At 31.9% G+C, this 72,089-nt stretch overlaps 1 protein-coding gene and 2 long non-coding RNA genes across 4 annotated transcripts; 2 read left to right on the forward strand and 1 right to left on the reverse strand.

Moving 5' to 3' along the window:
* Nucleotides 1–1,472: 1,472 nt before the first annotated feature.
* Nucleotides 1,473–32,020, reverse strand: LOC127708394 (uncharacterized). Its single transcript, XR_007985264.1, has 5 exons — nucleotides 31,724–32,020; nucleotides 28,807–28,916; nucleotides 27,084–27,261; nucleotides 26,201–26,320; nucleotides 1,473–1,810 (listed from the first exon to the last, which is right to left on the reverse strand). It is a non-coding gene; the product is annotated as an uncharacterized LOC127708394 (long non-coding RNA).
* LOC127708392 (uncharacterized) lies at nucleotides 10,653–24,803 on the forward strand. Of its 2 annotated transcripts, XR_007985260.1 has the most exons (6): nucleotides 10,653–11,004; nucleotides 13,135–13,226; nucleotides 16,426–16,592; nucleotides 19,615–19,728; nucleotides 20,798–20,916; nucleotides 24,436–24,803. It is a non-coding gene; the product is annotated as an uncharacterized LOC127708392 (long non-coding RNA). The 2 variants fall into 2 exon arrangements; XR_007985259.1 differs by lacking the exon at nucleotides 10,653–11,004 and having other exon boundaries at nucleotides 12,901–13,226.
* A 34,201-nt stretch (nucleotides 32,021–66,221) lies between the features above and the next one.
* Nucleotides 66,222–67,133, forward strand: LOC127708379 (toll-like receptor 2). The gene is made up of 2 exons (XM_052213242.1): nucleotides 66,222–66,432; nucleotides 66,763–67,133. The coding sequence occupies exons 1-2, from the start codon at nucleotides 66,222–66,224 to the stop codon at nucleotides 67,131–67,133; spliced, it is 582 nt and encodes a 193-aa protein (XP_052069202.1).
* The last annotated feature ends 4,956 nt before the right edge of the window (nucleotides 67,134–72,089 follow it).

Here is a 72,089-nt window from a genome sequence, read left to right on the forward strand (position 1 = left end):
TAACATTCTCAGTTTAATACAAAAACGAAACCTCTAGACTTCACTTACAAATTATATAATCACTCACTCAAAAAACTTAATTCTTCAAAATATTCAGGCCTAACTCTTCAATCAAATTTGAAATAGAATAAACATATCGATAACATGACATCTAAAGCAAATCAGCAGAATTATTTGCAGAAACCATCAAATACCATCACACAAAGTTAAAGCTCATGCATTCAAAGCTTTTGTCCCACCAAAATTAGAGTACTGCTCAACTATTTAGGATCCACATCAAAAACAACAAATTTCACAAATTGAAAAAGTACAGGGAAGAGCAGCCCGCTTCACAAGCAACCGTTTCCACAACACCAGCTCAGTTAACGATATGATGACAGACCTAAATTGGTACCCACTTGAAATAAGGCGATTAAGATACAGACTTGTTTTCTTTTACAAAATTATACATGAAATTGTTGCAGTACCTACATTTGACCTTTTGATCCCACTAGACAATAGAACCAAACATAGCAACCCATACTCATTTAGGCAAATACAAACATCTAAAACAGTTATAAATATTCATTTTCATCCGCGTACAATTATAAATTGGAATCATTTGCATCAACAAATCGTTTCATGCAGTACAGTACAGGGTTTCAAGAGTATGATCCCAGCATTTACCCTTAACCGTTATGGTTATCAAATGTATATTGTTTACCTAAATGTTATTTTTCAAATGTACATATATTATTTAGATTTTTGATTTTGTTTCCTTTATTGGTTTACCTTGTAAATTACAAATCAAATTTTATTGTCAATGCCCGGCGAATAATCTTCAATCAATGAAGGATCGACAGAAACTTAAAGAAGAAGAAGAATTCTCTTGATGCAGTGATATTAAAAGACTCAGCTTTGCATCGCAACTAAATGCGGCCTTGTATGGTGAAAACCATGCTATTTGGCTAAATCTGATGCCTCGTGTAAGAAGAGTGCCACGATTTATGCACGTTAAAAACTCTTTGACCGTTCCGTGGGTGGCATGTTGGAAGGCAACCTTTCTGTCCCTATATATCCAACATACCTTCATTTCAAGCGTCGGTCGGAATTCCTGTCCTTTATACGGGTTAAGAACTTATCCATTTGATTTACTATCAAGTTATGCCAATCAGTCAAACAAAAAACGTCCTTCTTTATCTCTGTTTCATTTATATTACACAATTCTATTTTGAATCTAGATTTTTTTTAAAATTTGTATGTCATTTTACAAAATGCCTAGGTATTTTTTGTTATTTTATATAATGCCTTAAAATTTAGTCATTTTACAAAAGGCCTAAATTTAGAAAATGCCTGTAACATATACAAATGAAAAAGACACATATACCTGCATTTAGTTATACTGCAGAAAGAGGCGTTAAAGACAAACAACTCAGTTGATATATCGTATAACATCAACAAATCAAGTTAAAGTAAGACTACTTATTCTGATTAAAAAGGTTTATTATCTAATTAGTATTAATATGCTTAAATACTGATTTGCTTTGGATAACCTCTTGTCATTTTCTTTCAAAGTCATTGAACATACACATAAGCGATGGGTTTTTTGTGGTCCATTAAACGAACAACTAACATTTAAGGCAAAACTCATGAAACAAATAATATTAAAAAAAGCAGTCATATAGATGCGCGTGTATATACTTTCAAAAATACCACAAATTATTGCTCATAATTTGTGAGCAGTTGAACATTTTTGAATTACACTATTTTGCTTGTAATATAGTTTTCAGTCTGTCCACAGTTTCTGATACAATTTTTTCTCAACGAAAACCTAAAAAAAAAAACATGGTTAACTCTAATAAATTTGGATTATTTGATAACAATTAACCAAAGCAGTTATATTCAGGAAGCTGTTCCCATCCTTGATATGGACAGTGAAATATAAACAACTTCAATTGAACTCTGATGGATAGTTGTCTTATTGACAATCATACCACATCTGCTTAATTTTACATACAAATATGTCTCTGATCTGATTAATAATAGAAGTACGTTGTTCACCTGACTAGTGCTAACATTTTACTGTATAACTAACGTACTAACATTCCGGGAACACACTGAATATTTCTTCTGAATTATACTATATGTAAAAAAAAAGAAGATGTGGTAAGATTGCCAATGACACAGAAATTAACAACTATAAGTCACCGTACGGCCTTCAACAATGAGCAAAACCATACCGCATAGTCAGCTATAAAATGCCCCGTAATGACAAATGTAAAATAATTCATACGAGAAAACCAACGGCCTGATTTTTGTACAAAATAATAAACGAAAAACAAATATGATATACAGCAACAAACGACAACCACTGAATTACAGGTTCCAAGATCGGGTGATCCGTGGGATTTTTTTTCATATTTGACTTCCAGTTTATGTTGGATGATCGTATGATCATATCTGCATAGTTTTTAAACGGAAGCTTATTTCATAGTACAGTTTTTGTTTAAAAATGGTGCATTGCTATACGAAAGAAAAACACCCAACAAATCGGATATATTTTAAGCACCAGAACATTTAAATCTGAGAAAATTACATAGTCAATTAACATTTTGTTATCCCATTGGTCAATTATATAGAAATTAATGGCGAAAATATTCCATCTGCATAAATTCAATAAATAGAATCTTTTTTCAACACAGCATTGTATGGTAATACTATTTATATGGGAATTTCTCTCCAAATAATTTATTTTTGCTAAATAGACTCATTGATAAAGGTTGTGATTTGATTGTTGTTCAATTGTTTTTTTCTGGTGTATCTGTGACTTATATAAATCCGCCTATTTATAATTTGAAACACTTTTTTAATTTCTTGTTTCTCTTCTTTTTTCTTATCAAAAGGGAAGAACTGTGTTATTCCGTATCAGAATATTAAGTACTCTGATTTTCTTTTGGAAATTCTTTCCTATAAAGATTGATCAATGATTAAATGAACTGTACACTCTGAAAACTATGATAAATACAGGAATATAAAGACAGTGAAGTTTGTGTAAACTATCTACCGTCGGGATTGGAGTTTCTATTCAAAATAGACAAGTTTTCGGATAAATATCAACATAAGAAGATGTGGTATAATTGCCAATGAGACAACTCTCCACCAGAGACCAAATGACATAGAAGTTAACAATTATAGGTCACCGTACGGCCTTCAACAATGAGCAAAACCGATACCGCATAGTCAGCTATAAAAGGCCCCGAAATGACAAATGTAAAACAATTTCAAACGAGAAACTAACGGCTTAATTTATGTAAAAAAAAACAATCATGAACATAATACAAATATGATATTCAGCAACAAACAACAACCACTGAGTTACAGGCTCCTGACTTGGGACTAGCACATATAGAATGTAGCGGGGTTAAAGATGTTAGCGGGCGCTCAACACTCCTCCTAACCTGGGACAGTTGTGTAACAGCACAACATATGAACAAACTATAAAAATCAGTATAAAATGGTTTAACTCATCAGATCGATACAAAGCAGAAAAGCAAGTAACAAAAACGCAAACCGGACGTGGCAGGGTATTTATACATCCCAAAAAAAGAATCTAAGTACATATCTGAGAGTACTCGCAGTTACGTATATACATGTTATCAAGGATAAATTTAAGATCTTCAATCATCTCATCATACCTCCAGTAAGTATATATATATATCTAGTATGTTTACATTTCTCATTAGAGAAAAGGCTTTAAATGAGTTGCAGCAAATCCTGCAAATATATTTGAAATTAGATTTTTCAAACGACCATTCAATTAAATAGGAAAACTCTTGTTTGATAAGAATGTGTGGAAGTGAAGTGTAAAGAGTTGAAAAGCCAAAACTGTCAACAGAATCAAAAGGATCACCAAAAGCACGTAATTTATCTAAAACATCCAAATAACTTTTTACACTCCAAAAATAGTTAATTCATGTGTTTTATATGTTTTATTACAATAGTTAATGATAGGTTCTTTGATAGTAGTTAAGGAACTAATTAAAAGCACTGAAAGATTAGTTTTAGAACACTTACAAGAGGCCGAGATGAAACGATATTTTACGGATTTTTTGTGTAGTTTAGGTAATCAATGCATAGCAGGGACCTTCAAATGTTCAGAAGAGGCCTAAAGCTGTGATTTGATTTTGATATGACTGTTTACTATTTTACTATAGGCTTTGTCGGCCTGTACAAACAGAAACCGCTTTGTAAGTTCTTGAAATTTCTTTCTTATTCTAGAAATAGGCGTATCACGTACTCTTTTATTTATTTTTAAATAATTTTCAAAATGTGATATTCGAATATCGACAACATTTATTTAGATAAGAATCAAGAGATTTTTTATCAGATTTTCCCGTTTACAATAATAATACAATAAGATGAAAGAACATCTTTTATGACCTGACGACACTGTTTGCAATGTATTTTAGATTGAGGACGTTATTTTGGTTCTTTTCTTAAAAATATTTAACCTCTCGGTCTTGAACGATATTGAGGTCCCCCGTAATAACATGGCTATAGGGATCATCTTTAAAATTCGACGATTTACAGTCTTAAGTTAGGGGAGTATTATTTTTTACACTGACGTATAATTAAAGATTAAACTTCTGTGTTTTTTTTTCAGTTTTTTTTTGTATGTAGCAGTTATTCGATTTACTATTAATCATTTACTACATGTATATATAATATTAACTTATACATAAATAAGAAGATGTGGTATGAGTGCCAATGAGACAACTCTCCATCTAATTCACAATGTGTAAAAAGTAAATAATTATAGGTCAAAGTACGGCCTTCAACACGGAGCCTTGGCTCACACCGAGCAGCAAGCTATAAAGGGCCCCAAAATGACTAGTGTAAAACAATTCAAACAGGAAAACCAACGGTATACTCCTTATAAAAAAACGACAAACAAGAAACACTTAAGAACCACATCAACAAACGACAACCACTGAAACAGGTTCCTGACTTAGGACAGGTGCAAACAAATGCAGCGGGTTGAAACGTTTTAACAGGCGCTAACCTTCACCCAACCTGAAATAGTAGTGTAACATTACAAAATAGAAAGACACACTATAAAATATCAATTAAAATGGCTTAACTCAATCAAAAAGACATATTAACAAAAACAAGTAAACATACACTGAACGAATAAATTTGATCTATGATTCAATGTCAAAAAGACAACTATAACCTTGGACAAAATGGCGTTAAATAAAATAACGTATAAAGGTAATTTTAAATATAATAATTTTGTTGTTAGGAGTACGGAGATATTTTTTACAAAACAAATAAATTTGTTGTTCATAGTACGAGAACAGCAGTGCAAATTTATCGTCATAATAAATACTTATCACAGGTGGTACATATTAAAAATAGTGAGACGAGATATAACACAAAATAAGTAAACATTGAATAACAAAAATGCATTACAAATTGTGTAACAGGTCAAATTAACACGAAAGTACGATTTGAGAGTACTCGCAGCTACTGAAAGCTAGTTAAAAGCCAAAAACAATTAATAATAAAAAATCATTTATCAGAGACTAAAATCAACTAAAACACATTCCAGGGATTAAGTGTTTTAACGCCATGGACAGTCAAAGAAGACATGACTTGTGCAATGCCAAAATAAAAGTATCGACAGGCAGTAGGATAGTTTGGATTTAACCTTAGAATAAATATGTATAATGTTATATATAAATAAAGCAATCTCTATATAAAAAAAGAACGTGGATGTGTATTTATACATTCAAAAAACTATTCGAATTTAGTTATGTTTTAATTTGTTGATGACAACATTGATATTTGTGCCAATGTCAACAATATTCAAAGATCTTATTACAACATTAATAAGATAACCTTTACTAATAAGTTTGTTGAAAGGTTCGATGAGTTAACACGGATCACATAGTGATTTCCGCGCTTTTAGTACAATATTATCGTAAAATTTAGGATGTGAAATACCGTTTTTAATAAGATTTCTACAGGTACAACCAAATTTACTAATCAAATATTTGTATCTATGAAAGAATTTAGTAAAAGTTTTAAAAAAAATATTGTAACGAAATCCCTGTCTTAATAATTTACCAGTGATGCATTGATTACGTACGGTAAAGTATATGACATCACTACACACACGGTCATGACGAACGAGTTGGGATATATAAACACTGTATGATAGAGCCAAAGGAACATCGCCGTCTAAAAAAGAAAAATTAACAATAGGGAATGAAAAATCGTCTCTTTTGTCGTAAATTTTAGTACGGAGTTTCCCTTTAGAAATTGAAATGTCTAAATCTAGAAAAGGACAACTATACTGCTGTTTATGTTAGATTTATTTATAGTAAGTTCCTTTGGGTAAATTTCGGTAGTATATTTAGAGAACTCTGGATTATTTAACGAAAAAATATCATCAAGATAACGGAAGGTATTGTGAATGTGTCAACCAAATGTAACAATGACGTGTCTTTACTGAGTTTGGTCATAAACTGAGATTCATAGCAATACAGGAATAAATCTGCTATTAAAGGGGCGCAATTAGTGCCAATAGGAATACCTACTACCTGTCGATACACTTTATCGAAAACGTACATATATGTTGTCCATGAGAAAATTAATAGATTCAATCATATCTTCACATTTCCAGTAAGTGTATCTAGCATACTTTCTTTTTTCGTTACAGAAAAAGGCTTTAAACGAGTAACAGCAAACATTTTTGCAACAAGATTTTTTAAAAGACCATTTAATTAAATATGAAAACTTTGTCTTGATCAGATTGTGTAGAAGTGTATTATTACAAAAGTTAATAACAAGCTCTTTGATAGTAGTTAGGGAGGTAGTTAGAAGCACTGACAGATTAGTAGTAGAACACTACTAGATGCGAAGATGAAACGAAATTTAAATGGTTGTTTGTGTAATTTAGGTACATAGTCGGGACTTTCAGATGTTCGGAAGAGGCTTTAAGCTGGGTAGTGGCAGTGATATGCTTGTTTACAATTTGACTCTCTGTGAAGCGTACGGACCTGAATGTAGAAGAATTGATAATTTCGATTTGGAGAACTTCCGTGTAGTATATGCGTCACACCACCACTACATTATTGGCTGCTTTGTCTGCCGGTACGAACACAAACCACTTTGCGAGTACTAGGAGTTTATTTTTAATTCTAGAAATGGTATATCATGAACCCTATTATTAATTTCAGAATTGTTTTCAAAATGAGATATACGAATATCAACAGTATTCATAATTTTATTCAAATAACTGTCCAAAGATTTTTTATCAGATTTTTTACGTTTATGTCTTGATACAAATGTTTTAATTTAATTAACACAAGCGTCAGGTTTACGAGCGGAATGTGTACTAGGGCAAAAATGCCACACATGTGTCACGCATGTACCTAAAAACGCATGTGTCACAGGTGTGTCACATGCATAATACACATGTTTCTTGCCACGCACGTGAATCATGCGTGGTACACATGCGTTCACATGCGTAATACACGCATGTGAATCGCATGTGTCAGAAAAACACCTGTGTCACGCATGTGTTGGAAAACGCATGTGACACATGCGATATTTGCATGTGTAACACATGTATAGTCAAACGCATGTGTAACGCATGTGTTACACAGGAAAATTTTGTTGATGTGAATTTAAGTTAAATTTTTCACATGAATTTTACGTTAAATTTTACATGTGAAATTCACATGAAAAAAAAGTTAATTGTGTCCAAGTTGAAAAAAATTAACATCAAAATTAAAACTTGTTTATTAACATCTTATACCTTGTAAGACATATATTCCATTGAAAATCTTATTTTACTTTTAAAAAAATTATTTTCACATGAAACCCCCCTTTTTTTGAATGATCAATGCATTTAAATGGGGAAACATAATTGGAACCCCCCTTTTATCCTGTGTTGGGACCCTCCCCCTTTTAAAAATGGCTGGATCAGCCCCTGATTATCCTTAATTGTCACCATAATAAATGGTATTTTATCCAATCAGCTTAGGAAAATAATCGCAGTAAAAAAAGGCAAAGTAAATAAAATTGCAATAATTGTCAGATACGGGTCCAGGATCCTTAAAAAAAAGTGAGACTAGACTTGTAAAAAGTCTCTCTCTATATATAATTCCTAAAGGGAGTAGGCGAGGGGATTCTGTGAATCATCCCACTTCCCCCATAAAATGTTCTTCTTATTTGAACAATTAAAAGTTTAATCTTTAAACATTTATTTTAATTAAGATTTTCATTGGTATTTCTTTTAATACATATACACAGGTAAAAGAAGTATGCATTTATATTAGGAGAATTAGGTGTAAATTGCAGCCGGATCTTTTGATCTTCACCACTTTGAAAAAAAATGATTTAGAACTTGGAATATCTAGATGTGTTGTGTTGTGTTTTTGTTATTTTTGTTTGAATAACTTTCTCAAAGGTGTGTTACAATAACCTTACATCTCTTTTTATTCCTATATATCTGCCAACTATCTTGGACAAAAGACAGACAGATACACCCAGTAGATATATTTAAGTCTTAGGTGCTTCATACAGTTATGGAACTAAATTATAAATTTGCATATTTTATTTAGTATTTTCTTATTTGTAACCCTTGTGTTACAAAAATGACTGATTGTATGTAACATTGACATTGGGTTGTACAAGTGTAAATTTAAAAATTACCTGGTTTGGTAGTTCAAACAAACGTGACCAATTAACATTGTCAATACTTGATTGTTGACCATTCTGATTATCTGTCCAAGTACAAAACTATGCTAACAATATAATACACATGAGCATATAGAAAGTACTTGAAAAGTTTCAGAGTGTTTGGGGTAGTCTGTCCTGTTCAATACAGCTCATAAGATAAAGGGGAAAGCAACACTATTATCGTGTTTAAATCACGACAAACAATAGTCACTACATACTTTCGTCCCTTTAATTTTTAGGCTTATACAATGTACAGAATAATATACCATTATAACTTTATCATACATTTCTTCATCTTTGGTGTGGAATAAAAGCAAAGGATATAATTACCTGCTTATATTTTACTTGTGTTTCAAGCAAGCATTTGGTGGGTTGAGAGGGGTTTACTGTAACGACGGTTATAAACTTACATAGGCGGATCCAGGGTGGGGGGCCTGGGGGGGAAATTTGGTTGATTATATAGGGAATCACTGAAGCATGACTGGAGCGGCCCCCCTTAGGTCAGTCAGCGGGCCCCCCTTATGAAAAGTTCTGGATCCGCCACTGACTTACCACCACCCACGTGCCACCACATCAGTGTCCTGCAGGCACTTGCCCGCAGGTGGTGTCAAAAGTTACATGTGCTTGTGTTTTTTCAAAGTTCATAAAATGTGGAACAAATGTCCTCAATTTCTCTATTCTATTTATAAGGGGAACATAAATTTCAATGATCAGTGTTGGAGCTGGGACTATTGTATAATAGTCTCCATAATAGTCACAGGTTGGAGGCATTAATGTCATTAATACCATTGTGAGGGTACTACTGGAAAGAAGTTGTTTAAGAATAGATCAACCAAGGATTTGTTTATTGGATCAACGGTGATAACATTTTAAAACTGTGATACCCAAACAACCTTGGTTAATAATACTGTACAGAAATTCCCAGTAACCGTTGGGCTTAACATTACATAAAAACTAAAGATTGTGCCATTGACGGATCCAGAAATTTTCATAAGGGGGCCCACTGACTGCTAAAGAGGGGGCCTCCCTAGTCATGCATCAGTGATTCCCGATATAATAGATCAAATTTTTGCCACAAAAAGGGGAGGGGCAGGGTGCTCTAAATCCGCCTTTATGTGCAACACGAACCTCCAAAATACATGGGTGAACTCAAGTATTGTGAATGATAAAGTTAGGAACTTTCTGCTCAACATGTGGCAACCTAGGTTTGAGTATACATGTAATTGCCAACTTGAAATTAAGTAAGTAAAACTTTGATTTGATTCGCCATATTGGCAAACATGTGAAGATAAGATCTGGTGAGCTTTTCGTCGAATATCATGAGGAGATAGTGTTAAAAATATTTGCATAGTTCATGAGTTGAAAATTATAAAACAAAATATATTGTTTAACCTTGGACAAAAAGATCAAGTCCAAAACTGGCTGTTATTTGTGTAGGCTACCTTAATCTTGAAGAGTATGCAATTCTAAATCAAGGAGGCGGTAGGCAATTTCCTAATAATATTACAAAGGAACTTGTCACAGATTCTTAACTAAACGTCTATCAGATTAGTAAAATTTCTAATTCACTGACATCTGTTGGACATAGATACTCAAATTGCAGAATCTTATTAGTAATAAAAAAAAATCTGTGTTTTCTGTGACATCATTTTGAAAAATATATGTTTATATTTTATTTATTACACTCTAACTGTCTAACATTTAATTCTCCTCTGATTAGAATTTAGAGTAATTATCGTTTGTCAATTTTCCAAACTTCCCATGCCCCCCTCGGCAGAGTTATTTAATTCTGAATGGAACAAAATGTGAATGAGTTATAAATAATATATAAATGATTGAATATTCTTTATTTAGTTTTTCTTTATTCTCAATTCTTCCAGAGACATGTATATGCTCTGAGAATAATGTCTTTGCATGATTCATCATAATTAAGTATACTCAATTATTCTCTATGATCCTTCTTTCTATATTTTTGCTTTTCAACTATCTATATATTTTTTTTGTGTCCTTATTTAAATCCACATTCTTGATTCCAGACTAACTGTCATATATATACGTAAATGTACGAAAGCTTGGCACGTCGAATACGGAAACCCGGAAATCTTTTCACCGTTGTCGTTTTTATACTATGACGCAAAATCCATGGACGCTCGTCTGCTGCTGAATTCATGTTTTAAAAGAATGGACAAACGTAGTCAGATAGTTGATACAAAGACCTTTGATTTTTCAAACTGATGGATCAAAAAGTTATTATAAACAGATATATTGAAATGGGTTAGTAACTTACATTGTCGATTAACTGAATCCGGGACCGGGGAACGAAAGTCAACGCAACGAAAGTGTTTCGTTTTGATGGATTACGTACCAACTTATTGTACTTGGAAAGCGCAAATATAAATATAATCATGCGCATTTTTAGGAAGATGCTAGTGCTATACTTTTCAAAAACCATTTGACTTTATCCATGTCATGCATGTATAAACCCGAAAATCAGTCAAAGATTGGCAAAAACGGAAGCAAGTCAACTCGCCCCATTGCAATTGGCAAAACGCCCCATTATTTTAAAATCGCTCCACTCTTGTTTAGGGAGCTACCATTTGATTTTTATGGGAGAGGGGGCTTTGACGGAATTTGAAAAAATGCGGGACAGGAGTTTTGAGTAAAAAAATAAAAGCCAGGACCGAAAAGAATAAATAATAAACTGTCAGGACAGATATTACAACTAAAAACAATGCAGGATAACTGTTCATAACATTTTCATCCTAGCCCCCCCCCCCCCCCCCCCCCCACCAAATCAAGTGGTAGCTCCCTTCATACCAACTTGCTTGCCCCACATTAAAAAAAAATCGCCCCACTTGTGAAAAGGATTAAATCCTGTTAAATATACAATGTACTCCTGCCAACAGTGGCAACTTGCCTAACTTGGGTAAAATCCAAATGAATATAATCATGATAATATATAATAAATATATTATAAACAGATAAAGGTCTACCAACTCGCCCTAAATGTACTTTACAGTGGCGGATTTACCGGGGGGGCACAGGGGGCACGTGCCCCCCCAGTCGAGGTCACCAAAAAAGTTTTCTCACATAGTTTTATTGCTACTGTATCTGCTTATCTAGATATCTAGATAGAAAATCAAGACACAGCTTGATTTGACTTCCTAAACTGGTCATTAATTAACCCCAGCTTCAACATGCGTGATTTATGACAAGTTATCGATGGGTGTGTAAATATTGACACCTTTGTGTAATGTCTATACCCAAAAGCATTTATGTAAACTACATGTACATGTACATGCTGGTTGGAATTAATACGAATATATTAACAGGATCAATATCGATTAACAAGTGAAATCTTCTTATCAGGAAAGAAATTACCAACTAAAATCGGTCTTAAAAGAATATGTAAAAATAGATGTTTAGTGTCAAGAAGGTTAGTATCGATATGAGATATACGTCTTTATTACCAAACACTCACATTGTATACGGTTTCTGGGGAATGTGTCTTTCTCAGAACAGTCTTTTTCGAACTTTATTAAACAACAAACAATTTTTTCAATGCATACAGCATTTTTATTTAAACTCAAATGTCGTGTTTCTTTTCCTCATATTTTTTATGGAAACCATCGATTTGTCTTTAAAAAAAACATCCCCTTCCACAAAACATGAATGGTCTGTGCCTGATATATAATCATCAATAAAATGATATTGTATTTTTGAAAACCTACTTATAGTACAGTAATATTTGTATATTTTTTCTTGTTTCAATTACCGTGTATGAGGGTATGAATAGGTTACCGTGAATGAGGGTATGAATGGTTTACCGTGAATGAGGGTATGAATGGGGTTTACAGATTAGAGAATAATGGTCAAAAAGTAAAGACTAGAAAAGAAATGGGCCCAAAAAATATAGAAAAACAGATTAAGGGTGTTGAACTATAAAGAATAGAGGACATTATATATAAAAGAGTAGAAAGAAATGGACCCAAAATTAATTAAAAGATATAGAAATGAAGACCTAACCCCCCCTCCCCCCCCTACACGACCACCATCATCCCCAATACATGACACCACCACCATATATACATCTCTAAACAAATCTTTAAATTTGGTTTCATGGTGCCCCCCCAGACATCGAGGTTCTGGATCCGCCCCTGCTTTAAAAAAATGAAAACTTATCTACCCAGAATTAAAAAAAAAAATTGAAATTTAATATATGATATTTATTGAATTTAAATGATGTTTCACTTCTTAAAATATAATTGTAGATTCATTATTTACTATAATTTAATTTATGTATTTATTGGAAAATAACTTTATTCTTGCATTAGCTTAGTTATTTGCAAAATAATTGCAAAGAAACCTGTTAATTGTATCATAATCTATCTGATTGTTTTTTAGCCGACTCAAAATCATGCTGTTAATTAGGGCCCCCTGTTGTACATGTACTTAGGAATCGGACACCTCCAGAAGATGAAAGATCTACTTTACATGTACGTAATGTAAATATAAAAATTAGAAAATGTGGTATGATTGCCAATGAGAAAAGAGAGGAATTGGTAAAAGTCCGTGAAAATTCACTTGTTTTCCAATCCTAATAAAACTGTCATATTGTAATGTTTAAATAACCTAATTATTTTCAAAATAAAATCTTGTTTACACTAATGAGAAAAGACAACTCTCCATCAGAGATCAAATGACATCAAAGTTAACAACTAGAGGTCACTGTACATCCTTCAACAATGAGCAAACCCCATACCATATAGTCAGCTATAAAAGACCCCAAATGAAAATGACAAATTTGTAAAATAATTCAAACAAGAAAACTAGTAGACTAATTTATATACAAAACAAAGAACAAAAAAAACAAAATATGATACACAGCAACAAACGACAAACTGAACCACTGATTTACAGGCTCCTGACATGGGACAGGCACATACATACAAATATGTACAGGATGGGGTGGGGCTAGACTAGTAGTTTGTGGTGCCGAACCCACCTCCTAACCTGGTATATTGATGTGAAAAGGGCTTAAGGCGAAGTGTACGTAATTGCACGCCTCTAGCGGAATTCAGGATAAAAAACGTGCGTCATTAGTTACGCGGGTTATCTCCCCTACTCCAAGAAAGGAAAAATGGGCACATGAAAGAGAAATGACTTCGTGCGGTCTATCATGAATTCAAACAAGTACTCATGTGCTATCTCAAAACTTCAAAGAAATAATTAGAATGACTCCAATCAGAAATCTGAGTATCCTATTGTGAGTTAGTCTGACTCTATTACCACTGTTTTTGTTTTAGACACGCAGGAGCAGGTACACAATACGACTCGTGTTTATTTCAACAGAAGGTAAAAACGCCTAAACAACAAAATTATAACCAAATAAAAAATAAACCAGTGACAATTCTGCTTCTATTCGTATCAAATTCATTAAAATCAAACCAGAATTGACCCCACAATATTTTTTGAAAAACCATAGTTTTGAATGAAATGCACAGTGTACTGTAGATCCTGTAGCGTAAAATTGTAGGTAACGAATAATAATATTGCATGTGAATTTGTGTCTTGAACAAGAAAGACGTTGGCATGTCCGTTTTTATGCAATTGAAAATTTTATGATGTTTTATATTTTATTATTTATGTAAAAAGTATAAAAGATACTAAGGAGTAATCGACCACTAGTACAACATTTATAAGCCGAAGAAAAAGCCAACAGCAAAAAAAAATCTATGTCATCCAAATCTCAGTTTTCAAGGTGCAGAAAATAAACAGGTGTCTTCTATTCCGTCTGCAATTTTTAGGGAAAGTAAAATCTAAATTTAGAACCATGGTTGAAACTGAAACTACACATGTATGATAAAAATAGAACGTGTTATTTTTTCTTAATCAAATTCCGATTTCGAAGGGATAGCGAAATTTGTTCTCTTTTGTTGTGCTTTTGTGTATCATTCAGCAGTAGTATAAGGTAGGGGAAGAAGGGGTAGGGGTGAAGAATAATAGTTCTACAATGTCGGGGCTTTTTATAACCCGGCGACTATATACGGTATGGATTTTCTCATTGTTGAAGGCCGCATGATTGCCTATAACAATTGCTTACATCAACATCCTTTAAGGTAGCTGGGGTGTCTAAATGTTGGACGATAGATTTTTCTTAAACTTCTGTAAGACTTCTGTGTCAATGTAATTTTTAATTTCAATATAAAAACTGGGGATCACGGACCTTGTTTTTTCGTAATAACACATTGAAATTAACGAAATTTGGGTTATTTTATATTGTTGATATAGGGGAAACTTAAGTTTTCCTTATTGCGGAAACATTAAACGATAGAATTGGCTAAAATTCGATGAGAGAATTGCTTTTCATTAATAACTTCGAAATATCAAATAAAAATATTATAACCGATTATTTAAATACGTATAGAATCATTCTGTCAAAGCTGTGTTTACTGGGACAATTTTAAACTTGATATTTGATTCATAATTATTAGAACATTACAATATAAAAAAAGAACATGTGGCATGATTGCCAATAAGACAACTCTCCACAAAAGTCCAAATGACACAGAAATTAACGCTTGAGCATTTGCAATAATTAGGAAAATGGGTTATACACACTCACGATTTTGTTACGACACTGTACGGTATAATAGCGTTATAGAGTAGAAATTGTGATGACGTTACAGAGGACATCAATAACGTCGCCGATTGTTTTTATTCTTTCCGCTAGAAATCAAACTTCCACAGGATATAGCTTGAAAACTAGCACGGTTGCTAAGGACTTTCTTTGCACCAATGGGTTCGTCGTTCATTTTTGAATCGCATATCGATTTTTAAAAAAATCTGTGGAGCAACGAATTAGAAAATCTTGATAAAGTAAAAATATCTGCCGATTTTTATGATTTTCCCTATATATCCTTTGTATTTTTGGCTTATCATGCTGTTAATTTCAACAGCTTGTATCTGAAAAACGAAAACGGTTACCCCCTTTTTTTATTTTATTGTGTGATGTATTTTTACAAGCAGAATCCACATGTAAAATTTAAAAAAATTCTGTGGAGTAGTTAATTACGTACACTTCGCCTTAACTCGTCAGATCTATACAAAGTAGAAAGACATCTAACAAAACCACACACAAGACGTGGTGGGTACTTACACATCCCCACAACAAAAAAGACCAAGTTCAGATCTGAGAGTACTCCCAGTTACTAACACCTAGTTCAAAGCCAAAAACAAGGTACATTGTACATGTACAATGTATTTACCACCAAACCTTGCCTGGTTTAGTCCATTTCTCAGATACTACCTTATATAAAATAGTCCAACTTTTGGTGTAATTTAAACAACTTTGAATGACTTAAAATTTCAAAGTATCATGATTATTAATAACTTAATCCCCAAAGATTGGCATTATAAATCATGACAGATTCAGAGATCCTGTAATATATACTGTACATGTAATCACTTTTGTTCATCCCTTCATTCTAGGGTCATATGGAATTTATATGATGGATTAGAACATTAATAAAATGATTAAATACTTTTTTGTAGTCATTTTTTTTTCAGGGAAAGTTTGTTGGTCTAGTTTTAAAAGATCAAAGCAAGCCAATTTTGCCAGATCAAAATATTAAAGGCAATTTTGGCAGATACATTGTATTATAACTTCATTTTATTAAACATTATTTATTTTAGCTTTTTCAACGAAAGTACAATTACTTTGAGAAGTAGGAGAAGCTAAGCAACAGGACAGAATTCATTTGAGGCATTGCTTTCTAGATTATATAGTGGAGTCATAGATTGTCCTATTGATTTATGTGGATATGAGGAGCAGTAGTCAATGAATAATTTTGTGATGAGAGGTATGTAATGAAAATGATAACTATGTTTGAATAATTTTTTCTTGTCAGGCTCTGTACATGCAGTTTCGAAGATTTTTTTAAAAGTTTGAGGTCAAAGAGTTTAAAGTTTGATTCTTGTAATGTTGTGGGCAAGTTCGAAAATTATCCATGTTAGAAGTGACAAATTTATTTTTTTTACAGGTCATTTTTATAGAAAATTGCATTCAAAGCTCTCTTAATCGCTTGTTCTTTTTTGTCTAGCCACAACAGTTATGAAGCTGTGACTTAGGCATGCTGTTTTCAATAGAGGCATAGTTGTAAAAAAATTGTTGATATTCATGATGAGGTCAGTTTAAGGAAACCAAGAAATAAAACCTTTGCACCTTTTGTTGGCGGTATACCATCTTTTCCACAAGTTCATTGTTTTCTGTTTAGTATTAAATTTATAATTAAGATTTATTATCACATCGGTGATCCGTTTATTTGGCAATTTATACAGGAATAATGTCACTTTGAAATGTACACAAATGTATGAGTTAGAAAGTAAGTGCTATTAAAATTTAGGTTTACAGAAGTTATTTCGTGGAAATATATATTGTTTAATGTAATGAAAATTGCATTGCAAGCAATCCCAAACAGGTCTACATTTCTTTTAGATTATTTATGAAAATGTTTAAAAGAACAACCATATTGTATACTACAGCAAAAAAGTTTTGAGGTCGTATATTGCTATCAACTCGTTCGAAGACATTTGGTTTCCGGACAATAACTTCAGTTTAAGTGTATGAATGTCTATGAAATTAGATTTAAAGGTTCAATACCACAAAAGGAAGGTTGGGATTATTTTTGGCGTCATGGTTCAACCAGTGTAGGAATTAGGGGACAAAAAAGGCCCAAATCAAGCATTTTTCTAAATTCAGGACAATAACTTGTTTATAAGTATTTTAATTGCTATGAAATTGTACCACAAGTAGAAGGTTAAGTTTCATTTTGGGGGTATTTGCCCAAACCATTCAGGAATTAGAGACCAAAAAGGGTCTAAAACAAGCATTGTCAGACTGGCCTATATTATTAATTGATCATGATAAGTTGTTCTCGTTTAGAATACATAAAATATTTGCCTCTGGACATTAAAATAAGAAAAAAAGTCAATCAATTTATGTTATTGCATTATCAGAATGAATTTGCAAATATATAACAATTAAATTATGTTGTATCCTTGGAGCTTTTTCAATGACCTAGCATATAAATATAAAAAGATGAGGTATGATCCTCAATGTGACAACTATCAATTAATAGACCAAAGGACAAAGATGTAAACATTTACTGGTCAATGTACAGCCTTAAACAATGAACAAAATCAATACCATAAAGTAACCTACAAGGATGAAAAATATAAACTACATACAGTAATGGCAGACAGCAAACAACATAAGAACCAACTTTCAAAATTAGCCAAAAAGGACTGGATTCATCAATAGGTCTTATATTAAAAAAGGTGCAAAAAACATGTTTTCCCAAACTAAAATATCTATCAGTTTACATTCAACAGATTTAGTGTAACAATGTTTCACAGTTTGTCATTTTATGCAGTCTTAAGAAAAGTATGACTGTGTAATGTCAAAATATTCAATATATCAAAAGGGTATAAAACCTATTTCTCAATGCAAGTATGCAAGGATGTACAGACAGACAAGTGTAAAACTTGATGCCCCCTCCGTTACGACAAGGGCATAAAAAAGAGATGCACAATGGGACTATGTCGGAAGTTTTAATAAATTATGAATTACATGTTTATGCAGAAAAAACACATACAAATGTGTGTTCTTGTGTGCAGATATAACTAATTCCATGTCAAAATTCCATGTATGTTTGACAAAGTTGTTGATATCCAAAAAACATTAAAAAAACTTTAAATGGGGATTTTCCAGTTTTGGGACAATAACTCAAAATGTGTTCACCAAATGGCAAGAAACTTTTGTGACTTGTTTGTATCTATTGACATGAGCTCCCTTTCGATTTTTATAAATTTAAGATTTTATGTTTCCAAGTTGTGGGGTTAATTTCATTTAAAAAAGGGAGATTTTCCAGTTTTCAGACAATAACTCAAAAATGCTTACAGCAGTTTTCATAAAACTTTGGTGAATTGTTTATATTTATTGTCATAAGCTCCCTTTTGGTTTTTATTAATTTTAGATTTTATGTTTCAGAGTTATGTGATTTTATTCATAAAAAAGGGGGATTTTCATATTTCAGACAATGCTTTGAGCAGTTATCATGAAACTTTGGTGACTGGTTTATATCTATTAAGATAACCTCCCTTTAGTTTTTCATGAATGTCTGATTATGACATTGAAAAGTTATTGAACTTTATTCTTTGAATAAGCGATTGGTGTATCATGTGCTCATGGTGCAGCTGTCTATTTATTTTGGGCCAGGTTTTCAAATTGGTCTACATGCAGGGGTTAAAATTTGCATTAAAAAATGAAAGGTCCTGGACTATTTGAAATTTTCAGTCCAGTGAAAGGTCCTCCATTTTTTTTGTCAACATTGAAACCATTCTGAAGCGTACGAAAGGTATAAATAAAATGTACTTCTAGAATTTTATGTTTGACATCATGAGTACGCATATGACGTCACATTGTTTAGTTGCTAAAGACAATGCAAAATATTTGTTAAATGTTATTTATTTTAATATGCTGCATTAGAAAGTAGATAACTGTATTGTATTTTAAGCTTGGCCTTCATTAAACTTGATTTTACCATAGGCGGATCCAGGGGGGGCGGCCCCCCTTTTGTGGTAAAAATTTGGTTGATTATATAGGGAATCACTGAAGCATGACTGGAGTGGGCCCCCCCCCCCCCCCCCCCCCCCCCCTTTAGTTATAAAAAGTTCTGGATCCGCCACTGTTTACTGTCACATCACTAGGTAAATACAGAATTCTCCTAAATGGATAAGCTAATTGTTTGCAAAACTCTTTGAATACTTATTATAGTCTTGCATCCACATGCTATTAATAAAGTACTGTTTTCTCCCTTTCAGCTGTACATTGTATTACAACAAATGGACAGAGGAGTTGACTATTGATAGTGACTGATAATGGACTGGAGTAACCTAGGGTCCAATGACTCCATGCCTGACAGTCCATGTGTACATGTATGTCAACAGCCAATTCTAAGTAACCTTAAACATATATATACAAAAGACCTAAAATAATAGTATGTGCATCTATGGGAGACTTATATGTCACTGTTATCACACAGTGTTGTGTGGCTTCATTACTGATTAGAGACTAATCAGATTATCCTTTACTTTAAGTTCAAATATAATGTACATGTACTCAATGATTATGACTTGCCTTCATTAACTTGTAATAATTATGATGCAGGATCCAACATAAGTATTTTTTTTTTACCTACATTTTATGCATCAGTCTCGCTGATTTTTTAAGTACCTTGTAAATGTATATGGATATATGTATGAATTTAGTTGTAATACTTAGTTTTGAGCCTTGCACATATATACATCATTGTACATTGTCATAGAAGTTAAAATTACTTTGATCGCTGTCAGACAATGACAGAGTGTTTTGAAAATTGCTTCATAATGTTGATCAGATTACCTTATTTAATTAAAAAAATGTTATTGTCACAGATTGAAATTTTTAGTATTTTATAAATAAGGTCTTACAATGTATGGTAGGATTGTCAATGAGAAAACATTCCATTAGTCAAAGAGGATGTAAAAAAATTTAGGTCACTGTATGACTTTCAACAATGAACAAAACCATACTACTGTAAAAGCAGAAATTTTCGTGGAGGATTTAATTTCGTTTATTTCGTGGAAAGAATATATCCACGAAATTAAAACCCCCACAAAAATTTAACCTACATATAATATCACTTCCATTTACTGGAAACCACAAAATTAAATCCCCATGAAATCTTGTAAAGGGACAAAACCACGAAATTTTAACCCCACGAAAATTAATGTTTCTACAGTATATAGTCAGCTGTAAAAGATCCTGACAAAGTGAGCAACAATCCAATCCAGAAAACTAGTGATGTTCCAATTAACATGTGCAGTATTGGTTATAATATAAAAATATCACTTGTTTTCTCTCTCTTTGCCAAGGGATAACTGTATTCCTAATTTATTCTTATTGGAAAGCAGACTGCATCAGGTTAAGATTTTATATGATAATCACAGGAATTTTAATTTTCAGAATTAGCTCCTCAGATGTAAGTGGAAGGGAAGCTATATACATTATATGTTTAAATGAAATTAACAACAGGATTAGATATTGAGGAGATCCTATAGCTACAGTATATATAAATGTAACTGGTATGTATTTGTTACAGTATTTAATTTCCAAATGGTATAACAAAAATACTGAATTCCAAGGCAATTTCAAAAAAATCGTAAGGGTTCCGCAGAACCCAGTGTCTCGCCTACTTTTGCTGTTAATTGCATCATTTTCTCATCACTTGGCATCCGTCGTCGTCCGTTAACTTTTACAAAAATCTTCTCTGAAACTATTGGGCCAAATAAAACCAAACTTGGCCTAAATCATCCTTAGGGTATCTAGTTTAAAAAATGTATCCGTTGACCCTGGCCATCAACCAAGATGGCCAATATTGCTAAAAATAGAACATGGGGATAAAATGCAGTTTTTAGATTCTATCTTTGAAACCAAAGCATTTAGAGCAAATCTGACATGGGGTAAAAATGTTCATCAGGTGAATATCTAATAATCTATCTCTGTTGAATTTTCGGACGCATCAGACAACCCGTTGTTGGGTTGCTGCCCCTGAATTGGTAATTTTAAGAAATTTTTTTTCAATTTTTATACGACCGCAAAAAATATTGGTATCACGTTGTCGTCGTCGTCGCCCGAAGACACTTGGTTTCTGGACAATTACTTTAGTATTAGTAAATAGAAATCTATGAAATTTAAACATAAGGTTTATAACCACAAAAGGAAGGTTGGGATTGATTTTGGGGGTTATGGTCCCAACAGTTTAGGAATTAGGGGCCCAAATAAGCATTTTTCTAGTTTCATGACAATAACTTGTGGAACAGTGTATGGATCTCTCTGAAATTATACTACAAGTTTCCATACCACAAAGGGATGGTTAGGATTGGCTTTGGGGGGTTATGGCTCAAACCATTTAGGAATTGGGGGCAAAAAAGTGAGAAAAAACAAGGGTGTCCTGGTTAATGGAAAATTACTTAAGAACAAATTACAGTGTAAGGGAGGTAATTCAAATACAACTTGGAAATTTGAATTGAAATTATGACCATAACTGAGGGAAAAGGGGGTGGCGGTCAATTCGCAACAGTATAGTGTATTACACAAAAGCAAAATTTTGAATATAAATTCAAATCATATAACCAATTCTAAGTTCTTTGACTACAGTTATTCTGTGTCAGAAACCTATTATGTGTCAAATATTGAATTGCAATCCAAAATCAGACCTGTATCAAGCGCGAATACTGTGTCCATTTTTGCCCCAACTGTTCAGGGTTGGACCTCTGTGGTCGTATCAAGCTGCGCTCGGCAAAGCAATTTATTGGTTATTATCTTGAACATTATAATAGAGATAAACTGTAAACAGCAATAATGTTCAGCAAAATAAGATTTACAAATAAGTCAACAGGATCAAAATGGTCAAATGACCCCATAAGGAGTTATTGCACTTTAAAGTCAAATTTATCATTTTTTTCGTAAATTTTTGTAATCTTTTACAAAAGTCTTTTCCTGAAACAACTGAGACAAATTTAACCAAACTTGGCCATAATAAGCATTAGGGTATTTAGTTTAAAAATAGAACATAGGGGGAAAAATGCAGTTTTTGACTTATATCTTTGAAACTAAAGCAAAAGTATTATCGGTTGCATTATTTCATGCATCAATTGTAAAATAAAAAAAATATCAGGTGAGCAACACAGGCTCCTTGGAGCTTTTAGTTGGTATTGTAATTTAAATGAGGTTAAGTCATGTAAGAAAGGGGCTTGAGAAATGAGGAATTGTGTTTCTACATGCACTTAGTAATCTAGATCTATAATACTAAAATAACAAGGTCCAATTTGTGAGCCGGCATGACATAAAAATGACGATTCAAAGAATTCAACTTTATTTATAACTTATATATATAGGACAATGGTGTTGATTAAAAATTACACCATTCCAGGCCCATTTGTTTTCCACATAATTATTACTACAGATAATTAACAAGTTCTGGGTCGAAGGGTTCAAAAAGAAAGATTTTGAAAGCAGAGAAAACTGTGCACCTAATGACCAGCATGACATTATTAGATGACAAAACGAAAAATCTTAAAATTCAGGCTAAAAATAAGGCTAAGGTACTTTGCTTCAGTCACAACACCATGATGTCCCGGAGTATTCTAGTATATATTATATATACAGGTAATGTGTAGTACACATGCATGAATAGAGTTAGTTTTCATTATTACGGTAATTTATGTTGATAAAAATGAGAATATGTAGTATTATTGCCAATGAGACAACTATCCATCAGAGTCCAAATGACTGAATGTTAGCAACTATAGATCACTGTATGAACAGCTTTCAACAATGAGCAAAACTGATACTGCATCTAGCAAGCTATAAAAGGTCCTGAAATTACAGATGTAATACAATTCCAATTTACGTAAAAGACATTAAACGAAAAATAAATATGATAAACAACAACTATTATATTCCACTCCAGTTGTTCACACGATATATATATATATATATATATGTAAGTTTGGTAAATCATTGGAGATTAAATTGATGTTATCATTTTTTGCCTGATTGGTAATCCAATATTTGATGTATGTTTTACAAAAAATATATGCTGTTTTTGTCTCGCTTGGCGTTGGTGACGACAGCGGCGTCAACAATGTATTAGTTTGTGATTAGGTCTAGTTTATAGTGAACCACAAGTAGTAAGTCGAAGATATTTGGTATGCAGTTGTATTAGTATTGGCACATCTCATTACCATGGAGATTATTTGGCCCCGCCCCCTCAGTTATGGTTTATTGACTTAATTTGAAATTCTTGCTTAGTCTTCATGTATTAGTTTGTGATTAGGTCAGTTTATGGAGAACCACTAGTGGTAAGTTAATTATGATTGGTATGCAGTTGTATAAGCATTGGCATATCTCATTTCCATGGAGATTATTTGGCCCCACCCTCTCAGTCATGGTCTATTGACTTTTAAATTTTTGCTTAGTTTTCATGTATTAGTTTGTGACTAGGTCAGTTTATGGGGAACCACTAGTGGTAAGTTCATGATAATTGGTATGCAGTTAAATACGCATTGGCATATCTCATTTCCATGAAGATTATTTGGCCCTGCCCGCTCAGTCATGGTCTATTGACTTTGAAACTTTTGCTTAGTTTTCATGTATTAGTTTGTGATTAGGTCGGCTTATGGGAAACCACTAGTGGTAAGTCAATGATATTTGGTATGCAGTTGTATTAGCATTGGCACATCTCATTACCATGGAGATTATTTCCCCCCCCCCCCCCCCCCCCCCCCCCCCCCCCTCAGTTATTGTTTATTGACTTTAAAATTTTCTTAGTTTACATGTATTAGTTTGTGTTTAGGTTTTTTAAAGGGAACTACTTATGATAAGTCAATGGTATTTGGTATGCCTTGTATTAGCATTGGCACATCTAATTTCCATGGAGATTGTTTAGCCATGTACCTTTAGTCATGGTTCATTGACTTTGAATATTTGCAAATCTTACATGTTAAAGTGTTGCTATTTTAATTTCAACATTTGCATTATCGAAATTACTAAAAAGCGAGACATATCTCTGTGATTACAGTTTATTTTTTTTATTACAGCAACTGTATTCCAAGAGTCGGATGGCTGATAATGTATTACAGGATTTTATCATTCAAGCAACATCTTAGGAGGATAAGTGCAAATGTATGAAGGAAGCCTTGGGTACAAATAGCAATTACAGCAATTACATGCAGGAGAGAACTCTTAACATTACTAACAGACATGTAGTCATTATATGGGAGTGGTGTATTCAAGAAATCTAAAACACATGGAATTAAATATCGTGTATATTTTTTCAACCACAAGTACTCTCAGAATATAATACAATTCAAATTCAAATTATTGTGCCAACATGACAATTACAGTCTAAAAATGGAAAATGCATGTTTTAAACTGATTTTTATATAAATATTTGAAATAAGAATAATTTTTAGTTTATTGTGCAGCCAAACTTTGAGATCTTCTAATGGTATATGCCTGTTGTTTGTCAACATTTGTTTTCTTTTTGCCTTAACCTTAAGACTGGTGTTAAAATGAAAAACTGAAATAGATATATGAAATAAGAAGGAAATGGTTGTAAATAACAGCAAGACTTTCAATATGGTATATCAAAATATATTTCACAGAACTTTCTATTTCAGTTTATTAATACAATGAGATATGAGGTATAAATAAATCAGACAGCTACACAACAAAAACACATGAAAGGCATTAAGGTGCTAACATACAGTCCTCAACAATGAACAGGTGTCTAAACAATGTCATGATCTACTTAATTAACCAGAGTCTATACCAATCAAAGAGCTGCCATCAACACCAAATTCTTTAAATATTTTTTTTTATTAGGATGAGACTTAGACAACCACTGAAAAGGTTCCTGGCTTGAAACAGGCACAGGAATATGTGGCAGGGTGAAATACTTTTTTTCTTCAAAACTTTCAAAAGAAAAATTGGCATCTTTTGCAAGTAAGACTATTTCCATAATGGGATTGGATTGTCTCATGACTTGTACATACATATTAAAAATGAAATATACATTAGTGCATACATATTCTATAAATGAATCACCAATCCTTACATGACTTTTAAAAAAAGTATTGAGACTTGAACATAACCGAAAAAATTCTAGGAGTGAACTAAGGTGACCTGGATATTTGCTTGCCTTCTTTGTTTTATTGCATCTTATCTCTTGCATTGGAGATATTGTGAGTTGGGAGTTGATAGATAAATATTTTTTGTATTGTTTAGGATCAAGAAAGTAAAATATAATGGAAGTATGAACACATAGTCAAGACCAAGAAGAATATTTATATATCAAAATAGAATGTGTACTAGATTAGCATTAACTTATCTAAAATATGCTCAAATACTGTGAATTTGTGTGATTGATGCTCAATTCACCTTAATTTCATTTTGCCTGTGTATATATAGAGAAAACACATGTATAACGCATGTGTTAGAAAAATGTGTTAGAAATTGCATGTAATTCACATGAGAACTGAGAAACATGTCAACAATCATGGTAATTGGACAAATAAGTGGACATTTTGAAAAATATTTAATACAGGCACCATGCCTTTTACATGTAGTAATCACGCATGTATCACAGGTGTATTTCCTTACGCATGTGATTCACATGTGAAACGCATGATCACATGTGTGTATCATGCGTATCACATGTGTTTTTCACACATGTGTCACATGCGTGGCATGAAACGTCTCTTTCACATGCGTGTGACACACATGTGAAACGCATGTGTCACGCATGTACACATGTGTGGCATTTTTGCCAGTGTAACTTTAGTAGATACATAAATAACATACCGTAAACTGTGTTATGTACGAAGATAGCCAGCAGTATTAAAATATTCACAAGAAGTCCAACTATTAAAACAACGGATACAACCAGGAGAGTGTTTGTCCTACCAGGCAACATGGAAACATCTGAAATTAGCATTAGTCATCTGAGATTTATTTAGCAACTTTTGGTCGACTAACGGCCTTCGCCAATGAGCATAACTCAAACCTCAGCTTTAAAAGGCCCGAAATTACAAAAAAATTCGATTAAGTTTCAGTCGGGAAGTGTGATGCTAAGAAATAATGATTGTCATGGAAAAAATGCATTTGAAAATATTTTTTTTATAATTTGTTTAGGGGTCATTTCGGTTTTTTTTTTAATGTTAGGTCCGAACGATTATTAAGTAATCTATAAATATATACCTCTGATAAGTTAACAAGCTGTCATTATAAAATTTTCACATTTTTCAAGTTCTGTATTAGTCTAATTTCTGAATACATACATATTTATTGCCTGGAGTTTACAACGTACACCTGGATGAGTCCAGAAATACCAAAAGTAACATTACTTAATCTTAGAAATCTTTGTTTGAATCAGTCAAATGATGTAATAATATGAATAGTATTGAAGAAATTACTGTGATCTATAAATGTTTACATCCTCGTCGATACTTTTTTTCGTTGGCAATCATACAACATTTCCTTATTTTCATAACGAAATTTTAAGTAAGAGTAAAAAAGTACAAAATCTGTACTGTGTATTAAATTTACGAAATCAATACAAAAGTTAGCAAAAATTAGCTTGTTGAACAATATAAGCATTTAAACAAAAGATAAAATAAAACCTCGCCAGTGGTGATTCATAGAAATTTTGGTATTTCCAAATCATGAAATGTTTATAATAAATTACCTGTACACGTGTCCAAAGCTTCTTCATCAAAAACGATTTCCTCCAAAATAGAGCAATTTACATTTATTCTGTCCACACAAGAAGAACTGCTCAGGTTTAAACTGATCCAAAATGATGCCATATACAATGCACCGACCATCGTGAAGTTCCTGTCAAATGGTTTGTTGATACTTTCATCCTTTAACAGGAAAAACAAATTGCGTTACTATCAATATAGAAAAGTCAGTATGGTTGAACAGGGTTTTTTTTAAGCAAGGAAAGAGTGCAAATTGTCATTGTACATACAAGGTGTCATATTACATAAATATCGCCTTATTTGGACGCATTCGTTGAGATTTTACAGTCTTTGATATTGAACATAACGTTTTTTTTAAATAATGGTTGTCAGGGTGGTAAATTGTAGTACCTACTTTGTTACAACACTTTTTTTGTTTTGTAGACTGTTGTTTGTCTTTTTCTCGTTTTCGTTTTTTGCCATGTTTTTTGTCATGTTTTTTTGCCATGAAAAAAGTTCGTTTTGACTATCCCTATGGAATCTTCCGAATCTCTTATACTATGTTCGTTGTTTTTTTTAATATCAAAATCATTTAAGGATGTTCGCTACTCTGTTTCAAAATAGTAAGATTTTTAAAAGACTATTCTGAAATGATAGAATATAAATAAAGAAACTAGAAAAGCAGAAAAAACGAAACGTCCGTGTGCTTGTTTTCGAGATAAAAGTCATTGCAAATTTGGCGGGAAATGATTCTCTCTAGATTTTTCATACTTTTGACATTGGCCGCTTTTTTGTTTCAAAAACTATGAAAAAATTACAAGGAATTTATAAGATTTTCAAATATGGCTTTTAAAACTATATGTAATAAAATTATGAAAAGAAAAGTAGGGGTTAGTGGGCCAAATTTTTTAATGGCAATACATGGATAAAATCAGAGGATTCCGAAAATCTGGCAGAAATCCAAAAACAAGAGGAGAAAACATCCTTAACTTTAAAGTATAAAATTTTAGGAATATTCATGACTACTAACTCATTACCCTTATCGTCTGTTGCTCAATTTAGTATTCTATGAAGTGTTTTCCTAACTTTGTCTATCTTTTAGATGCTTTCATGTGTTGCCATGGCGTTTTAAGTTTCCCTCGAGTTTTGCATGCCATCTTGGTATCTTCTGGCTCTTTATAAGCTGTTTTATATAATATCTAATATGTCTCGTAAATATTTTTGCAAAACAATATTCACGACCGAAAAGCGTTTTTTTACACAGAAGTCATTGTGAAGTATGGACGTGATATAAGAGAAAATGTTTTGCCAAAATTCACAGATAATAAAAAAAATTGTATTTAAACTGTTTACAAACTGTTTACAATTAAACCAGGGAGTGTTATTTTTGTCCTTTTGTCCTTTTGCATTAATTTTTTGCGTTTGAAACGTTTCCCGTATACCCGGCAATACTTTTGGCTTTTTATGTTCCTTATCAAAATAAATGATAAAAAACACTTATGTCATCAATTAAATCAAGTACCCCCTTTAATTCCATTTGGTCGTCAAATAAAGAAATATAATTTGGTCGGAACGGTCGAACATGACCATAAACATTTAAAAGATTATTTTCATGTTAATAATCTGTAATTCGTCAATATTAAGCTATCAAAAATTAAGATTTACAATTAAGGAATTAATATTATGTCTTAGATAAGGTAAAATATTGCTCTTGTATTTCGTACTTACATTTAAAGTGCAAGTACATTTTGGCTCTGGAAAAACATCATGGAACCTCACATATATATCCACCTTGGTTTTCCAAAAGGTGATATCCTTATCCACTTTCCTAGGTAGCGCTATAAAAGAAAAAGAAGGAATTATATCCGACAACTAACAAAGAACGGCACGACAATTGGAAGAAATAAAATTTTAAGAGGTAATCTAGGACACATGTACATGTATTTGATATTTGTCAATAATAATTAATTGAGTCACTGGAACTTTTTCATCTTTATCGCTACGAAATTGGTATAATCAACTCCCTTATAAGTAGCAAACCTTTATAAACAAATCTTGTTAAGAAAAGCAAGCTCTAGAATATTGTATCAACTTGGAGATATATACTCTATATGTATGTGTTTCTGGAATGGAATGTTCATAATGGGAGAATTGAAGTAATTAATTTTGTTGTTAAGATGAGTATTCCATAAACCCTCAAAACCGATTGCTTGGTTAACCTCCAAATGTCCATTAGGCACATGCACGAAGTCAAAGACAATGATTGTATTCTTCTTCGTATTGTTTCCTTTTTTGTGTATAGACGTTGATGTAAATGCATAATTAAACAGTTCTTTTTATAAACAACTTTACATTGCTTGATTTGCCTTTTAAACTGTCAACATCAACCCTAAGCGGCTTAATAAGACTGTCACATTTAGAGTATACATTAAATGCTCTCTACATTTTATATTTTACACTTAAAGGACGTATCGTATATCATTTTCTGTTGGACAAGACGATTTTCTTACTTGTATTTAGCATACTTTGAAATACCTTGTTTATTGTTGTATCATAAATTAGGCCGTAAGTTGTTTTGTTTGAATTGTTTCACATTTTGTTATGTGAAGGCTTTTTGTAACTGACTTTACGGTATTGGTTTTGCTCATTGTTGAATGCAGTACGGTGACCTATAGTTGTATAGTTGCTTAAATCAAAGTCATTTTGGACGATGATGGACACTTGTCTTATTGGCAACATTACCACATATCCTTATGTTATACTTATTTTTCTAAAAAATCTTAGAAACTAAAAATCGTTAAAATGGTTGAGTTTTTAAACGATATCGTTTATGCTGGAATCGATTAACATATATTAAAATGATTTATCCTTACTGTCTTTACTCTGTATGGAAACACAGCATAAACAATGAAAGTTAAAACAGTAGATTTCCATATGAATAATCAACTTTTCTATAAAGAGTTGATTCTCATCTTTCCAATTGGGGTTAATTTTAATTATTTAAACTTCTAACCGTGCTTGTTAACTGAATTTACAACAGTCAGGACACGTGTACAAAATACATGTAGTGCAAATATCTAGCACCATTTCTACATCGCATACGCCCGGTGAATATATATTTTGTTTTCACATTTAAAAACTTGGTGCATTTTATAAATTGTAGTTTGTGACAGAGGACACACGTACTGTCACAGAATCCAATCAGTCATAGTGATATTTAGTCAACGCATATGAATGCGCGCCAAACATTATAGTCGCTTTCACGATTTGGTTGAGTGTTGCTGTCGATGTTGCTGTGTCAGTTTCTGTCGATGTTGCTGTATCAGTGATATTACAACTCGTTCATAAGTCCACCATGTCGATTCAATGATGCCAATCTGACTTAACTATTGGTTTTGAAATTTAATTTCAAATTGTGTGACGGTACTTTCATAAAATACACAAGCAATCTTATATTTATTACGTTACAAAATTTAGTTCTGATAGGTTTCCTGATGATGTTGCTTAAAATCTTTTGGCGTAAATGGATTATAGAATTGAGAAAGCCTTACGGAAGGGAGAGAAAAATCATAAATGTGGAATTGTAACATTATGGGTAGTCGCAACACGAGAAATGAATTACAAAATACACAATTCAATCCTGGTATCTATGATGAGTTTATTTACAACCACTGGGTCGATGCCACTGCTGGTGGAGTTTTTATTCCCCGAGGGTATCACCAGCCCAGTAGTCAGCACTTCCGTGTTGACATGAATTATCATTGATATGGTCATAATTATAAATTAACTGTTTACAAAACTTTGAATTTTTGAAATACTAAGGCATTTCTACCTCAAGCAAGAATAGATTACCTTAGTTGTATTTGGCAAAACCTTTAGGAATTTGTGTCCTCAATGCTCTTCAACTTCGTACTTTATTTGGCCTTTTTAACATTTTTTACTCGAGCGTCACTGATGAGTCTTTTGTAGACGAAACGCGCGTCTGGAGCAAATACAAAATTCAATCCTTGTATCTATGATGAGTTTATTTACATTTACATAGGATTGCAGTGGATATGCATTGTTGGATAATCACAAAGGGGAAAGGTATCACCTATTAAAAAAAAACAAAAAACAAACAAATGTATATACAGACGCTGGTATGGGTCACTTTTTTAGATGTCAAATGTATCAATGGGGGGAATGCAATTTTAAGGAGATAATAAAACTTTGGGTACAAAATGGGTAATAAATATTTATCTTCTGATGAGTTGTCTGTAAAAGCTTTTTACAGCAATGAAACTTATCTTTTTACCACATTGTTCTGACTAATACATCTAATTAAGATAGATCGTAGCTTGGTTATATATATATATATAGATTTTCCTATGAAATATATGTATGGTTAGGAATTTTTTAAATAAATCAATATATGAATTGGGGGTATTTTTATTATTAGCCGAACGTCTGTACCCAATTAAATGAAATTATGTGTCAAGAAAATTCTGACAGGAAATATCAAATACAAATACTGTATTTTGACATTTGCATGTAAACAGCTTATGTACAGAAGTCTACAGTGAAATAAAGATGAATTTAACTACTTAAGTACCATATGTTTAGATTAATTTACAAGTAGGAGATATGAAATAGTTCTGAGACTTACATATAAACAAATCATCGCTGAGTGATAATTTGATAGAGTTTTGTAAAAATCCGTACACACATGTGTAAGTTTTTCCTAAATCGTATTCTGTGAAATTATGAACAATGAGTCTAAATCCACTTGAATATAGTTCTTCTGTATATTTGGAATAATTAATCGACTTTCCATTATATAATGATAGTGTGTGATCCAAGTCCCACTTCCTTGTTACATTTCTTTTAAAATGGTCACCGATCAGTTGGCATTGAAATACAGCTCTTCCATACAACACAATACTTGCGATGATCCCAACATACGCAAAAGCTAAAAATTACAAAACAAAAACATATAAAAAAACTAAAGTAAGTTATAAAAATTAAATATTGGTCATATGTCATATAAATTCAAACCGGAATTTGTCATACAAACACTCTTGCTTGAATCTTTCATTTAATCAAATAAATCTTAAGCAATATTTACAAATCTTAGCATACTAGTAATTGCATTATTATATTTCCAATATACGCAGGTTTCTTTATCGAAATGCAGCTATAACACTTGAGGATCCAAGAAGGTTTTATCGCTCAACAGGTATCTGGTATTTTTGACAAACAAATTACGCACCATGCAACAAGATTACTAGTGTCGAATGGATATGTGTAGGATAAATCATGTTCTGCTGATCGCAGTTGATGCACCAAGGTTATGTCTATCCATGATAGTTTGCACGAATCATGTGAATATATCCAACATTGAATTATATGTTAAAAATGTGAGTTACAGGCAACAAATGATTCATATTGACTATTTGTATACCTATTTTTCTGTTTAAATTATAGTCTATATATTTAAGTTTTCAAAAGTGAGGCGAAATATACCAAAGGGACAAGGTATCAGATAACAAGAATATGTATCCATAGAACACCACGCCTCGCTCACACTACAATTCAAAATAGGGAGCTGTGGTAAGATTGCTAATGAAATAAGTATCAACCAGAGACAAAATGACGTAGATGTTATTATCATATGGTCTTCAATAATGAGCAAACCGTATATCAAGCTATAAAGGCCCCGACATGTTCAAATGTAACACAATTCAAACGAGAGAACCAAAGGCCTGATTAAATAACAAAACAACAAACGAAAAAACAAATATGGGACTTGGGACAGACACGTACAGAATATAACAGGTTAAACACGCCTGTGGGCGCCCAACCCTCCCTAACCTGGGACAGTGGTGTCATCGCACAACATAAGAACAAATTCACTTCACGTTTCCTTCAAAAAATGCAAAAATAGTTAGAATCGTGATTCAAGGACAATAACTCCTATAAAGAGTCGATTGAATTTTTTCACTTTTATGTAGATATTGTTTAACTGATATTTTCTGTTATCGACAGCTCTTCTTTTTATCTTTTATAGTCTTATAAACAACAACAACAAAAAACACACTTAAAAGCCCCGTAGTAATCGTCGTAAAGGGCAGTAAAAGGATTTGATGAATGTGTTTAGCTATGTTAAGTTACAATGTATATGCAGATTGTATTTTGCTATGATTTTTTTCATTAACAGTTTCTATCCATCTACTGTTGTTTCCGCAATAAACAGAAAAAATGGATAAAACTTGACGTTCACAGATAATAACTACCATAAGAAGTCGACTGACAATTTCGGCCAATTGACTTAATTGTAGATCTTGTTCTTCTGATATTTTTGTCTTTTACTTATATAAACAGTTCTGCTCTATTTCCTGTAGCTTAGAAAACACAAAATGAGTAAAAATTGTCAATCAAGTGCAATAAGAAGTCGACTGACGTTTTCAGCTAGGCTAACTTATTTGTAGATCTTTTCCTGCTGATCATGTTTGACATTATAAATCCATTCTTACTACCACACTATAGTTTTCAAAGTAATAGCTTCCGATGTGAAAAAAATGGTAAAAATCGTCATTTAAGTGCTAAAACTCAAATAAGAAGTTGTTTGACAATTTTGATCGAATGAATTTTGACATTTTAAAATTTCTGCGCGTGTCAGATTTTCTTTTTCTAAAACGATTTTCAAAATAATGAACAATACTTGAATTTCAAGCCTTCGTACTATTTTTAACCATGGTGTCTACGCTGGTTGCCTGGCGGGGTCATTGGACACCTTTTATAATTATAAACTAAGTACCCCAAGTGACACTATAGTGGTCGAGTTTGGTTCCTATTGGCAGTTTCAGGGAGGAAGATTTTGATATAAGTAATCGTACGAGGATGGATGCCAAGTGATGAGAACAGTTCATTTGGGCTTATGATATAAGTAGAATGTACAAGAAGTAAATCCATTGGATAATCGTAGTAAATAATACAAGATTGTTAACTAGAATATTTATAAATGACCAGTAAAAAATAGCACAATACACTTCATAGAAAAAAACAAAACTCAACCAAAACCCGGAGTAAACTCAGATGCTCCGGAAAGTTCTGGTAAACCGTTGCATCCGCCGTGTTACTCATATTGTCACACCACTAATTCAAAAACCTTATATATTCAACCAAACCTTTAAATTGGCTCAGCTCTCTTAATATTTTACTTTAAGTTGAACTTCAATAGCACCATGTGTATCCAAAATAGTACATTTACCACCTTTCTACATGCTATTTACAACCAATGTTTGAAGTCACCTTCTACGAAAAAGCAATCTTGTTTTCCTAAAATCTTAATAAGCATACCTTTAATTGCAATGCAAATTCATGCACAAGTAAATTTGGGCTCAATATGGTCAACATCTATTTCGCATTGTTTTGCATTAAGAAAATGCTATATTCTGATAAGACGGACATTTTTTCCCAAATGAAACTATTTAATTCTTGTGTTAGTCTAATTATGCTTTATTGTAGTGAGATATGGTCACTTTATAATGTAAAGAAAAACAATACAATATTTGACAATGGAATCAGTTAAATTTCAAATCAAATTTGCAAAGAGACTACTTGGAGTTAATTTAAAAGCAGTAAATATAGCTGTATTAGCTGAATTAGGAATGTCCCCCATTGGTATATATGCTCTTTTAAAGTCTTCTATATGATTCTGGCTGCATATTTCAAACTCAAAGGAGTCTTTACTATATAATGTTTATAAAGTTAACCAGCAATTACCTGATGGATTTGCTTCAAAAATAAAAATTTTACTATCCAAATGGAATTGTTCTCATGTTTGGCAAAATCAATGTACTTTTTCTAGAATACGATTACTTTTAGCTTTAGTAAAGAAGCTTAAGGAAAAAAGATTTCAATATATTTTGGAAAAATGGTATTTTTAATGATGTGAATTCGATGAATGGTAGAAAATTTAAAGTAAAGTATGAACTTGAAAAATATCTTTTATTAAATTTAGATAAAAATGTTATTAAAAACCATACCAAAATAAGAATAAGTAACAGCACGCTAGCTATTGAACGTAATAGGTATAATGAAACAGCTTTAGAAAATAGATTGTGCCCCCTATGTTATATATAGGTGGAAGATGAATTTCATTTTGCAATAATGTGTGCACAACTTAATAACTCTAGAATGAAAATGATTAATGAAATTTTTGATATTGTTCCTAGTTTTATTTCAATGAGTAATGGGGAAAAAAATGATTTTATTTTCTCTTGTGTAGAATATAACATTATTAATGGCATAAGTGAGATGTATAATTACAGAAACAATAGTGTATGAACTATTGATTTTACTATATCTATACATTTTTTCTTTAATATAACCTAATACATGAATGAATAAAATAGAGTTAAGCAGCATTTCTTCTAAATATAATATTTTTATGCTAATTTGAAGGGGAGGCATGTCGTCTAACATTTCAGTACTTTTTGTATGCTAAATATTTGTATTGTTTATTTGTGTTTGTATTTAGTAGCAATTCCATTGTTTGGTATTTATCCTAAAACAATCTTAACTTATCTTGTCTTATCATTCAGTAAAAGTCAACGTGTAAATTCATTTGCTAGTTTAAGTAAACAACATCAAAAGTACTGTTTTTGTCAAAGTAGGACTACTTTAAAAATATGTTCTAAATGTGATGTGTGGCACCTACAGATACATAAAAATTTACCAGAAGTCTTTTGATTTGCCTTATTCTTATTCCTTGGTCAATGTGTAATAAACACAATCAAATCTTTACAAATTGCAACTTATTTGTGCAAAATATAAAGCTCAATTTGAACTGAATGTAATTTATAAAATTTATTCCAAAAATACATAAAATTCAGAAACATTAACTTTCATTATCCAGATCATTATGGTTGATTTTTTTCTTCTTTGCCCTACTTTTGTTATACTGAGACTGTATACATCTTTTACCATGATTTAAGTTTTTAAAAAGTAGTTGTTATAAAGAGTCTTAGAATATTATCCCCCAACACACTTTTTTCTTCAGTGATCAGTAAAAGACCATTTATTGATCAATAATCTTTGATGAGTGTTTTTACTACTACTAGGACGACGCCACTGCTGGTGGATGTTTCCTCCTCGAGGGTATTACCAGCCAAGGAGTCAGCACTTCTGTCTTGACATGAATTATCATTGATATTGTCATATTTCGAAATTGACTGTTTATAAACTTTGAATTGTTCGAAATACTTAAGAGTAAAATAACAAAAATACCAAACTCAAAGGAAAATTCAAAACGGAAAGTCCGTTATCAAATGACAAAATCAAAAGCTCAAACACATAGAACGAATGGAAAACAACAGTCATGTTCCTGATTTGGTACAGGCATTTCCTTATGCAAAATAGTAAGGATTTTCTATCCCAGAAATAGATTACCTTAGCTGTATTTGGCAAAATCTTTCGAAATTATTGGCCTTTAATGCTCTTCAACTTCGTATTTATTTTGGCCTTTTTAACTTTTATCATTCGAGCGTCACTGATGAGTCTTTTATAGATGAATTACAATTCTGGTGAACAAAATAATAAAGCTTGTATCTTTTTTATATACAATTATGACCATGCAACATATTATTTAAATCAGTTAATGCTATTTAAGGTAAACAGATTTTAATTATAGTTCATTTGGGTGTATGGTTGCAGTGTAAATAATATGTGACATGCTGCCTGATTAATGATTGATTATGACAATGATATAACAGGAAAAACCAAATAATTTCATGAAATCTTCATGACAATATTTTCTTTTATTTTGTTTTGTTTTTTATTGTTGCAGTTAACAGCCTATTAATTCACCGTTATAAACCACAGAAATAACTAACTATTCATTGATTACAATTTTCTGACAATTGTTTTATATGCATACATACTGTTAAATTTGAAAGAAAGCTAAAAGAAAAGTGGCACAAATCCAGGTTAAGGGGTGTAAACTAGCAATATATTCCTTTTTTGCTAAAAATGTTGAAATGTGACTTCCTGCATTGCAAATGATCAGTCAACAAAAATACTTTCATTGTTTTCTGAATTTTTTGTTTGTTTCACTGCTCTTCCCAATAAAGGTGTCATACCACCAATTCAAAATCCCTATGTAAGATTTCCTTTATAGAGGGTTGCTGCTTACAAGGAAGCTATTAAATCAAGGTTCCAAGTGTTGAAGAAGAAGTCATCGCTTCAAAAATTTACGGATGCCATCACGAGTTAGTTGACCGTTATGGAATATCTGTTTCACAGGTGACGACGAATATGTTCCAATTGTCATTACCACAATCTCGTCCTTTTTTCCTTGAATGTGACATAAAATCATCATAGATAACAGGATAAAAATGTTGTACGCGCGTTTCGTCTGATCGGTGACGCTTAAATTAAAAAAAGTAAAAATGCCAAATAAATAAAGTACGAAGTTAAAAAGCATTGAAAACCCCAAATTTCGAAAGGTTTTGTCAAATACAGCTTAGGTAATCTGTTCTTGGGGTAGAAAATCCGTAGTATTTCGAAAAATTCAAAGTTTTGTAAACAGTTGATTTATTATAAGTATGACCATATCAAGTATTATGATGCACGTCAAAACAGAAGTGCTGACTAATGGGCTGGTGATACCCTCGTGGAGGAAATCTCCACCAGCAGTTACATCGACTCAGTGGTTGTAAAAACAATCATCATAGATACCAAGATTAAAATTTTGTACGCGCGTTTCGTCTAAAAAATACTCATCAGTGACGCTCGAATAAAAAAAGTGAAAAGGCCAAATAAAGTACGAAGTTGAAGAGCATTGGAGACCCAAAATTCCGAAAGGTTTTGCATGTGGTAGAACATCCATAGTATTGCGAAATTCAAAGTTGTGTAGAACCTGGATCTGCTTAACTTTCCGGAGTCCTTAGATCAACCCCCATTTTTGTCGGGGTTTGTGTTGCATGGTTTTGAGTGTTCCGTGTTTAAGTTTTATTTACTGTTGTTTTTTTATTGTTTTTCGGTTTTCGCCATGGCGTTGTCAGGTTTCCATCGACATATTAGTTTGAGTATCCATCTGGTATTTTTCGCCTCTCTTTTGCAATCAACAATTTGCTTGTACGGGTTTACCTTGATATCTAAAAAGTAAAATAACATATAATACCGAACTCAAACACATCAAACGAATGGAAAGAACTGTCATATTCCTGACTTGATACATGCATTTCCATACGTAGAAATGGTAAATCAAACCTTGGTTTTTTAGCAAGCTAAACTTCTCATTTGCATGACTGTCGCATAAAGTTCCATTATATTGACATCAATGTGTGAGCAAAACAAACAATCATAATAGGTTCAAAATGTCAAAAAATGGCGTACAGCAGTCAACATTGTATTATAATCTTAATCATTACAATAACAAACAACTATGTCAACAAAAGAAAAATAAAATGGCGTAAAACACTCTATAGACAAAGCACATCAGCAAAAATGAAAGACAAGAACACAAAAAATAACCATAGCACAATGACTCAATGGCGGGGCGTATAAATACCGAGCCACGCCAAAATACGATTACGAAAAATGGATTAAACAGTAAAGGTTAGAAATATACAACGACAGATAAAAAGAACACTGTATTTATAGCTGACTATGCGGTATCAGTTTTACTCATTGTTGAAGGCCGTACGGTGACCTAAAGTTGTTAATTTCTGTCATTTGGTCCCTTGCGGAGAGTTGTCTCATTGGCAATATTACCACATCTTCTTATATTTATAACTATAACACGTAATTAAGATGATAAACAACGTCAGTACTTAGAAACTACTTCAAGACCATCATATATTATTTGTGAAGTTAATACGAAATATTTATCAACAAGGTCTTGTAATCTTCCGCTAAAGTTTTTTTTTAGAAAACTAACGAGACGTTCTTTGATTTTATCCTGATTCATCAATTTTCTGCTCAGACACTGGTTACGTTTTATAAAGTCTGAGCAGCAGCTGCGTGCTCTTCAATACCGAAATAATGTATATCGAATATGCATTTATAATTTCAAAATTAACATTGTCTCAATTGTCATGGTTATTGGTACTGAGATGACCGCTTATGTCAAATTCGAGGTAAAAGTTTAAAAAAAAAAACGGAGGACGCCGTGTCTGTTGTTTCTTTAATTTCTAGTTCTGGAAAGAACAACATCAATATATATCTAAATGTCAAATTAAATTATCTGGCTTCTTTGATCTTCTTGTTTTTGACAAGTGTCTGAAGGAACTCCGACTCATATGATAATAAGATGAGGTCGACAAGGCGAGGCGCACAGTTCGTTCCCATAAGAACGACGACAATTTGTTGAAAAAGACTACCTCCAAATTCAACAAAATGTTGTCATTAAGAAACTCAAGCCTACTGATCACTTGTTCCTCGGTGAAGCATGTATTACTTTTTTGTTCTCTATCAACAAAATATGTCGTATGGTATCCAAAGCAATGAATATATTGCGTATGTTACTATTTTTATATTGAAAAGCATTGTGGATTATTTCTTTTAGACCATTTTTCAGTTTCACGTCATGACATGGGGAATGGAGGTATAAAGGGTTGAACAATCAAATGTTATGATAAAATTAATTTCAGTGAAAGATCGAGATTTAAAATTATCCATAAGTTCTTTAGAGTTTTTTAGAATCCAAATATGTTTAATACCACAACGCGAGTAAACAGTTTTACAGTATTTCTGAAGACCTTCTTTTACTGCGGACAGAATATTTGTCATTCTAATGGAGTTGATTTGAAGAATTCTAATAAATACTATAGTTTACTGGCCAGAGCACAGAGTTATTCAGTTGTGCATTTCTTTTAAGCAATTATATCAAATTTAAATCGCTCCTGCTCTATCTCCAAAAGATCTTTACAGTGACGTGTACTACTTTTGGGGACACATTCTATCAAACTTTTAGTATTTCCTGCATAAAATATAAAGAATTAAATTTGGAAAGCGTATAAAAACAAATTTGTATGTTATACCCTGTCCACAATAGGGACTATATTTGTAGACAGCGAACATTTAAGGACGATAATTGTGTCCTAGGACTAACTATCCGACGTTAAGACATGAGTAAAACATAAAACAAACACAGTGCAAAAACAGAATATATAAGATTTCTTAGCATATATGATAATTACACTAAAATTTAAAGAAATAGAACAAAGGTAAAAATAAAAACGAACATTAGACAGCTTTCTTACAAGCAAACAACCCATAATTGTAAAAAATAAGGGCATACACCACAAGCACGGGGACATATTCTGCAACATCCACACATTACGAGCAACAAACCGTGCAATCAATATAAAACAAGGAGATGTGGTATGATAGCATTTGAAACAACTATCCACCAAAGTTCAAATGAAGTGGATGTTAGCAATTATAGACAACCGTACGGACAATGAAACAACCCATACCAAATAGTCTGCTATAAAAGCCTCGACATACAAAATATGAAAAAAATCAATTGAGAAAACTAACGACCTAATTTATAAAAAAAAATTAATTTACGAAAAATAAATATGACAGATATGAATCAAATGTTATTTTCTTGTAACCATTAAAAATGAATAAAATAAGACGAAACAACATATCATATAATGATATCATTTCCATTTCAGCTAAAATGTGTGTCTTTTTCTGAGCATCTGTCCAGGGCATGTTGCAAAAATACTATTTTGGTTTATATCTTATATTTTATCAAATATCATTCAATATACAACAGAAACATCTAACACTTAACACTTAAAATTTATAGCGTATGGTACCATTTTGATATTGAAAAGCATTGTGGATTATTTCTTCTTTTCTCAATTCACCCCCTTTTGTGACATGACAACAATTTCTTATTTTCTACAAAATTTTCAGATTAATACATACTATAAAATAAATTAATTGAAAAATAAAATCTTTCAATGTTCAAAGACGGGGATCATATGCATAAAATCACTTAAGTTAAAAAGTCCAATCGTAATAGTAATTTATCGTAGGACATGTAGGAAAATTCGTCCGTTCGGAACAAGTCTTTACTTTAGTAGCTTTATGCATATGGGCCCTCTACTGCTACTTTAACGTTGTACCCTTATGGCCAACGAATCATTTCTGTATTTACTTGTATCCATTATAAAAGTTCTCTACGGAGATGTTTGTCATTTTTTATTGCAATAATTAAGTATGCGTAAATTAACATATACTTTCTTATAATAATTTTGGTTCAGTTAGTACTTATTATTTATCTTAATTTTGAATTATATACATTTTCTAAATTATAATATTTCCAAATGAAGTCCATAGTATCCTTCAATGAAGAATTATCAATATTTTTGAGAAATAAGAAGAAATAAATATCAAATAAATAAAAATCGCCGAAATTTTGGACACGGATGGTTTTCTTTGATTATATTTGTACAGATAACTATGGTAAAAATACATGTAGTTATAAACATAAACAAAACAACAAATATACAAATATACAACACATACAACAATATTAAATATATAACATTTATGGTGATGTGTATAAGATTTCAAAATGCAAAGTGACTGAACTAGGTAATACCTAGTTTTTATAATAACAAATAGTCTGGTATTAAAAGCAAGAGGTCCAATCAGATATTGGTTATGTGAAGAAGTTTACTTTTGTCATGTGGGGAAATTTTCTTTTAAAAGTATATTCTTTTCTAGTATTAGTATTTTTTCAGTCCTGTAAAATTTTCTTTGTTTTCACAAATAAAGTTTTGTTTTATAAATATAGAATTTGTAAAGAGTATTACAAATGTTTTTTATCTTTTGTGTTTTGTGAAATATTGTGTGCACTGGGAGATTACTCTTTCTAATTGAATTTATAATATAAAATGTCTCCCTTGTATAATGTCAAACACATTCCTAAATAAATATATACGTGTATATATCAATAACGTTTTATTTGTATTGATCAAATATCATCTTCTTTAGTTCATTAAAGTTAGTTTTTTAATTTTTTTTTATTTTAATACAAAAGGGTTAAACCATAGAATCGTGTATTGTTTCTTTTTGTGAAAAATTAAATTGTGTGTATATATAGTTTTTACTTACAACACAGTCAGATGTTAACAAATATTATCATGAAGGTTCAAAACAATTGCAACCTTAAAATTTATTTGTATTAGAATGGTTTAAAAATAGTATCGCCCATGTATATGTAAAAATAAGGGTATTTGTATAAACGATTCAGAGACAATTATCAACCAAATACAAAAGGAGGAGGATTTGTAAACAATCACAAGTCACCATACGGCCTTCAGAATTTTATGAAAACCCATACAGCAAACAGTAAGCTATAAAGGCCCGTGAACAATTTAAAAGAGTACACTTCCGGTCTTTTGTATGATGCTTTGACAAAAATGGTAATGCAGACTCTTTTGGCCCCATTTCTCCTCTGTACAGAAGATTATATCAACGTATGTATGAATGGGTATTTTCATTTACTGTATATTCAGAAATTATTACATGCATTTATTATTTCGATTCTACATGACAGCTCAAAAAGTGAAAATAATTATTGCGACTACAGGAAAAGCAGCATACAAATATATGTGTCAGGTTTCAGAATGCGAGTACTTATAATTTCTGAATTTATAGTATTTAACTTACCCATGTGTCAATATTAATATCAAAATATATAGATTCAATATGGCGCACACACAAAGAAACATGCGCTCAATACAGATTTGTATTGGTTAATTTACTGTACACAGCGGAGTAATTCTGTAATTATTATCTCCTCTGGTATTATGATGAGTGTATTATTTGCTTTCTCATGTGTTTGCATTTACTGATCAGTACACTATAATGCTGTATTCTATTTCTTATTGTTATGTCTTTAAAGAAATATTGTGACCATTTTATGATCTTGAAAATCCTAAAAGGTCCATGATTGGTGAATAAAGAATTTTTATTTCGATACTTTTTACAGTCTTCATATAAGTTTCGAGAACAAAAAATTGTACGACTAATTTATAATTTATCATATTCCTGTTAAATGGGGAAACCGGTATAAACGAAATCAACAAATATTTACCTATGTTGATTTTTTATTGATAAGTTAATATTGTATCACAACAATCATTTACATAATATCAGAGCTATTTGAATAAAACAATCCGTTACTCAATTCACACATAAAGTGAATGATATTTTTGAATTTAACTTCTGTTTGAATCTAAAAAAAAATCGAACCGACAAGTGACGACTCTGGTTTAATTGTCTCTTGTTTTTCAATGGAATAAATGTACAGCGAAACTATTAAAAAATACTCACTATTTAAATGAGAAGTTTCAGTGTTTCAAACCTTTTCCTGATACTTACAGGTATCTGTGTATCCTGGTTAAATGTTGTTTTACTGTTAAAAATATAGGTTCTTACTAATTCAAAGCCATAAATGTGAATTGATCAAAGTTTTGGTCACTTGTTTACTACAAAAGATGTCCTTTTAAATTCAATATTAGCACAATGCAACCATGGGGACAGGTAATATATATTTAGTTTCCAATTCATAATGAATTATGCAGACATTTAATGATTTGAAAGTGGTAATGCAGTTATTGTGAGCTATGACGACAAAACATATCTACCTGTTTATTTAATTGATCTATGTTTTATTTGTCTTCTTTGCAGGTACATATGTTTTTTTTTATAATTTTCCCTTTGCATCTTTTTTTTGGGGGGGGGCTGTACTTTAAAAAAAAAAGAATATCTGACTGAAACACAAACTTCTCCAAAGCTGATATCACCAACTTGCTTGATTTGTTATTGACAACATATTTTTGGCGTTTGAAAGGACATGTGTTTTATTATAACAGATGATCGGCAGTCCAATATTTTTAGATACCAGTATATTCGTCTTATCCGAATTTAAACTATTGTGTCATATTCCCGATGATGACGTTTTGACTGAGTGAATTCGCATGATGGTGATGCATGAATAGCATGAGACGCTTACCCTGTTTGCATCAATAAATAACTGTTGCCTTAATCTATAACTTTGAACGCCATATGCGCGTCTTGTCTACACAGGAACTACCAGAGCAGCTCGAATCAAGACACCAGGTAGATAAAATTTCATACGTGACTAATACGATCGAGGCGATCATTTCGGTGGAGAAGAAAACCCATAGTTTTGATCAATTTAACATCACACAAACAGAAAATACAAAAAAGAACATACCGATGTTATTTCATTTCAATACAAGAGTGATAACTGCTGGGCTGGTAATACCATTGGGAACGAAAGATATATTTATATGATACAGAATAAAAATAAAAATTGCCCCTTGAATCCTTCAATGTCTTTATCTAACGCATCAGTGATTTTTTAATAGATATGTCCCTCAACTTAAGTATTTTAAATTATGAGATTAGTTATGACTGTCAATAGATACAACATAAAAAAAAGACAACAATGTAAACAAATATAAATTAACCGTTGAGATTAAACAATGACAAAAATATTCCTTTACACGTATTTTTGTGTTAGATGTATAGTTGTTGCATTGATATATAGATATAAGAAGATGTGGTATGAGTGCCAATGAGACAACTCTCCATCCAAGTAAAAATTTAAAAAAGTAAACCATTATAGGTCAAAGTACGGTCTTCAACACGGAGCCTTGACTCACACCGAACAGTAAGCTATAAAGGGCCCCAAAAATTACTAGTGTAAAACCATTCAAACGGGAAAACCAACGATCTAACTTATATAAAAAACGAGAAACGAGAAACACTCATGAACCACATCAACAAACGACAACTACTGAACATCAGATTCCTGACTTAGGACAGGTGCAAACAAATGCAGGGGGTTTAAACGTTTTAATGGTACCAAACCTTCACCCTTTTTCTGAAACAAGAGTGTAACATCACAACATAGAAAGACACACTATAAAATATCAACTGAAATAGCTTAACTCAATCAAAGGACATATTAACACCAATGAACATACAATGAACAAATAAATTTGACCTATGGTACAATGCAAATACAAAATAAATAAACTATTGGAAGAATAATAAAAGTAACATGTTATATCGGTATGAAATGTTAAACAATTTAAGAAAAACAATGTGCTCGAACAAAAATATCAGCCATTTGCAATTATTTTAAACACAGGTAAATGAAAATAATTTTGTTGTTAGGTATACGTGTACAGTTCCAATAGAGAAAGGAAATATTTTTACAAAATAAATAATTTTGATGTTCAAAGTACGAAGTGAAAATTTATAGTAATACCAAAGCTGGTATATAGACCAGATATAACCCTGAATAACATTAAATAACAAAAAAGCATTACAATTAGTATCAACAGGTCAAATAAACAAGAAAGTACGATTTGAGAGTACTCGCAGTTACTGACAGCTAGTTAAAAGCCAAAACAATAATAAAAAAATCATGCATCAGAGACTAAAATCAATTAAAACACATCCCAAGGATTTAGTATTTTAACGTCATGGACAGTCAAAGAAGACATGACTTGTGCAATGCCAAAATTAAATGTATCGACAGTAAGATAGTTAGGAGTTTAACCTCTTTATAGATCAAACTGAACGTGGGTGTGTCTTTATACATCCCGTTTGAAAAGAATACAAATTTAGTTATGTTTTAATTTGCTGATGACAAAATCGATATAAGTGCCAATGTAAACTATATTCAAAGATCTAATTACAACACAATATGCACACAAAATGCTATTTTTTTATATTGTATCAACGATGTAAACATATTCGTGTTATCTTGCAACAAGGAACCATGATTTCTGTTATATATGTTTCATATACAAACTTTACATTCAATTGATGCATTAGTTTTCTCTTACCAGGAAATATTAATCGAATCTTTTTAGGAGGTATTGCCATTATATAATAATCGTTGACATTTTATAAAATAGGGATATTGTATGATTGCCAATGAGACCAACCATCCACTAGAGACCAGATCACGTGAATGTCAGCAACCATGATCACAGTTCAGCCTTTAAAAATGAACAAAATATCTTCCGTATGACTTGCTTAAATATAAAACTATTCAAACGAGTAAAACCAACATCACAACATATGCTAAATTCAGGTAACATAATTAACAGATTTTCAAATCTCATAAATCCATTAAGAAAACATTCAAGGTAACGAACAAGAACTGTTGAATACTCCAAGCGCCTCTTGATATACTTGTATTCCTGCCATGTGAATCTACCTTTCAGTCAAAATATCAGCCTTGGGATTAGGACACAATTGGTGAAATTACAAAGTAGTAGATTATTCTAGTATTAGAATTTCAAAGGCTGCAAAAACATGTCGCTAGTGAGTTTAGACAGAGATATATCGTATTGGTCAACCAATTCTTAACAGTAGCAATTAATATAATGTAGTGTCGATTCTTCCTCAAAACTCTGTTGGGGCAGTTCTGTGCAATGAACATTCCCTGACTAATGAATTTAACATGCACGAGCGTAACAAATCAATGGAGATACGTAAACGCCATACGATGGGGCAGAGGGTATGTAACCGCTGAGAAATTGGAAGATTACAATTGGAAAGTTGAAATGCATGCAAAATGCCTTTAATTAACTCGTGGTAGTGTGATCGCTTGCAAATCGGGAGGTAGTTGGTTTCTTCCCCGGCCGGTTCTTAAAGAATAAAAACAACACGTTATAAATTTCATGCATCCGAAGCACTTTTTCTTGATTTACCTTCATCAGGAACGCTCAAAGCCAATTGTTGGAAAGCCAAGGATGTATAAAAACCGAAACAGTTGAAGAGCTATATGACCGAAAAGAACCTAACAAAATAGCTAAAGACTTACATATTAAGTTTTATCTCTCAGCAGTATAAGAACAAAGTTTTATCGGATCGACGTTAGTATACAAACAACACATAACTGAGATAGAGCCGATTGTTTCCCTGGAAAACATTGTCAACCGAAGCTCTACCACCGTCTCAGTTATATTTTATTCAATTTATTATACTAAATGTTTTGTTATTATTGTATATTACATTTTAATTGAAAGTCATAAACTATGACATCATGTCAGAATAATAAGCAGCCAAAGGATACAGAGAATGTTTCCCTCGTATTAATATGATTAACTTATGAAAATCTGGCATTGTAACCTGAATTATTATTAAACAATATATTCAAGTAGGATGACATGTCATCTTATGGAATGTTTCCTTAAGTCCAGAATTCGACTTGGAATGTGCATTTAGTACCGAGAGGATCAAACATAAAAATAGTATCACCTTTATATGCATATACTTTGAATCGATATGATGTGATCTTCCTGGATAAGCATTGCAATGTTTGCCACTAAACGTTATGCATCATCCAATGCAACAATATATTTGCCGATTGTATTATATTTATTTGGCTTTTTTCACTTTTTTTATTCGAGCGTCACTGATGAGTCTTTTGGCGTACAAACTTTTTCATAGTTTACTAGTATGTTAATGAAATTTCACTGCTTCCTGTTCAATGCAGATTAGTGATGAAATTAAAAAAAAAGACTCCCCATGCTAATAACTTTTTACCACTATTGGGTTGCTACTACTGCTGGGCGACTATCAGATCTGGACGGTATAATCCCCCCAGTAACCAGCATTTCGCATGTATGTTAGTTACGGTTATTTAAATGTAACTGATTTGAGTTATTTTGCATCTTGAAAATGTTTTCTAATGTTACTGGACTTGGGAACAGCTGATAGAAAATGACACTTATGAAAGGAATTGAGAGTGTTTAAATCATTTTTAAGGTTTTCAGAAAAAAAAAGCTTAACTCACCCCTAGATTAGGCATTGTCATACTTTAAATGGTATATTTAGTATGTTAATTTCAAGCTCATATAATTATGTTATTACACCAAAACTTTTTTAAAAGTTTGCAAATCCTTAAGGCAAAGTTTACCTTAGACAGTTTTGGTTGTTCTATGTAGGTTCTTTTGGTTTTTATACTATTAAATTTGTTACAGGTTTGTCTTTTTTAATGTTTTGGTGACGAACATGTCTGATGCTTATCATTCGAGAAACACGTGTTGAGGGTACGGAAATCGTATTATTATTATTTTGTTATTTTACTTGTAGTGCTGCTGATAGTGGACTATGAGTTCTAGTATAAACATAAATCAAATTATATAATCATTCAAATTCAGGTTTCAACTCAGGAAAGCTGATCTTTGAGAGTTTTCAGACATTTTTTTATTGTTTTTAAAAGTAAATATTGCTTATTGCATATCTGCTGTTTTAACAATTTACTCGAATTACAGCGTTAGTCCGAGTATCCCTGTTATTAGTTACTTATTTCCAGGGGGAAAGCTCAGTAAAAAGTAATGATTTATTATAAGTAATAACATCTACATTCTTTTAAATATAGTGTAAACATATAAAGTATAGAATTCCATGGTATAAATCACGTATTTACGCAGCATCAATTTGTTTTCCGAAATTTTCCCATATTTATTTCAATCATTGACTCGGTTACATTTTGTACTTGACCTTTTGGCCCGGTTTGGTTAACCTGTTTACTGATTCATTGCTCGAAAACTAGAGCAAAATTGCACATATTTGATGCAGCTCTTTAGAGTTAACAATTTGTTGGATTAGATTAAACTATTTTGGTAAGTATTATATACTATTCATTAGTAATTATGCCACAGAAACGAATGCATATAGAAATAAAATGTTTAAATAAAAGAAAATATAGTAGAAAAAAAAATATGTGATTTGATACCAACATATTCAAAATTACTTGATATACAATTTTAAAAAACAGTGCTGGATTATGTTCATTACATTTTCGTCTCAAAATACAACAAATAAGTGTTTTTGTTTTGTTTGTTTACACATAGAAAAAAACCAGCAACAATAAAACACAAAATAACAAAGGTATATTAACTTCAATAACCTTTATCTACTGAAACATCATTCATATATTTCATTTACATATATTTTTAAACTTAAATACATGTGACTTATGTTTTTCTTTCTATACTCCATTTGATAATATCTGTATTTATATTCTTGTTTAAATATTTCATAAACATTAACCTGATTTGTCTTATTATTTGAAATGCAATTACATTTGTGCAGAGTGAATAAGATAACTGTCAAGATATGATTAATATCATTAATGAGTCGTCTTGTACTTTATATCCTACCACCAAATGGTTTAAATTTATTATATGTTTATCAATATGAAGTTTATTTAATAGAGTACAAATAAAGGCAACAGTAGTATGCCGCTGTTCAAACCTTATTCCAAAAATCTTTGAGATAAGTACATTCTATAAAATTATGTTAATAATTATCTGGTAACCCACACACTGAACACAAATTGGTGTTCTTGATTTTCCTGTGTACCTACAGGTAATAGATAATGTAATAATTTCCATCGAATCATTTTTAATTTCTTGTCCTCTAAGTAATTAAAAATGTAATGTGAATTTAATATTTGGTTGATTTTTATCTGTATTTATTTCTTTCAGCCATCTTGTAAACCCTATAGGACTATCTTTTCTAACATATGATAGAACTATATAAATATCTTTATTATTATTTTTTTGTAAATCATATATAATTGCACCTTGCTTTAAGGAGAGTTGATTTTTACACTTAACAATAGTTTTTGATGAGTCTTCTTTTTGTTTATCAAATGATTAGGTATACTCTTTCTAATTTGTATTATTTCAGCAATCCAATTTCTTTTACATTTTAACTTATTTAAGATTATTTTTCTTTTGATATTCTTTCTTTGTCATCAATTATGTCATTTACATAGATTATATTGTCTTTTATCCAATGATTACAGATTTAACTATGCCCGTTTATCTTTATATATCTATTACCCCGAATTATTTGTTGTCGGGTGGTCAATGTTAGAAACTGAAGCTAAATATGTAATATTGGGTATAAACAGAGATTTCACAACTGTTAATTTTCCAAGCATTGTAAACTTTCTTTTCTTACATGACATGCATGAGTTAAGAATAATTTCAGATTTTTGAAGTTGTTTTTCTATATTCAAATTCATACATTGAGATGTATTATGTCCAAATTAAGTACCCAAGCTTTTAAAAATATCTTTGCTCCAGTTAATATTTTCAAAATTGTCCTGAATGTGTTTTAATTTACCGAAAGCTAATCCTCCTGTTTTAGTTCGATTCAAAATAAGTCCTGATAAAGAACCAAATACTTCAATTATAATAAGCGATTGACTGATTTCATTTTCAGTGTAGTATCGTCGGCTAATTGGCTTATTATATGACTGTGTGTTTTTCCAACTAACTTTATGTTTATTCCTTTAATATTATTGTCAGTTCTTTTTCTACAAGCTAATATTTCAACTCAAACACAAATAAAATGGCGCTTAAAGGACATCCTTGACGAGTTCCTCTAAAAATTTTCAGAGGTCTTACAATCCAGCCATTATTTGAAATAATGCCTTAATATCGGCATACTAGAAGGTTTTGACCCATCTTAGCATAGAAACTTCAATACCAAATTTTGTAAGTGATGAATACATGAATTTCCACTCTAGGGAATCAAAGGCTTTGGAAAAGTCTAGAAAAAGTATCGCTCCATCTATGTTTTACTTTTTTGCATGGTCAATAATGTCTTGTATCTGACGTATATTGAAACCTATAGAACAGTTTTTGATGTATCCAATTTGGTCGCTGTGTATAATTTTTGACATTAGAGGTTTTAATCTTAGGGTTAATGTATATGCATTAATTCAAACATCTACATTCAGTATGCAATTGGTCTGTAATTACCTAAATCAGTGGGGTCTCCTTTTTTAAATATTACAGAAATAAGGCCTATTTTTTGTTATTCAGATAACATCCCTTCTTGATAGCAATAATTAAAGCTTTGAATTGCAAAATTCTTTAATTTGTTCCAAAATTCTCACTACTGAAAGTCCATCCAGGCCTTGGGATTTATTTAATTTCATTTTAAGAATTGATTTTGAACATTTTCTGTTGTGAGAAGACCGTTGCAAGAACTTATTTACTCTTTACGCAATGATTGTTTAATATTTGTATTTTTTATATATTCGTTTATAAAAATTTTATTTTGTTCAATGCTAGTGTAAAGTTTTTGTTTGTCTACTCTTCTCTAATCCTTGAAAAAATTTAGTGTTCTTTTCCCCTTCTTCTATTCATTTTATCCTGGAACGTATCTGTGCACCTTTTGCTTTAAAACTATACAGATATTCTATCTTACTTTCTATCAACTTGATTTCATTTTTTTTCTACTTCACTGAATGTTTTGTCATTATTTTTTCCTGTAATGTTTGAAGTTTTATTTCTAAATCCTGAATTTCATTTTTCTTCGCTTAACTCTTTTTTTACAAAACTGTATTGTTAACTCTCTTACCTTTTTTTTTAAATAAATTCCATAATTGTGATAAACTTTCAGTGTAATTGCTTTTGAGTATAAAATAGTTAATTAAATTTTCTATTTTATCTTTATAAGATTTATCAGTAAGTACACTATGGTTTATTTCAAAGAGTCCTTTACCCTTATTATCATTGAACATGTTTTTTTTTAAGTGAAATTGCATGATGATCTGTTCTAGAAATCAGTTCTTGTCTAATATCTGTAGACTTTATCATAGTTCTCAAATCCAGACCTGTCAGAAAATAATCTATTCTATTTGCCTCAACATCCTTATTTTTTCGTTTCCATATATACTTATTTAGTTTTGGATGTAATTGTCTCCATGTATCCTCTAGTTTATTCTTTTTTATTAATGTTTTGAAATTTTTTGTAAATTTTTGTTTTCTCTCTATTATTTCTTTCTATCTGCGCTACTCAAAGTTTCATGCATATCTCCTCCTACTACTAAAATTCCAAGACTATGCTCTTCAATTACTTTATTTACATTTTTAAAGAAGACGTTTCTCTTTTTTTTCTCATTTTTATATGTTTGACATTGTATATATAGATTAATCAAAGAGAATATATTGTTGTTTATTTCAACATTTATCAAAATTATGTGACTTTCATGATCAGTATAAGTATCAACTATTTTTGTATTTACTGTTTTTTTAAATATAGCTACACCTCTTGATTGAGTGGTGCCAAAACTGTGAAAAATATCTGCGGCATATTCAGTACTTACTTTATTTTCTATTTCTACAACAAAACGGGTTTCTTGGGTAAAACGTATATCAGTGTTTTTATACTTTAACCAAGTATAAAGTCTATTTATTTTTTTCTTTTTGACCTAGTCTTTGACAAGTAAAGGAACATATGTGTAAAGCTTTATTCATGAATCTCATAATGTTATTAACTTAAAGCAAGTGAATTTAAAACTAAACTTACTCTACTGTTTTGCATTTTTGTTTGAACATTTTTTATAATTAGATGTATACAATTATCCTTAATTTGAATTATACACATGTAAAAGACACAGTATATAATTGTTAGCATTTGACTCTTCAGATTGTTGTACAATACTGAATACATTGTCAAACATATACAAGAACTATAGCATGCATGGTTTTAACATATGCATTTATACATTAAGAACAACGTTGAATTTAACATGATTATATTAACTGTTAATATAATAAATACAGTCACTATTAGGCGTATTTTGTCTACCCGTAAAATTAGTCTCCGGTTCGGAAATGGTGTACATAGTTTTTAATAATCTATGTAGGAATTTTCCCGCATCTATTAATAGCAGTCGCTTGCTCAGGTAATTTCTAATTATTGTTTTTGTTCCGTTCAATTTTACTGATTCGGATAATGTGAGTATATTATTATATTTTGTTTTAGCTCTACTTAATAGTAATTTAGTAACGAGTTTGTTTTTATTTTTGTAGGGAGATGAAATATCAAATAAACCCTGTGGTATAGAGATGTTTCAAACGAAGTTTGTGAAGGTCACATGTGTATAATATGCTTTGATAGTAGGATGAATTTACATGTTTTACATGAAGACTAAAGTGTTTCGATTTAGTGATACTGAAGATTTTTACTAGAATACAGTTATTTGTGATGATTAATATTGCCGAATTTTGACTAAGAATACTATCCCAGTATCTATACATGTACATATATATCTGTGAGGATTTGTATTCTAATGCAAAGTATTGAAGCCAAAAGTTTTGTCGAAAGATTTTTCAGTGCTGCTGTGTTATCAAAATATGAATATTGATTGTAAGTTAAATGTTGCTGAATTACAGTCTGATTCATAGAGTTCTCATACAAGATATATTTTCTTCTGCTGCATAGGATTGAATTTTTTAGATTCTTAGTCCAGTTAATCTGTGGAAAGTAGGAACCGTTTTGTAAACTGTTTCTCAGACTATGATAATACATGTATTAAGAAATTGATTTTGCAAATTTGTGGACATTATCAGATATAAAATTGAGAATGGAAATGGGGAATGTGTCAAAGAGACAACAACCCGACCATAGAGCAGACAACAGCCGAAGGCCACCAATGGGTCTTCAATGCAGCGAGAAACTCCCGCACCCGGAGGCGTCCTTCAGCTGGCCCCTAAACAAATATGTATACTAGTTCAGTGATAATGAACGTCATACTAAACTCCAAATTATACACAAGAAACTAAAATTAAAAATGATACAAGACTAACAAAGGCCAGAGGCTCCTGACTTGGGACAGGCGCAAAAATGCGGCGGGGTTAAACATGTATTTTGAGATCTCAACCCTCCCCCTATACCTCTAGCCAATGTAGAAAAAAACAAACGTACAACAGTACGCACAGTAAAACTCAGTTTAAGAGAAGTCCGAGTCCGATGTCAGAATAGGAAACAAAAGAAAATAAACAAAATAACAATTATACATAAATAACAACAGACTACTAGCAGTTACTGACATGCCAGCTCAAGACCTCAATTAAACCGATTGAAAGATTATGTCTTCATCATATGAATATCAGGCACAATCCCTCCTGTTAGGGGTTTAGTATTATACCGTCATAAAATATATATGAAGAACATAACCCGTGTCATGCCAACAACTGGTTTTAGAATGAATATGTTTAATTCCGATGCAAAGACCCTATAAGTGAATCAATATTAAAGCCAAAATATGCAATCTTTAATGACCTGACAACAGTATCGTAACTATATCCCTTCTTAATAAGTCTGTTTAAAGGTTTTGTTAGCTTTTGAGGTGAATACTGACATTTTTGTGCTTTGTAAAGACTATTACCATAAAAGATTGGATGTGAAATACCCGAACGTATAAGATGTCTGCATGTTGAGTTATATTTACGAATGATGTCCTTATACCGATGATAAAATTTAGTAAATGTTTTGACTAGTTTATGATATCGAAAACCCTGGTGTAATAACTTTTCAGTAATATATAAATTTCGCTCGCTGAAATCTAATACGTTGTTACATACACGAGCGAATCGTACAAGTTGAGATATATAAACACCATAAGATGGTGACAAGGGAACGTCACCATCTAAAAATGGATAATTAACGATAGGAAATGAAAAATCATCTCTTTTATCATAAATTTTTGTATTAAGCTTCCCGTTAATGATATAGATATCAAGATCGAGGAAAGGACAGTGGTCATTGTTAGTATTAGCTTTATTTAAATTAAGTTCAACAGGATAAATTTCTTTAGTACACATACTGAAGTTGTCATTATTGAGAGCCAATATATCATCCAAATATCTAAAAGTTTTGTTAAAATTTTGTATCAGATGTTGTTTCGATGGGTCTATGCTGATTTTAGTCATAAATTGTAACTCATAACAATACAAAAACAGGTCCGCAATAAGTGGTGCACAGTTAGTCCCCATTGGAATTCCGATAACTTGACGATATACGGAATCTCCAAAGCGAACAAAAATGTTATCAAGTAAAAATTCAAGGGCAGATATAGTATCAAAGCATGTCCAATTGACATAGTTCTTTTGTTTGTTGCTACTAAAAAATGACCTAAAAGAGTTTGAACATATGTATTCGCATTCCGACTTTTTAAATGCCCATTTAATTAGGTGTGTGAATTTTTTCTTAATAAGAATATGAGGCAAAGTGGTATATAGGGTAGAAAAATCAAAACTTTGAACAGATTCAAAATCACCAATATATGCGTGCAATTTATTAAGTACTTCCAACGAGTTTTTGACACTCCAAAAGTAGTTAATTCCACTATTTATAAAGGCCTTATTTGAACAATTTATTATCAGGTTTTTGATTGTACCAAGTGTACTAGTAAGAAGAATAGACAATTTAGTAGTGGTACAATGACTTGAAGACGAAATAAATCTATATATGTAAGGTGATTTGTGTAGCTTCGGAAGCCAGTGCATAGATGGGACTTTCATTGTATTTGGTTCTGCTTGTAAAGAAGTAGCTAATAGTTTATGTTTGTTACAGATATCGTTTTCTGAAAATGAAGTCAGTTGGAATGTTAGTGAATTCGTGATTTCCTTTTGCAGAACCTCAATGTAAACTTTACGTCAAACTATAATGATATTATTAGCAGCTTTATCAGCCGGGACAAAAACAAATTCCTTGGCTAGTTCTTTTAGTTTATGTTTGATACGAGAGATAGGATTTTTATGGTTGTTGTTAAGAGTAAAATGTTCTTTAAAATGTTGTATACGTATATCAACTATCTTCATTACTGAATTAAAAAAAGAGTTCAAAGATTTTTTGTCAACTTTTGTATAGTACAGAAGTATTTAATTACTAGTGAGTCCTTTTAGTTTTTATGCTATTAAAAGTTTTATGGTTTTGGCTTTCCAAACTTTTACTCTTGAACGTACCTGATAACAGGTTTTGAAGTAAGAACACCGGTAAAACACCATTGTATGTTTAACACAAAAATAACTTTAAATCTAAATAAGATTAACGTGATAAACGGTCCGTTTCACACACCTGATGATATTCTAATGGTTAAGTGGTTAAAGTGGAAAAAAATGAAAAAATATTACGATGAAAAACGACAAAACAAAGTGCAATCAAGGACGACAATAAATAATCAGCATCGACAAATGTATCATGCAATTGTCCTTAGTATGCCAAAAAGGGCATAACTTATATATATAATACATATTTTCATGGCAAGAGAATCTTCGTTATGATATTGGATCATACTGCAAGAAAGTAATTTAAAGACACATGTTCAAATGTTTCTTCACAATAATTATATGTCATGCAAATCTTTTTAATGAAAGTGTAGAGATAAATACATATTTTTACTGAAGGCCAATATTGGCCTAAATATTAATGCCGACCAAACTGATTTTTCCCATATTTGTTTAATTTGATGATTAACCTTAATAACAAAAAGAGACAAAACTCATCATGTCAATTGGTGACTGTTGTATGACAATAAGTTTTACCATACCGAAAAAGGCTGAGCCCTTGTTATGCAGTTGCAAGAAAATATCATCTCCAACACCGGATCTACAACCATATATCTATCCTTCTTTGCTAATTTATTGAATATTTACCTTATTAGTTCTATTCCAGAAACACATGTTAACTTCGGAGTCACTACATCTGGATTGTTCCGTTTGTTTGTTGATAATAATTACCGTGTTTGGTGTCGAGGGAAAGAACTACCGAGTACCCATTGCTTGGGTATACAAATAGGATTCAAATATACAAGTTTATTTGGAATTTAAAATTTCAGTAAATAAATTCTGTTACGGTATTAAACTATAGATGCCTATACTCCATGAAGGGTTTTCATGTGCTATGTGATTACACGCTATCTCCAAGAACAATATTGATTATTTCATTCGAGTGAAAACTTTCTAGTTATAGTAAATATGAAATATGAATAACAAAAAAGAAATTTCCAAAAATGCAGGTTTTTCTTATAATGTTAGCATATACCCCATGTTTTCTTTTGTTTTAAAAATCGAGTGACATTTTTCCATAAGATGCAAATTTAATAATTTTAATGCACCCACGTTACACATGGCTATAATGTATATCAATCGAAGGTTTATTGTCTGTAGCTTCACTTCAGGATATTCGTCAAAACTTGAGAACGGACATTTTTGAAGAATTTTAGCAGAATAACATTAACGACATTAACAGTACCAATTTGACTGAATCAGGCGCGCATTTTGACAATAAATGCCCTTCAGTGATGCTCGTGGTCAAATATTTAAACTTCAAAAACTTATACAAACTTTGAAAAGTTGATGAAACCAAAAAGGACTGAAAGTATAACCCAATCCGGATAAGAAATTACATATGAAGACAGAGATAGCGATGGTTCATTTTGAGTATTGTCACAATAAATAGATACTAAATGAAATAAAGTGTAAAGCAGTTATTTACTCAATTTCCTAAACCTTAAAAAGACAAGAAGCTAAATTTTACCTACGATGCAAGCCAACTTAGTATTGATAACATTCTTTGTCGACAACATGAAGTAAATCTTTGTTGTCCATGAGACAAATAACTACTTATAGTTGTAGTCAAATCAGCTTCTGCATTTCTGTCATTCAAATGGTAGATTGGCAGTAGAACGACCTATGCGGAAGGAATTAAAACGCCGTCAAGTCCGAGCTGATAGGGAATATTAAATTTAGGCACATGTTTAACAACTAAAGGGACATACAAATTATTTAGAACGATCAATTATACTCACATGTTTAAGACATTGAATAATTCATGAAATCGAAAGAAATTGAGACAAAATCCCATATCAATTGGTGACTCGTAGCAGTTTTACTATACCGAACAAAGCTGAGTCCTTGTATTGTATTTGCAGAAAAGTATCAATTCCAAAACCTGATCAACAACCATGTAAGATCCATTATTGCTAATTTATTGAATGTATAGAAAATAAAAAGGGGGTCATTGTTTTTGGGAAAGATAAGAGGGGGTCAATATTTCTTGCTTAACATGATAGAGGGGTTACATTTTTTTGCATAGTCAGTTTTATTCCAGAAACACATGTAATCGTCAAAATCAAGCGTATATCATTACATCTGAATCGTTCCATTTTTTTGTTGACTATAACTATCGTGTTTGTTCTCTTAGGTATAATCACCGAGTAGTCAAAGCTTGGGTATACTCTTTCGGTTAAAAAATTATGTCTGGTACTAACACTATAGATGCCTATACTCCAGGGTTTTCATGTGCTATGTTTAAGCGTTTACCGTTTACACGCTCTCCTCAAGGGAGGTATTGATTGTTTTGTTCTAAAGAAAACGTTCGGGTGAATAGTTATTATGGAAACAAGTTCCGTTGGTTGATAACGTTTGAATTTGTCAGATTTAATGGACTTTCCCTTTTTAAATTTGTCTTGGATTTCAATATTTTTGTTATACTTTTTATAATGTTATCAATTAACTATAAACATAGCAAAAGTTGAGAACACTTCTATTTCAGCGAGTTATAGTTTTGTGTGAACTTTGTTTAAAATGTCTAAAGTATATTTGAAGTTTCAAACAAACGTTTAATTGGTCGTCGAAGTAAGAACAAGTTGTTGTTTTTTCAATCTGATTTCAACAGTAATCACACTATTTATGAGGTTGGTTTTTTCTGACCGAAACATGTTGTATATAACGAATGTTATATAAGAAACGTTATGTTCGTTAAAATATGCACTGTACTTTTATATTTTCCTGAATATTTTTCATAATTTTAGTATTGATATACAAACTACACAAAGGTAGTTAACTATTGTTTTAGCTCTATTCTGAGATTAATTCATGACAAAACCATCCAATAATCGGTTATATGTTGAACGATGTCAATTAAAACAATCTTACAGAAATTGCCAAAAAGAACCTGAAATCGTTTACGACATTCGCCTTGGTATGACACGTTTTGTTCTAAAAGTAGTTTTTAATTAGATTCATATATGATTCTTAACAAACACGTGTACGATTATCGCCTTGGTTTGACACCTTTAGTTCTCATATTATTTTAGATAGATATGAAAACATATTCAACAGAAATAATGTACGTAATCGCCTTTATTAGTTTGACACCTGTAGGTCCCATTTTTGTTTTTAATAAGTTATGCAATTAATCATGTAGGGCCATCGCCTTGGTTTGACACCTTTTTATTTAAATAGTTGTTTTAATTAGTTAACAATATTGTATTCCTAACAAGATGTACGCTACGAAGATTGGGATGAGCTTTATAATAGAATAAACGGTTAACATATGTTCATTTTAACATCATTCTTTAATTTTTATCTATTTGTTTGTTCGAGAACACAATGATCATCTTTAGATTCTCGTTGGTGACATGAAAACACAGTTCTTAGTCTTGGTGGTATATTTTTTCTATTTATAACAAGAGTCGAGAGAAGGTGTTGTAACCACTCGACATCGGCAATCCAAACTTCCGTCCATCTGAAATACAAGGATTGAGTGTGTCATTTGTAAATGCAACAGTTTCCTTCAACATTATTCAAACTTTGCACGAACGCATAGATTAAAGATGTTTATCTCAAATTTTCAACAGTTTTGATTTTTTAGTTATAGATTTCCTATGGGTGTAACTTAGTAATTTTTTTTGTCATTGTATGTTAGAGAGTAGCTAGTTTGTGTAGTATATAACTTTAATAGTAATTTATAAGTAACTAAAGAAATTGTAGTTTATGAAATTAAAAAAAAATATGTTCTTCCCTACAGTTCGTGAAAAACGATTCAAAAAATGTGTTCCTGAATATCCAATTATAGCTATATTTAGATACCTACCAAAAAGAAAGAGCAAACTCCTATAGCATACATATCTTGTAATAAAGATTGAAACCTGGCCTCCGTGACGATTATTATGATTATCCTTTATATGACATGAAAAAAGTTTCTTTTTGATGTACTTCCAATAATTAAAAACTAGTAAGCAAAGTGTTTGGTTTGATATTACTTTGTAGCACAATATATTTATATGCTTTTAAACATATCCCAGTTGTTCTTCATACATTTAGCCTATGCTGTTAACTATTTTATTTCAAGTTTTCTGAAAAGTATAAATAATTTTAAGGACATACTTTTACGATAGCGTTGTGGAGAAATATATTTTAAAGATAGAACTAAGACTAAATTGCTCCTTTTGTTGTTCTGCATTTAAATAATAGTTTGTCATGAGCATTGCACAACATTGTACTACTTATGTCTTTGCTTTATGCAATGTTATTTGATGTCTTGCCACTGATATTAGAGTACAGGGTGGTATAATTTCATATCAGCTTGTCCGGGGGTTGGCTATACTTTCAGTTCTATTTGGTTCAAACAGCTCCTCAATGTTTGTATAATCTTTTAAAGTTTAAATATTTTGACTATACTTTAGGCCCTTTTAGTTTAATCAGCTCTTCAATGTTTGTATTCTACAGTTTTTTATTCTATATATTTTGCTCTCGATCATCACTGAATAGACATTATTGTATAGGTGTTCCTTCATTGGATATGATTAATGTCTCGGAGGTGTTTTTTCTCGATATGTGTTCCTTCATCAGATATGCTCAATGTGTCCGAGATATTTGATGTATTTTAGTGAATCATAATATGTCGTATGCAGATGTACATGAGCGAATAAAATATTCTATCTATTAAAGTTTACAACAAAGGAAAGCCTCGTTACCTGTATTTGATTAGTTAAAGTGAAAAGTGGATAGAAAAACCTCTTGTCTAAAGTCACGTTTAAGAAACATATTCCTTATTTTGTTCATATTAAAACAAATATATATGGAATGTAACCGATAAATAGTGTAAAATAATATCTTAAGGTAAATCGTAAAACGTCCTGTTATGAGGAAGTAAAGTATCACATTAAAAAAAGTATAACAAAAATACCAAACTTCAAGGTAAATTCAAAAAGGGGAAGTACATAAAGACAGAAAAACAGACAAAATCAAACGATAGACTATATCAACCAAACAAAAGGAAAACAAAATATTCCTGACTTGGTACAGGCATATTCCGAAGAAAATGGTGGATTAAACCTGACTTTATAGTTAGCTAAACCTCCTACTTGTATGACAGTTGTTTATAGTTATCTGTTATTTTGACAAAGTTTGGTGAGCAACCCACGCAGACATAATTGGTTAATATGACAATAATTAGGATCCAGCAGTCAACACAACTGACAAAAAATTCAAATAAACATACAAATAAATCTGATTAAGACGTCAACAAAAACATTATTGTACTTGAGAGTTCTTTTGACAAAGACGCCAAAACAATTTCTATACGTCATTTCTGGAATCATGTCTTTCATCGAAAAAGATCATCAATTTCGCACGCCTTTATGACGTTATTTACCAGATAGAAGGCGAGCCTGTATCCCTGCTCTATTAAAAGATTCCAGCACTTTCAAAATCGTCATTCTGTAGGGTAGTATAAAAATAGTTTATGTTCCGTAAGTACGTAATCTTGACCCCGTACGAATGAGGGAGGGTGACCATCTTATTAGATTTTAATTTCCCAAATATTTTGTGCAGTATAAATCAAACTTTTTCATCCGTTTGCTCAACATGTGTTGGAAGTGACGATGCCTACAGTTTGGTCACGTGGTGATGGAAGTCACATGACAGATTCAACTAAAAACCGTATCCCGCAACTGCCGTATTGTAGCTGATAGTACATACAGTTTATTAAAATATAATGTTGTACTTGTATATACACTTTCCCGATAAGGTACAATCAAGTAAAATATAAATACATGGATAAACAAACTAATCTCTATTTTTTGTTTGTAAAGAAAACAAAGTCAAGATGATGGAATATAATTGATACAGTGAAACATTTGCTTTTAAAAAAGAGAGACAACCCTCTACTAATGAAAATTTATGGTTCCACATCTTATGCACATATCTTTTGCCGTAGCACAATGCAAGGTTTTTCTATAAATGTATGTGACGTCTTCACCATAAATCCATTTGATGTGTACTGCAGGTTGATACTTTAGACAGGAGGAACATGATTTATTTATTAGTTGTCATTGACTTTGAACTAGCTTACAGCAACTGTGAGTACTCTTAAACAGTTCTTTTATGTTAGTTTTTTTGTGCTTCGTGGCAATATGATGAGTCAATCAATTTCCCAAAACATTTTACAGGTTTTGTTCTTATGTTGTGCTGTTACACCACTTATATGTAAGAGGAGGGTATAGCGCCAACATACATGTCTTACCCCGCCACATTCTATATGTATCAGTCCAAAGTTATGACTCAGTGGCAGTAGTTGTTTTCTGTCTGTCATGTTTGTTTTTCATTAATTATTTTTGTCATAAATCAGGCCGTTGGTTTGAATTGTTTCACATATCGGGGCAAACAATGAAATTAAATCTCATCCTTCTCTTTTAAAATCTTTATCAGAAAATTGAAAAAAATCATACAAGAAAAAGATAAGTAAAAACTAGTGAAAAAAGTACTTTACTCGCAAATTAAACAAACGGTACGGAAATACAAAAGGAACATTTTAGTATTACTTAAAACTTTTAAATGGTAAATTGGTATATTTCCAAAAGACACCAAATGTAACGATTGAACAACACCAGTATACGTACGTATATTACCTTCATCAGTAAGCCCACTAATGGAGGAAGATCGATTGGAGTCACAATCCTAGAATATCACCATAAAAAGCAAAATGTCAAATACAACTTATGTTATTGAATACCTGAACGTTGAATCTTATTACCAATATAAATCTCTATATATGTGATAAAATATAGTATAGGTTTTTACTAATTCATGATATCTATAGGAACATTCCTGCTATATAAGTGGTTTCTATGTATGTTGGCGTTTGTATTTATGCACCTCAGTGTTCCTGTTGTTCCTTAGTTTTCCTCTCATGGCTGATGTGTTTCCCCGGTTTTAGTTTGTAACCCGGATTTGTTTTCTCTCAATCGATTTATGACTTTTGAACACCGGTATACTACTGTTGCCTTTATTTTCGTTTATTCTACATCTTCGCTAGCCAGGGGTTATGATCCAGTCCCCTCCTCTCCACCCTTGGCAGATTAAGCCAACATTTGCGATTATAATGCTGCGCCATCCACCGTTAGATAAAAGTCACGCCCATTCCGACTACACCATTCTTGACCAATGGCAGCACTTGAACTGTCTTCAGTGTGGAGGTGTAAAAATGGTAGTGTCTAGTGTTTATCTACACATTTCGTGAAACAGAAACCGAAAATATACGTTGACATTCCAACATTTGAGCGAGAAATATACCAAAGAACTCCAATAAGTTGATCAAGAACTTAAAAATAGTCACTATTGTGACTTTGATGGATAGTTGTCTCATTGGCCATCATACCACATCTTCTTATTTATACTAAATATCGTCCTATGTTTTAGGGGTAAGGACTTGTTGCACAATTAGCACGTGGCAATTGTTTGATAAACATTTTCTACATTTACATGCATGTAATCATCTTAAAGGCACTTTTTGATTGGATGCAGCCAGTTACGACTGTGCCCAATGGAAAGCATTACCTCTTGGATCCGAAATTCTATCTTAATCCGCCAAGGGTGGAGAGGCGGGGATTATATCGTAACCCTTGGCTAGCGAATGTGATATGTTAGGACATATTATGTTTTATCAAATCAGAATCAACGGTACACTCGCTCATATCTAACAGACAGTGGAAATGTTCATAACTTTTTTGTTCACTGGTTCTATTGTGATATATATTATAAACAAGCGAAATATCCTAAAACCGAACTTAAGTAGTTGCTAACGTATAAGTCTTTTGGTCTCGTCTAATTGGCAATAATACCACTTTTTATATGTTGAATATCTTGTATGACAGGATTTATCATTTATATGGTCATAATTATAAATTCAATGTTTCCAAAACTTGGAATCTTTCTAAATACCTATAAGGATGTTGTATTCTAGGTATAGATTACCTTAGCTGTATTTGGCAAAACATTTCGGAACTTTGGGTCCTTAATGCTCTTGAACTTCGTAATTCATTTAGCCGTTGTAACTTTTTTTTATTCAAGCTTCACTGATGAGACATTTGTAGACGAAACGCCCGTCTGGCGTACGAAATTTAAATCCTGGTATTTATGATGAGTTTATCTTAAGCGTAGACATAAATATCATACAAGTACTATCATATACTAGTAGCTAGATGGCACATGATCATCGAAAAAACCCTTCAACATGTGACCAAAACTTAAATCAGCTATCCCATTTAAAAACACAATTTTACTACGGCAAAACCTTAAAGGGTTCGTATCAAGCTTTCACATCAACACCTTTACCTAGCGTCATATTATCACAATGCAATTGCGTAATTAGATATTTATTGGGATTTCCCTTATAAATTGTCACTTTTAAAAACGTCCTGTTCGAAACTTTTATTTTCGAAGATTAATCAAGATTTGTCAATACTATATTTAAAGATTACTTTGATAATTTCATGAATTTTTATGTCACGAAGTAATTTTAAAATCTACCAGTATCATTTTGACGTCTTATTGCACGTTTTTTTTAACATCTGGCCATGTGATTAAAAAAGGAAACAATACAACATCTGTGTTATATAATATTGCTTACTTAAAATCATGGAACTTAAAAGAGTAACATGTATTTTATTGATGTTGTTCATTTTTCATTACACCAATGCATTTGGACATGCAACACTTTGTAAAGTATCATTTTATAAAGGATCTGTGACATGTGATTGTTCTTCACTTGGATTAAAAATAGTTCCTTCAGATTGTCCGTCAAATACATCATATATAAACTTGTCTGGCAATTACTTGACAGAAATAAAACCATGTGCATTTTGTCGATATCCAGACGTAAAGAAACTTAATTTAGACAATTGTCCAATATTTCGTATAACCAAGACATCTTTCGCGCAATTGGATAGTCTGCGAGTTCTGCTGTTTAGACATAATAGTCTAGAATCATTCACATCGAATGTTTTTGTGTGTCTTTCAAATCTTCGTGTTTTAACGATTAGCCATGGTCTTTTAGCATCTTACCCAGAGGAATCCTGGTCAGATCTTTCAAATGTATCTCATCTATATACCTACAATGGTCCAAAAGGTGAACGATTCGGAAAATTCTTATCCGCAATGAGAAGTCTCATATATTATAACCATGGAATAGGAGGGTGTGATCTACAAGTATTACATGATAACACATTTGATACTTTGCGAAACATCTCTTTGAAAGCGCTGGTGTTAGGTTGTAATGCACGATACGTGGAAGTGAATGCATTTGAACCAGTTGAATATTTATCAAACCTCAGTTTGGCAAATCAGCTGTACATGAAAATGTCCAATGTTCTCCCAGCACTTCACGTATTTAAGGATAAAAGTATGGATACACTTGATTTGTCGGAGACATTCAGGTATTTCGGAGAATTTGTCTTAACTGCTAACTTATCCTCGTATATTGGGGACATATGCATTAAATCATTGTTAATGAGAGGAAATAATTTCATGAAAATCGAAGGTGCAGCAATAGAAAATGTGAAAAATAAAAGCTGTTTGCAGGAAATTGATTTAAGTCTTAACCGTTTTAATTTCATTAGTGTTTACTCATTGCTAAATACTATGGCATTTCGAAACCTAAAAAGAGCTAATTTAGCCTATTTTAATTTATGCTCCCCTTTTCAAATCCTTATCAGAAAATATATGTATCAAAACATAACAATACCATTGCCGCCTTCAATAGAGTTCCTCAACGCGTCTAATATTAAAATGTTAGATGTACGAACCCCACAAATAGTTCATCTTCTTCACACAGAAAACTTAGAAGTTATTGATTTAGCCGATACAACCTTTGACGACTGTAATTTTACGATATATGGTCTGGACCATTTAAAGATTTTGAACATGTCCGGACAGAGATGTTCGATTCTAAATTATAATCTTCTCGGTTCCTGTTCTCGTCTTGAAATTTTAGTTATCAAACATTCTGAACTTGGACAAGGCTTGGTTGGTGATACTAGAGGAATTTTTATGCACAGTCTCCAGTCTTTAAAGTATTTGGACTTGTCAGGAAACGATATGCACAAGCCGTTCATTCCAGGAATGTTTGTTCATCAGTCTATGACGTTAACATCATTGCATTTAAATGATAACAGTTTTAAAAATATACCTGTCAGTATAAATATGTTAAGAAGTTTACGTACACTCAGTCTAAAAAATAACAACATAAACTGGCTCTCTCAATACGAAACAGAGAATTTAGAAAAGCTTAATACAAGGATTTCACCCCAAAATCTCAAACTGACACTTAAAGGAAATCCTATCGTGTGCAACTGCGAATCTTTACATTTCATTCAATGGATATATACAACGAAAGTGAATGTTGATTTGAAAGGCAACTATAGTTGCTTATACACAGATGGAAGTTTCCGAACCACTTTTGAAATTTTTAAGAATATGAACCAGTTGAGGACGCAATGTATATCTAAGTTATGGCTTATTTTAAGTGTGACACTGTCTGTTGTTTTAATCTTTACATTTATTATTAGCAGTTTATTGTATAAATATCGCATTTCCTTACAATACTGTTGCTTAATAGCTGGCGGATTGTACCGTCATTACCGGAAGGTTAACAATTTCGAAGAAGAATATTTCTATGATGCATTTGTGGCACATAGCCAAGAAGACTATGTATGGGTTTATGGACCACTTCGTACATTTTTAGAAACAGAAAAAAAATTTAAACTTGCTTTACATGACCGAGATTTCATTCCTGGTAAATTCATCGCAGACAACATAATAGATATAATAAAGGTCAGCAGGAAAATCGTTTTCGTTGTATCGAAATCTTTCTTAGACAGTGAATGGTGTCAATATGAACTTGATATGGCGAGAATGCACATGTTCCAACAAAACAGAGAAATGCTTATCGTTATTTTATTGGATGATATACCAAATGGTAAAATACCAAGCCGTTTAAAGCAGATATGGGAGAAAATAACATGTCTTGAAACTGATGACAAGGCCCGAAATGAACAAATACCGGACGGAGATGATATCTTTTGGAAGAGATTGTATTTAGCTATTAAACCTTGATGTACAAAACAGTATGTTTGATTTATCTCTGAATAAACTGGAACAATGCTTGTTAAACCCATTCTTAACGAAACCCTGCAGAAACAGTTAAAACGATACCATACTCCATTGGTTGACTGTAGTTTAGAAATAAGCCTGACTTCTCCAATCCGACATGCAAACTCAAGAGGACATCCGTTTGCATATGCTGGGTGTAAAATAACCCAGCGACATACGTTTGGTAGAAATTGGATTGTTAAATCCGTTTTATTGTGGGGGGAGGGGTATCAGGCATGATAAATGCACGTATCGTAATGTCTGCTTCTTGTTAAGTGTTGTCTACGAAGAAAACTTAGAAAGCTTGTAACTACGAGGGACAAATAAATACGGCCGTTTTCGATATCTGCTCTCTCTCTCTCTCTCTCTCTCTCTCTCTCTCTCTCTCTCTCTCTCTCTCTGCATTCGTAGCGTGAATAAATAATACACTTTCGGGTACATGCTTAGAATATTGATCCAACGGTAATGTTTTGAACAATTATACATGACAAAGTTGCGCCATATTTTACGTTAACTTTACGATTCAGCTTATAACTTAAAATTAAACGTACTTTAATTGCTTATCAAAATATACGTGAAACTATGAAAAACGACAGAATAAATTATACAAACACTTGGAATTCAAAAGTACAATATGTTTCATTACTTTGGAATCATCAGTGCACACATTTACAACAGCATGTACACGAGAACCAAAGCAGCATCTTTTCAAGGGCTTTCCTGTTCCAAAGTATTTTTTCTCTCTTATATTACATACCCTCATTTTGTTTTGGCAGTATGAATAACCCGTTCTCCATCCCGGTCGATCAAACTTTTGCTGCGCCTTTCTATAAAATGTTTTGTTAATTTATTTTGTCCTGGATATACATAAAATATTTTCAAATCGACGTTAAGAAAACAGCATTAATTCAATATCAATGCGCGGTGTATAATTCAATACGCGCGGGGTTTTTTTTCAAACAACTTATCAGTGGCACGCCTGAAATACTATAGATATATAAAATTGACAGTATATCATACGACAGAGTATGCTTCATACATATAAAGATTTTTTGCTATATCATTTCGACGATAATATAAGAATACGCATCCGGTGTATGGGGTCGCAAACGATACAATTCATTGGAGGGCTTTAATACCAAGCAATACATGTAAGAAATTTTCGTATCCTAATTTTCTGTTTTTGTGTAGATTGACCTGAGGCTATCGGACTCTCGCTTGTTCCACAAAATATTTCGCTAGGGCCAAGAGATTTCTAACGTAACCGATACTGTAATATCTGGTTCAATAACACTTCTTTCATCTTTTGGACTAGAATATATATCAAAACCCGACATCACGTTCAGTTTTTTTTCAATTCTTTATGTCTGGAACATCGTTTAAGAGCAATTCTCTGTAACCACCAACCATTTCATATAGGGGGTCGGTACGCAATAGTCACCGATTTTCCTGAAACTTAGTCTGGCAATATAATTAGGTGAGAAAAAGCCTCTCAAAGTGTTGCTAGGCCACGATTGCCAGGACAACCAAGTCAATAAGTTTTTCGTACATTTTGGGGGTTTTAGCATTATGAAACAAAACCAGATTTAATTAAATGATATCAATATTTTTCAGAAACATGATACTTAACAATCGTACCAGCAACGTCATATATAAATAATATTTTGATTGAATATTTTCCCAACCGCAGGAGCAGAGGTCATTTTTCATTGCATCTGTAAAGGCGAATTATACACATTTAACATGAACAAAATATACAGTTTTGCATCCATCTCCATTTAAGTTGTGGTAATAAATATAAAGTATCAATGTTTCTAGTCAATAATTTACAACAAAATATGTCATTTTTGTTTTTTCCTTCAGAAATTCGACAATGTCATTAAGATTACCCGAAAACTGTTATAACAATTAAATGACTGTGATGTGAAAACTATTGAGCATAAAATGACATTCAATTTAACCCAAGGTCAAAGATCATTCATGATCTTCAAAGAAAATTCAATTTGATGATCTTGACCTTTGACCTTGCGTATATTAATTGAATTTTGTAAAAAAATCATAATAGAAAGAAGCAAACAATACATGAGCAAAATGTTCAGGATGATTAAAGCCACTATTTTGTTTACTGGTCAATAGTAAGAAGGCAAGGTCTTGTCAAAAGTGCTTAGCAAACACCGTTATTTGATACAAAAGTACCTAGTAACCATATATGTTTTGATTCATGATTCAGGACTGTATGGATTATTGCATAGACCAGGGTCATGGGTGAATGTTATCACACTTGTCCTCAGCAACTATTCATTTATAGTGCAAAAGTGCATAGCAACCATTTATGTATATTGAAAGTTGCCATCTAACCATTTATTTATATCAGAAAAGTGCCTAGCAACAATATATTTTCGGTTTCATTTCGACAAAAATCAGAAAAAAAATTGATATCAAAGATGCAGTTTTCTTTAAATTTGTAATCCCTTATAAGAACAAACATTGTATGTACCCAATTGTTGAATTACACAGACTTGATTGTACACATGCATAATCCATAATATTTTATTATATGGAAATTTTGATTTCAAGGTATAAAAAAATAAGGGTTTGATTACAAATCCAAATACAAAAATGGTATGAATTCCAATGAGACAACTCTCCACAAGAGACCAAATGTTATATTTAAGACAGGTCCTCTGAACCTACAAAATCAAGGCGAAAAGAACAAAATAGCTTAGAGAACGACCAATTTATTTCTTTAGTAAGACTTGGGCTTTTGAGCAAGAGGTTTTGTGTGGATAGAATGATCATTTCACCCGTTGTAAGGCTGAACGACTTATTTCATTTTTTCGTCGAAAAAAAACATTTTTCGTTGTGTAACCTATTTCTTTTTTCAAATCGTTTGTGCACCTGAATGTACAGAAAATTCATTTTCAGCATGTCTCGGGCAGTGATATTCAGTTCTAGACACCATCACATTCATTTCATTCAACATCCCCATCACAAAATATAGAATGGTCCTTCCCTAGCTAATACAACTTCTCTCTCCCTCGGGGGGGGGGGGGGGGGGGGGGGGGGGGCTAGGATGAAATTTGAAAAAAAAAGGCAGGACAGAAGTTTTGAGTAAAAAAAAAAGGCAGGATGAGCAACTTGACAAATTATGTATAAAAAGTCAGGATAAACTAATAAAAAAAAAAGGCAGGACCGAATAAAATGAAAAATAAAAAGGCAGGACCGAGATTACAACTAAAAAAAATGCAGGACACAATTTTTCATCCTAGCCCCCCCCCCCCATAAAAATCAAATGATAATTCCCTTAAGTCTTTAAATATATAAATAAATCGGCTGTTGTCTGCTCTATGGTCGGGTTGTTGTCTCTTTGACACATTCCCCATTTCCATTCTCAATTTTATAAGATTAAAAAAAAGGAAAAAAGGGATATGTTTCGGAGTTTAGTGTGACGTCTATTTTCACTGAACTATACATTTTTGGTTAACTGAAACCCGCCTCCGGGTGCGGGATTTTCTCGCTGTTTTGAAGACCCATTTAGTGGCTTTGGGCTGTTTCCTGCTCTTTGGTCGGGTTGTTGTCTCTTTGACACATTCCCCATTTCCATTCTCAATTTTCGATTAAATTGATTTGCGTAATGTAATAGTATCCTCGCGTAAAAATAATCACTTCATGATTTGTATATAATGAAGTAGAAACAGTTTCTGTTGTATAGATCGAATTGGAATCAATAACAGTTTATCGTTTATTAATTTACATTTGACGGGAGTACTGTGCTTTAACTGAATAATACGTACAGACCAAAGAGATTTATATATGTATATATATATATATAAACGTGCATTGCCTCAAGGATATCCAAAAATCCTTGATCGCCTCAATTGAAATATTGAACAACTTCTGTTCATACCCCTTATAAAATTACAAGGAGATGTGGTATGATAGCCAATGAGACAACAATTTTATATCTACGTTCAAATGAAGTTGATGTAAGCAATATTAGATAACCGTACGGCCTCCAACCATGAGAAAAAACCATACCGTTTAGTCGGCTATAAAAATACCCGACATGAAACAATGAGAAAACCAACAGCTATATTCATTCATGTATACAATTATTTCCAGCACTGTCCTTTATTTTCATTAGACAGCTACTTCATTTTCAACCATTCTTGTTATTATCAGGACAAAATATTCATTTCTTTAATCATCCTATCCCCTTTTTATGAATACTCTATGGTCGCCTCATAAGTGTAAAGAAATATTTGATGATTGGCTTACCACTTATTCACGAAGAAATCATAATTGAATTAAATCATTTCACCATTTGTTATCATCTAAAACCCAAAACAAAATTCGTTTATTTCATAAATGACTGTCACACAAAGCTGGAGCTATATTAGACAAGGAACAATTCCGTAAAACTTCGACTTATGATTTTTTAATGTCCCCTTGTCCCCTTGGTTTCTTCCGCCTCTTGTTTAAAAGTGATTGTTCTGTTCTAATTTCATAATTATTTACTTTTATGGTCCAGATGAGTTTTTTAAATCTTGAAAATAAACAATTATAAAATCCCGTATATATATGGTAGCTGAATTTTATATTCCGTATTTTTCTAATTGTTATACGAACTATGATTTTTTTTGGGGGGCCAGAATTTTTTGTCTATCAATAATGAAGTTATCCATTAGATCTCTATCGTGAATTCGTATGTAATAGTCTTATCACAACAGCCAGTCATTTGCTCTTAGCAGTACCATTCACAAAAAAACAAATGGAATACTCTTTACCAAGATAATCTCCATTCATGTTTAAATCATGCTGTTTAGAATTAAGGCTTATGTACCCTTGTGTTGCTTCAATGCTAAACATATAGAAAATCCACAGCCTTTCCCCTTGTACTCTCATATTTGGCAATTCGGT

The sequence above is a fragment of the Mytilus californianus genome, unplaced genomic scaffold (assembly GCF_021869535.1).
Source record: "Mytilus californianus isolate M0D057914Y unplaced genomic scaffold, xbMytCali1.0.p SCAF_7, whole genome shotgun sequence".
NCBI lineage: Eukaryota > Metazoa > Mollusca > Bivalvia > Mytilida > Mytilidae > Mytilus > Mytilus californianus.

Excerpts from the sequence above, each read along its gene's own strand:
- LOC127708379 (XM_052213242.1), top strand. The coding sequence starts at position 66,222 with ATGTTAAGAAGTTTACGTACACTCAGTCTAAAAAATAACAACATAAAC. Across the intron at positions 66,433-66,762 it reads AGTGAATGTTGATTTGAAAG|AAACAGAAAAAAAATTTAAA; the intron begins GCAACTATAGTT and ends GTACATTTTTAG.